Source organism: Phoca vitulina, unplaced genomic scaffold (assembly GCF_004348235.1).
Source record: "Phoca vitulina isolate PV1807 unplaced genomic scaffold, GSC_HSeal_1.0 scaffold12, whole genome shotgun sequence".
Lineage (NCBI taxonomy): Eukaryota > Metazoa > Chordata > Mammalia > Carnivora > Phocidae > Phoca > Phoca vitulina.
This window is the reverse complement of record NW_022589715.1, coordinates 13,550,824-13,616,291: the sequence shown is the minus strand read 5'-3', so window position 1 is coordinate 13,616,291 and position 65,468 is coordinate 13,550,824. Positions and strand designations below refer to the sequence as shown.

Sequence of the window (65,468 nt, the reverse complement as noted above, 5' to 3'; positions counted from 1 at the left end):
CCCCCCCCCCCCCCCCCCCCCCCCCCCGCCAGCAGGTCTCTAGCCTCCCCACCCGCGCCCTGTCCTCCCTCGCAGCTGTGAATGAGAACAGAGTGAGTCTTTTAGCAGGAGGCAGGGGCCTGAATGAATTGATCACAGCCTCCCAGCCAGCAGGGGAGGGGTTGTGAGCCTGGGCCTTTGCTTCTTAGAAACTCTTTGCACATCCGAAGCTCATATATTTCCATGTGCCTCAGAGCAAACGCCTCCCCACCTCACCCTCCTCCTTTCGAATTTTATTTTAATTCATTTTTGGTCCCATGTATTTTGTTTTCTGTTTTCTACAAGGGAGCCTGAATCAGGGCCTCAGAAAAACAAGACTGAGCTGCCAACTGGAAATGTTTGCTCTGGGGGCGAGTTCGGAGGCTGGCGTCAGGCGGGGCAAGATCCGTGCCAGTGGAATGTGATTTGGGGGGGAAGCTGCAGGTCACTCAATCGCTGGCAGCCCGCCCAGGAGCAACTGGATGCTTTCTGGGCTGTGTGTGTGTGTGTGTGTGTGTGTGTGTGTAGACTTTTTTCCCTCATGCAAACAGAGCCGTGGAGATGTGGAGACAGAAGCATTAGGAAGAAACTAGACAGGGGGTTGGAAAATCAGGGAACAGGGGAGATTAGGTGGGTGGGGGTGGGAGGCTGGTGCCAGGATCTGCACAGCTACTTTATCTAGCACCCACTGTGTTCCCGGCCTGGAGCTGGGGGCCCTCAGGAGCGAGGGGAGATACAGACCACCCCTGCTCCCAGTGACTCATAGGCTCCTTGGGGGGAAACAAGGCTCCCAGTTCAGAACACAGCCAGGCCAGTCTGGAAGTTCCCCAGAGCGGGCTGCATGATTGACTGAAGGTATTCAGGGAAGGCTTCCTGGAGGAGGTTTGGTAGGGTCCAAGCCCTGAAGCATGAAGTAGTGCTTTGAAAGGAAAGGAGAGGCGTTCACGATATTGTTCATGCCAAGCCCTTTACATTGACAATCCCCTTCAGTCCTCCCAGCAACCCTATGAGGGTCACTGATCTTTCCATCTGACTTTGCAAACAAGGAAACTGAGGCCCAGAATAATGAGGGAACTTTGCCAAGCTCCCAGCTCATAAGCTCAACTAACAGCTGTCCCACAGTAAAGTCTCACTTCTCCCCACCACACAGGGTCCTTTTCCATTTAGCCAAGTTCCCCAGGTAAGGGCCAATCTTTGTCTTTTTATTCTTTCTATCATCTATCTATCTATCTATCTATCTCTGGAAAGAAAACTGTTAAATTCAAAGTGGGGATCTAAGATGCCAAGGTAGATTTCCCAGAGGCAATGTGACAAGTCCTTGGAGATCAGAGAGGACCCTGCCTGGCTTCACCATTCCCAGGAGGTGGCAGCTGGGCCCCTTGGCAGTCCTGCCAGGTTCTGTCCCAAGCCAGGCCTTTCCTGCAGCCTGACTCACCTAACCGATGACCTTCGTCCCCTCCCACACTCCCCAGCATACTCCCTTCACATGCCAAGTTCTTTCCCACCCCAGGTGTTCACTCTGGGACTGCCCACTTTGGAGGTCCTCAGAAGCTGTGTATGCTACTCTGAGTGGTACATGAAACTCAGGTGAACCAGACAGAATGGATTTCTTCAGCGCAACCAGCATGACCCTAGAGAGTCAGGAGTCAGGAGACTAAGGGCTGCCATGACTTTCCAGAGATATCTAGCAAGTCCTTTCCCTGCTCAGGTCTCCGCTTTCTCAGTTCTATAGTGAGGAGTGGCCTGGATGGACTCTGAGCTGTCACACACTGAAGGAGAGAATCTAAGAATGCAGACTTGATATGCAGGTGTGGGATGGGAGGTGAGAGGAGCTTGTCTAAGGGGGCCAGCCCACCGCAGAGAGATTCTCTGGCAGAGGAAGCAGGGTCCAACACGGTCTCAGGAGTGAAGAAGGAAATAAGCCAGGCTCGGTAGGACAGAAGACAGAGTGAGGGAGGTGGAGTCATGCTCAGGATGGTTTGACCCAAGCTTGTCGGGTAGAGATCAGATGGACAGTAATCTATCTGATTAGGTTGACTCCAGTGGTCACTTGGGGACTTTATTGGCCTGAGGTCAAATAGTTGGTTAGTCTCCCCCACTGGTTCTTTTTACCTAACTGACCACTAGTATTAGTAAGCACTGGCTTGGGGTCACCTGGGCCTGCCAGATCACCTACGTTGGTTGAACTGACTCATCAATTCCACAAGACAACTGATTTTACCAATTGTTTCCAGGAAACAGGTAATTGACTGAATTTCACCAAACCCAATGATTGTTCTGGCTTTTCAGAGACAGTCTTTAGATCTTATGTCTTTGATCCTCAGCCACATTTAGGCTACCTGCTACTTAGCAACAACAGCCAGACCCCTGAGAAGGCTGGGGTGGGGGGGACTATGAACAATAAGCTTTGGGACTCAGTCTCTCCAACCATAAAATGGGAAGGTTGGACTAGATCAGGAGTGGCAAACACATGGCATGAATACTACCACTCTTCCTATTTCATCCACGGCAGACATTGCTAATCAATTACAGGACTCATTCCCATGGGACCCAGATGCAGCCTCAGACTCCTTTTCAACACAGGGCTTTGGGCAGCCCCTACCAATCAATCAGATTTGGCATGCATGATAAAAAGCATTTGTCCTCTGGGCACTAGATGATCTCCAAGCCTCCCTCCAGCTGTGCTGATCTAGGATTGCAACTGATTAGGTATCTGAGGGCTCAGCCTGGAGACCACCAGATCGACAGCTGTCCCTGGGGCTTCCCAGGTCTGTGGAGCTGCCCTTGAGCTGCGCCATGGCTGAGCTGGTGCCTTATTAATTTTCCTCACTGCTAATAAATGTGCATTGCGTCAGCTCCGCTCTGCCCCCTCATGTTCTCCGGCTGCCGCCAGCCATGGGGACTTTTTCAGAGAGCTGTAAAAATAGTTTTTTTTAAGGAGCTTGCACAGAAGCAGCCAAGCCTTTTTTGTTTCCTTTCTTTTCTGAGGGAATGGGGGAGATGGGTAGAGAATACTTCACAATGAAGGAATGTGCTCCTTGGGGAATTTAAAGTTGTTTTCCTTTTTTTTTTTAAAAAGGAGTTATCACACTCTGGTTTCACATCTATCCACAGAGCATGTCTGTGAGGATTGGTAACCGCTCCCAGGAGATCACTGGCTTAAGCCGGGTCTTGTTAGGCTGTTGACAACGTGGTGCTGATGAGCGGAGCCCTAATGAACTGCTTGCTTGCTCCCCGCCTGCCCCTGCCTGCTGACCCAGCTTCGGTGTTCCAGGGGGCTTGATGGCTCATGAGACAGCTTTTCTTGTCTGCAATGGAGGCTAGGCATGCAAGAGAACCCTCTTTCCAATGAGTGAATGTTTTCCATTTCCCCACTGGTGCTCTGGGTTTTGAAGAGGCTTATGTCCAATGCTAAGATGCTAGGGATGGGGAGTTCTCAGGAGTGGTGGGATCCCAGCTCCTTCTCACTCTTCCCATTTCATAGATAAAGAGACTGAAGCTTGCAGTGGGTAGGAAGGCAGGGGAGGCGGGAGCCAGAGGGGAGGGTACTGCGAGCGGAACCTGGGAAGAGGACGCATCTCTTGCCTCCCAGACCAGGAAGTCAAAGCTGCAGAACTCTGATGAGTCTAGCCCAGAGCTTCTTGAGCCTGAGAAATGTAGGCCGTTGTCTGAAAAGACAACACATTGTCACCGAGCCCTATGACACAATTGTACTCTTATGCTTTATGCTTTTAAATCCTTATATAATTATCAACCAAAACAAATCAATAAGTTCATAAACAAAACTACAAAGGTGGTAGAACATTAATGACATTAAGTTAGTACGACGGATAATGTTGTTTTGCTGAAACAGAACCCATAGAAGAGGAGCAGAGGAGAAGCAACAGAAGACTCTGGGCCTCTCCCATCAGAGGCCGTTAGGGTGACAGAATCTGAGGGACTGTATGAAGCCAGGCTGAGAGGGCGAGGCCAAATTAGATGCTGCTCAGAGGAAGCTGAGAGCCTGGATACGTAGTTCCTTCAGGGCAGCCCTCCCATCCTCTGGCTAACAGTGTTTCTTCCTTGGGCAGGTCTCCTTGAGGCTCAGATGATCCCCTGGCTTTTTAGCAAATTCTCTGAAGTCCAGGCGGTACCACGTGACCATCTCCTCTCTCCTCTGCCATCTTGCCCATCGATGAGAAGAACTCTTGCTGGGCTTTGCAAGGGAGTGGGTGCTGCTCCTTCCCGCTCCTATCTCCTTTGGGTGAGAACACAGACCATGAACATGATGCGTAAGTAGACCATATAGTGTGTTAGCAGCAGGAAAGGGCTGGTGGTTCGGTTGTAAAGGGGTGGTGAGGGGAGGCCTCAGCGACAAAATGACATGACAGCAAAGGCTTGGAGGAGGCGAGGGAGCAAGCCGTGGGTGTTTGTCAGGGAGGCGGTCTGCTGGGCCAAGTCTCACTGTTCTCCAGCGTGATTTAAATGTCCCTTCCTCCAGGTAGTCCCCCAGAGCTGTTCTGCCACCCTCAGAATGCCCACAGCTTTTCTTGCCGCATGGAGCACTTTGCACCGTGTCTTGCAGCTCTTGTCAGACTTGCGTTATCTTTCTCTGGGACCATGAGCCCCTTGAGGTTGGACATCCCACCTCCTCCCTCCAGAATGTCTGCCCCCCTGAGGGCAGGGGTGTTTGCTCTCTTCACTGCTTATCCCCAGCCTCAGCTGGTGGTCTACAAATGCATACTGATTTGTCAGAGGTGGACCAAGGAGGGGATGGGAATGGTCTGTCACTTGCACTTAAGCTCCTGATATGGACACTTCAACTCTTTGCCCCAGTCCCATCATGAGACCTGAATGGGCCCAAGATTTGTTAAATGAGTGGATGACTGTTGATTAAAAACCATTGTCCTCCACTCAGTTTATCAGTCCAGAGGCCAAAAGTCAGAGAAAAGAAACTGAATCTGACAGGACCACCAGTTTCCGGTGGTCAGAGCAAAGCATTCCTGTGACATGATCACCTCTGTCTCTGGATCCACTGGTTCTCCTGTCAAAGCAGCTGGTTGGGCAATAGTTGAGCAAGCCGACGTCCCAACTGTGCAGTGGGCCTTTGTTCATTCAGCAAGTACTTTCTGAGTGCCTACTGTGTACCAGGGATTGTTCCAGAGGCTGGGATACAGCCGTGGACAAGGCAGGCAACAATCCCTGCCTTCATGGTAAGTGCTTGAAAAACTAAAGCAGGGAAGAGGGAGAAAGGGGAGGGATACAAACTTTACATGGGTGCTCAGGGACATAGAAACACCGGAAGGGGTGAGGGAATGAGCCATGAGGATACCTGGGGGAAGAGCCTTGCAAAGGGAAGAGCCAGGGCAAAGATCGCTTGGATAGAGGAAGGTAGAGGGAAGATGGGAAAGTGAGTCCAAAAGAGCTTCCTGCCTGGATGTCTCATCCCTGTCCCCTGGATCAGTGTCCTGCTGATTAATGGTGGCAGTGTGGTCCCTGTGACTAGGAGCTAGGGAGGGACTTTGAGGCCATCAGGCTGACTGTATCCTACTTTCTGCTCACTCCCCTGGGTGGTCCTATCTAGGGCTGCTGTGAGGACGACTCTGGGTGCTCTAGTCATATGCACCCCATTTCCTTCTGCCAATCCAGTTTCCACTCTTCCTCCCTTTCTCGAGTGGCTGACAGACACACCCGCTTTGGAACAATGGGGACAGCCAGCAATGAGGACTCCAGATTCAGGAATATAGAATTTCATGTAGCAAGTGTCCAAGGTTCTATCCATCCAGCTAAGAAGATGTCCTACCAAACTGTCCCCCTGCCAAGCTGTCCTAACCTCACCCATGGGTGTTGCATGTGCACCAAGGAATTGCTGGCCAGGTTCCACTCAGCAATGCTGGGAGGGCACCGACGCATGGACGCCAAGATCGGAGATCCATATGCCGAGACCCTCGAATGTCCAGAAGTGGGGCCCTGCCATCTGATCCTGACCTGGAAGGAGCTGGAAGCACACTGGGCTGGTCCAAGGGAGGTCAGTGGCTTCAGCTGAGAGGTGGACAGCAACAAGCTCACCCAACCTGGCAGCACAGGCAGGGACAGCCAGGATGCCGAAGAGGCCAGCACCACCAGCTACTCAATCCCCCAGATGCTAGTCCCCGAGGTCTCAGGAGGCAGCAAAGCACAATGATTCAAAGCTTGGGATTTTTGGTCAGTTGCCCTGGGTTCAGAGCCCACTTCTGTTATTTCCTTTCTGTTGGTAAGTTTTTTCCTCCAGGAACAGTTTCCTTATCTGTAGAATGGGTTTACCTCCTTGGGTCATTATAAGGATTTAGAGAAACAGAGGCTATAATCAATCCCTGCATGGAAGTAATGATTGTTGCCTGGCTGCCTAAGCCCCCGAGCTCTTGCCTTCCTTTCCCTTTCTAGCTTCATTCTCGTTCCTTGGACCAGCCATCCAGGGGACGTGGACCCTCCCAAAGGCACCAGCGTGCCCGTGCAGGGTAACATCCAACAGTTGATTCAGTGGGGGATGTTTTTAATGTAGGGCATAGGTTTTCTTGGGGTGTCTGTGTTGTGCCATACCAAGCAGAAGGTGAGACCACCTTGAGCCTCAAAAGCCTTTTTATCCTGGCAACTCTATGAATTCACAAAATCCATAATACTGTCATCACAGGGCTACCACTGCCGGCTTCAAAGTGAGCAAGTTCCTCGTAGGGAGATGAGCGGTACAGGCAGCATCATACCACCAGGGGGCGCTGCCTGGCTGGTCTCACTCCTCTGTCTCTCTCTCTCTCTCTCTCTCCACCCCACCCCCCATTTCCCAAGGAGGCTGAGGGAAGGCAGAATCAGGAGCATTAACAGGGACCCTTCACATCACTTGGGCCCTTTACAGTTTGCCTCCTGTTCTTGTACATGCATTCCATCTTATAACTAAGGGGATAATGCCCAGATAATGAATTAAGTCTCAGAGAGGTGAAGGGGCTGCTCGAGGCCACACAGCTGGTAAGTGGCAAAGCAGAGATCCCTCCTAGGCTTGTATGATGCCAACCCCTGGGGCTCCAGCTTCTGACCAGGGGGGAGGCAGCATGGCGAGGGGGCAGGAGGGTGTCCTGGGAGACGGGAGCCAGCTCTGAGTCTTGCTCTACCCCCACCCAGCACAGCTGACCATTCCTATCCATTCCCCTCCCCTCTCCCCACATCGTGGGATTTCAGCGACCTTCTCTCGCTGAAGAAGGTGAGGGGCTCAGGCAGCACGAGTGGAGCCCTCGAAACTCAGGCAACATATGTGCTTTTCCTGGAGCGCAGCCTGGCCTCTTAAGGGATGATTTTCAGTCCTGCCAGAGACTTCCACACGAGCCACCCCAACTAGCCATGGATACCCTAGCCTGCAACTGTACCCCGAGTCTGGGGCAGATGCTGGGATGCAAGGAGCCAAGGCAGTGTGCTAACAGGGGATGCCTAAGGCCACCACGCACTCTACGTCATCACGATGCTCAATGCTGGACATGCAGCCTCATGTAATCCCCGGGCCGGCCTTAGGAGGCACAATATCATGATCTCCATTTTACAGGTGAGGACTCTGAGGCTCAGAGAGTACCTCTGCAGCTCTGGGGTGGGGGTGGGGAGCTGGCTTTCCTCGAATGTCTGCTGCTGACTGACTAGATGCACAAGGAGAGGGCAAGCGTGGATCTTGGCCTCTGCTTGAGTTCTGGAGAATGTAAAGGACACGAGAGCTGGCTGTCCTCCAGCAAAGGTCTCCAGAGCACCAATGCTTGGAGACAGGGAGGAAGGAGACTGTGGGCTTCCAGGAGCTCACAAACCTAGGGGGTCAGCCAGGTCCTCAGTGGAGGATAGATTGCAGCCAGACTTGTGAGCGAGCATGTGCAGAGGCCAGCAAGAGCGACAGGGGGCTCTGGTGGTCAGCCAAGGTTTACAGGAGGAGGGGAGACTGGAGCCAGTCATCAAAGGGTGAGGAAGAGCGTGCTCTGCAGAGCGGAGATGTGGGAGACCTGTGAGCAAAAGCTAAGGAGTTAGGGTCCTGTGGCTGGGTGGGGAGACAGCAGGTGAACAAGGGCTCCTCTCTGGGGCACACCCATGGTCTTATGAGAGAGAGAAGGTGCGGGAAGATGCTGGGTGTCCATGGAGGGCTGTGCCTCAGGGAGCCCATGCATTATGATGATTCCTCTTGGTGGGAAAAATGAGGTTTGGGATTTACTATAGTCAGAAAACTGCATGCCTCCATGAGTGTGAATGTGTACACAGCGTATCTTTGAAGCCCTATGTCAAAGTCGTTTTATATCTCTGATCTCTTTTTACTTTCCCAACTACCCTGAGAGGTTGGCTGGACAGAAATATCCTCAAGGACGGAGGAGAATACAGAACTCCAGTGGGATGAAATGTCTGGCCTGTGGTCATGGGGCTCGAAAGTTGAAAAGCCAAGGTCTATCCTGGGCTCCTGGCCCTAGCTCTATGCTCCTGCCCCAACTTCCGCCTGGACTGCCATCCTATCTCCCAGGACCCTGCGTGCCACAGGCCACCATGGCCCCTGCATCCTCTTGCATTTTCACAGGAGAACCCCCACCAGGTCTGGTGGGTCTGGGAGCAGGAGTGAAGGACTGAAACAGAAAGACAAGGACCCACTGGTTGCAGATGCCGGAGCCCAAGTCCAGGGTTGAGGGTCCATCTTCTTCTCCCAAACTGCTTAACGTGCCCGCCACCGCCTTTAGGAGGAACTGCTGCAGAGAAAGGACCGGGAGGGGTGAAGCCCTGTGCTGGTTCTCTGGGGCAGACTTGGGGAGTTGGGCCTCAGGTAGGGGCTCCCTAGTTTGACCTCTTCTTTCCAGAGTCTCCAGTGGGATGGCACTGAGGACCGAAGGTCGGGGGAGTGGTCTTCTGCGCCCTGCCAGTACCAGTGGGGACGTGCAAAGCTCTCCCTTAGTGCCAGGCCCTGCTCTGAGGGCTGGCACACATATTCTCAATCTCCACAGCCACCTCCAGAGGAAGGTTCCATTATTACCTCCCTTTTCACAGATGAGGAAAGGGAGGCACAGAGAGGTCCAGTGATTTGCTCAGGATCACTCAGTTTGTAAGTGGCAGAGCTGGGGTTGAACCCAGGACATCTGCCTCTAGGAGCTACTCTGCCCCTGTTATTAGTAACATTCATAAGCAAAGCCACCATTTGACCAGTACCTCCTGCGTGCCCGGGGCTTAGTTCCTTACAGCGAGCCTGGGACTTGGGCAGGACGCCCTGCACACTTCTCATCTCATAGATGAGTAAACCTAGGCTTGGCAGGCGGCCTGGGGTGAGGCACCTTCAGAATCTCACAGATGCCAGGTCTACCGAAATCGGACGTGTCCACTCTCCCCAGCCTCTGTGCCTCCCTGTGTGACAGTGGGAAAGCGCATTCCCTTTCAGAGCCTCAGTTTCCCTATAGCCTAGGCCTTCTACTCCTGGCCCCCCTGCTCCAGCAAGTGAGGGAGTGAGTGGGGTTGCCGTGCTGTGGGAGTGAGGGTCTGGGCAACTCAGGGCCTTTCCTTTCCCCCACCAGGCCCCCTCCCCTTCCCCCCTCGCAGAAGTCCAGAAGTCGCCGCTCCGTTTTTGTTTTTTGTTTGTTTGTTTGTTTTGTTTTGTTTTTTTCCTCGATTGGTGAGTTGGGACGGGGAGGTGCTGGGTGCAGAAGGTCGCTGCTGCGTCACTCAGAGGTCAGCGAGGCTGGCTAGAGAAGGCCCAGCTCCGATCTGGGGAAGGACCGAAGGGCCCAGAAGCCACGTGCTTGGGGCAGTTCTGCAGGGAGCGGACGGTCCTCGGGGGAAAAGAGAAGCACCCCGGACTTGAGGAGGGGGCGGGGAGGGAGAGCCAGAGGAGGCAGGTTCTGGACAGAAGGGGTGGGGGTGGGGGGAGGTAGAGAGGACGCGGACAAAGAAGGCGGCCGGCAGCCCAGCTGTTTTGAAAAATGCTTCCTGTTTCTTTAAAGGCGCTCGCGGCTCGGGCGGCCGGGGCTGGGGAGGCGGCGGCGGCGGCGGCGGGGGCTGCCTCCTCTCGGGGCGGCGGCGCTGACTGATCTCGCGAACTGGGCTTCTGTGTAAACTGAGGCTAAACAAACACAGATGGAGCGCAGCGGGCGTTCTCCAGAAATGCTGGCAAGGCGGCAGCGACTTCAGATGACACTCTGAGCGCTCCGGGAACGGACAGCCCGGCGGCTTCGCGGAGCCGGCGGCGCAGCTGCCCCGGGCGAGGGGGAGAAAGGGAGGGAGGAGGGCGGGCGCGAGAAGGGGGAGAGCCCGAGACTCCCAGGCGCTGAGCGCGGCGGCCGCCCGGGCAGAGCCGGCGCGCGGCGTGCAGAGCGAGCGCGGCGGGCGCGCGGCCCGGGCAGCCCCACGCCCCTGCCTCGCGCGCTGCCCGCGCCATGAAGCACATCCCGGTTCTCGAGGACGGGCCGTGGAAGACCGTGTGCGTGAAGGAGCTGAACGGCCTCAAGAAGCTCAAGAGGAAAGGCAAGGAGCCGGCGCGGCGCGCGAACGGCTATAAAACTTTCCGATTGGACTTGGAAGCGCCCGAGCACGGCGCCACCGCCACCAACGGGCTGCGCGACAGGACCCAGAGGCTGCAGCCGGTCGCGGCCCCGGTGCCAGCCCCGGTGGCGCCGGCTGTTCCCTCAGGTGGGGGCGCGGACCCGGCCGGGGAGCGCCGGGGCGCCCGGGCGCCGGAGGTCTCCGACGCGCGGAAACGCGGCTTCGCCCTGGGTGCAGTGGGGCCGGGACTCCCCACGCCGCCGCCACCGCCACCGCCACCGCCGCCACCGCCGCCTCCGGCGCCCCAGAGCCAAGTACCCGGGGGTTCCGAGGCGCAGCCGTTCCGGGAGCCCGGCCTCCGTCCCCGTATCTTGCTGTGCGCACCGCCTGCACGCCCCACGCCGTCGGCGCCCCCTGCGCCCCCGGAGTCTTCCGTGCGCCCCGCGCCCCCCGCGCGCCCCGGGGAAAGTTCTTACTCGTCAATTTCACACGTAATTTACAATAACCACCCGGATTCCTCCGCGTCGCCTAGGAAACGGCCGGGCGAAGCGACCACCGCTGCCTCGGAGATCAAAGCCCTGCAGCAGACCCGGAGGCTCCTAGCGAACGCCAGGGAGCGGACGCGGGTGCACACGATCAGTGCAGCCTTCGAGGCGCTCAGGAAGCAGGTACCGGCTCCCAGCCGCACACCCTCACTGCGCCCGGGGACGTTTGCTGGAGTGGGTGGGTGAGTGGCGGGGAGATTTTAGGGAGGATGAGGGTGTGTGTGAGGAGCGAGTTGTTCCCGCCCGGTCGGCCCCAGGGTCCAGACAGGTTTGAGCCCTCCTAGGGCAGTACCCTTTGCCACAGCGTTGATACGGATCTTAGCTTGCAAAGTGGGGGCAAAGGTTCGAGATCTCTGGCCCAGGCACGCCCTGCTTCTCCCCCCAGCCCCCGGGGCGACCCTTCTGCGCGTCTGACTTCAGCCCTCATAGTTCACTTTTATGGCAGCAAGTATTTGTCTTCCCGAGTCCCTTGGGCGCGGTGGGGAGTGGAGAGAGGGAATGTGGGAATCTGTCTCCAGCGAGGAAGCGGGGGCGGGGGGGGGACCCTTCCTCTTCAGGCATTTAGCGTGGTCTGGGTCTTGGGAGGCCTACGATGCTGCGGAGGGGTGGAACTGGTTTTGCCACCCCCTCTTCAGACCCTACCTCCTAGGAGGGATGCCTCTACACTCAGGCTGCTTCGGGGCCCTGCATCCAACCCCCTGGTATCCTTAAGGATCTGGGCTACAAGCCTGCGTCCCCTCCCCAAGGGCAGCTTCAGGAATTGGCTGGTGAGAGCCTTCTCAGGGGATACCCTCCGCTGCTGCGCTTCACCTCATGGTGAAGCAGGTAGGTCTACTGAGGGGACTGGTTAGTTGGGGGATCTGCAGAGCCTTGTTCTGGGGTGGGTCAGGGGCTTCTCAGTTTGGGGCTGGTGGGTGTTGCCTTCACCAGACAGCGTCCTCTAGGGGGATGGAGAAGAACATTTATCTGAGAATTACCGGTAATAGGGAGGGGCAGTTTTGCAATTACACTTTAAACAAGACTGGGACTGCCCTAGGGTTCTAGACTTCTGGTTTTCTTAGAGAGAAGGGAGATCTAAGAAGAAAGTAGTAAGTGCCCCCTGCCCGCACCCCCACAGGGAACGGGGAAGGATTAGGGGTGGATGTGACTGGTTTGGACAGTCAGGTTTTTGCTTACTGTACAGCTGACTTCCTGTGTGACTCCAGGAAAGTTACTCAACCTCTCTGGGCTTTAGCCAACAACAGAGTGTTTTAGAAAACATGATCTTCTTTTTGGATCCCACTCTGTTCTTCCTTCTGCGGGCGGGGTGGACAGGTGCATGTGTCCATCCATGGGAAGGGAATTGAGCTCCTGGGAGGAAAGAGGCTCTATGACTTGAGTCAAAGTGTCTTGCTTGGGTTTGGGTAAGATGCTTGGTCAGTGATGTGGCCAGCCACACCAGTTGGGACCCTGAGCAGTGGGCCCAGTGGAACATTCAGGCTTACCCTTGGGCAGCGGCTCTGTGTCTGAATGCCTACGGAGGGTGGCAACCCATAGAGCATCTTGCAACCTACCCCCAGGATAGAAGGATGACAGACTGGGCAGAAAGATGCCTGTCCACCTGCTTACCTTGCAACTAGGGAAACCTTGCAACTAGGGAAAGACTGGGGAGGCCACATGCCCAGGACATCACAGCTGGTGAGGAGCAGGGTAGGGCTGGCACCTAGGTCCTTTGACTACCAGTTCAGGGCCCCTTTTGTCCCTCTGATTGCCTCTTTCATTTCCGAGAAAGTATTCATGGTCTCTGTGTACTCAACTCAACTAAACGTCTCATTTACCCGGTGGCTTTTGCTTCCTTCAGTAATATTCCACCTTGCTTGATCTTAACATCCTGTCAGGTTGAATTACCCCATTTAATGGAATAGAAAACTGAGGCCTGGAGAAAGAAGGAAGGAGACTGGTCCAAGATCACCTAGTGGGTTAGGGAAGATGACAGCAGTTTCTGGAATGCCTGCCTGACCAAATGCTTCCCACAGTGCCATCTGTATCTGTCATGTTTATTAACGATCGGAAGCTGGTCTACCCATGACTGAGTCCAAGATGAGATTATTTAAATCCTGTTCTTTCACGTCCACGCTTTCTGTGGGGAAGTTCTACATAAGAAGGACAGATGCAGTGACATATATATGCCTATACACATGATCATTACACATGCCCAAGAGCACATACAAATACATGGTCACAGAGGTGCCTGCTCCTGTTTGTTTCCTCCCCGCTCAAACCACTCTGTCCCTTCCCCAGAAAGCTGCCAGGTCAGAGTGGGCATCTGCCTGCTGTTGGGAGGGAAGGAAATGTAGGTAGGGCACTTGTGATCTCAGAGCCAGGGGCTGAGGCCACACCCACAACAGCACCCATCCGATGGAGAAAATCCTCTGTCCCCCACACATAAGAGGTGCATGCGTGCACATGCATGCACACGTGCACTCTCACACACCCCAATCCAGACAGCCTGTAGCTCTGGATCTAGGCTCAAGTTTGACTGTTTGAAATGGGCCCTTGGCAAAGAAGGGAAAAGAAGGAGGATGGTTCTGCCTGAAATGAAGGCTTGGCCATCACAGCACCGAGATCAGTTCTGGGATTGTGGCTCTGGTCTGGGGTTTTGTTTCCCTGAGCAGCTAGCTTCCTGGTACAGTTAAAAGAGCACTGGGTGAGGAGTCCAGAGGCCAGGGTTTGAGTCGTGCCTCTGTTGCAAGCTTTCCGCGTAACCATGCAAATTCACTTTCCTTCTCTGGGCTTCAGTTGCTAAAGCTAGAAAATGGAGATAAGGCTTACCCCCCACATAGCTTCTTTGCAAAAAGCAAATGAAGAAAGGAATGGGGGCTGTAGGAGGAATGAACATTCCTTGAGCATTTATAGAGTCCTCAGTGCCAGGCAAGGCCTTGAGAGATGTGGAAATAAACATTCTGTAATCATTTTAATAACAATCATAGGAACTACCATTTATCAGAGGCTTGCTTTGTGGCAAGCACTGTGCTGGGCATGTTAGGTGTATTAGTTCATTTAATGAAATAGGTATAATTATTATCCTTCCCCCCCCCCACCGCCCCATTTCACAGATAAGTGAAGCTGAGGTTCAGAAAGCTTACCTAAGTCGGGCCGAGGTTGCGCACGTGGGGCCTCGTGGGTTTTGTAGCGCACGGCTCCTGGGCGTACCTCACTAGCTGTGGGGGTGCCGGGCCTCCTTGGCTTGGTGTAGTCACAGCCTGCAAAGCAGGTGCCACTGTCACTGTCGAGCCTGGATTCAAATAGGAGTCAGTGAGTCACTCCGATGCCCAGGCTTTTAAGAGCTCTTCTCTCAGCCTCTTGAATACCCCTGGCTGTCTGCCCTCAGCACCAGCCTCCTGAAGCCTTCTGTTTGGTCCAACCCACTCTGCTCTTAACCGGGAAGGGAGGAGGAGGGAGCTGTTTGGCCAAGGAAGTGCAGGTGGGGGAGAGGCCCTCTGGTCTGGTGAGGGGCTGGGGTGTGTGCGGGGCAGATGGTCAGGCCACACAGCACATGCCACCAGCCCAGCTGCGTACGGCCCTCCCGGCCGCCTCATGTGAAGGCCATGTGTGCACAGCTGGGCCTGGCCCATGTGCAGGGCTGCTCCAGGGCCAGGTGGGAGGGTGTCGAAAGGAAAGCCTGGCCTTGCTGGGTGTGGGTGGGGTGAGGGGAGAGGCCGGTGTTCTGGCCTTGGCCTCCTGGCAGCACCCTGGGACATCTGGTGTGTGCGCAGATTTCCTCTCTCCCCTCAAAATTTGAAGCCCCTCAGCCTTGACGGAGGAATGGCAGCCTTGCAGGGCAGAGGCCCGAGGTGGCACTGAGGAGCCCTCAGGGCCTGCTGAGCTGCCTCTGCAGGAAGAGGGTGCCAAGCAAATTGGGCCTGCGCCCCCTTCTCTGTTGCCCCAGAGTCTCCCAGGGGATCCTCACCGAGGGAACTCACGATGGACGGTGGGCGGGCACAGAGATGATGCCCCCAACCCTACCCTTCCCTCAGTCACAGACCCCATAGCATGCCAGGGGGCCATGACCCCACAGCAGCCAGGGCGCACCTCAGGGAATGGGGACAGGCCTGCCTCGGGGACTCCATCCACTCCTTACTGAGCCTCATTGCACTGGGGGAAGTGCCCTACCTGAGCCTGTTGTTGCGTGTCTCTATGGTCACCTTCCCAGGCCTGTCTGGCCCTGGGGCCACCGCTCGTAACTACTAAGACCCCGGTTCTCAGGGTCCAGCCTCAGGTTCTCTGGGCCGGAATCCCAGAGAAGGGATTTTAGAGAACCTATTTCGGTAGAACTTGACAAGGACCTTGAACAGCTCCGCACCAAGTGGCTTCACCCCAGGAAGCCAGCCCTCACTGACATGAGAGATTAGAGAAGAATTTCCAGTAGAATCAGGAGCTCAGCTGTGGGCCGTGAACACAGTGCTTTGGGAGCTCTGTGGGTCCAGGATCCCGACGGGCTTCCAGGAGGGCAGCCTGGGCAGGATCTAAAGTGGGGGACAGCTTTGAGCACTTTCCTGCATGTGCTGGTAGCTTCTTGGCGTTGTTTCTCTGTAGCGGCTTCCTGTATTTGCCTCCCGCCATCCCCTTCTCAGGTAGTGGGGACTCTGGTGATCATTTTGTTAGTAAGGAAGCTGAGATCCTTTAAGGTCATGGGACTGTCTAAGGTCACAGTGGACGGCCAAGAGTGGAGCCAGGAGAGAGTCTGGTTAGGGTGGGTGGGATGGAATGTTTGGGGGGCATATGGGATCTTGTCACAATCCCCAGACCTGGCCCTCTGAAGCTTAAAAATCCTTATGGGGTGAGCACAAGGCAGGTCCTTTTACTTTCCTAGAAGTTGGGCAATCTGTTAGGAATCGAAGGCAAGGGACCGTCCTGTCTCCTTTGCCCTGTGTCCTCTGACTAGGGGAGCAGAGCGCTGTTGAGGGGGTCCTCTGCAGGTGGTGGGGTGGCTGGTCATGCACAAAGGCTAAAGTCCCATGGGATGATCAGTCCAGACCTCTCCATCCCCAGCTCAGAAGGGTGGGCTGCCTATCCCCCGACCTTTGGTTGTAAAGGCTTATCCAAATCCACAAGCAGTTGCTTCCAGCTAGTTGGAAAGAGCCCAGCTAAGGCATCCAATGCTTCTCTGTAGAGTGGAAGAGATCATTTCTACCTCACTGGGCTGTTTAAAGATAAATACAGGCATTGTGTTAAAAATACCCTTAGTAGATCCCAATAAACAGCCGGGGGTGGCCTGGTCCCAACAATCACGTAGGGTACCCAGGTATTGTTGTTCTCACTCTCCAGATGAGGGAATCGAAGGCACCTCCCAAAGTCACTGGCAGGTGCCTGCAGTTCAGACCAGCTCTTTCCACCCTTCCTCCACTTCCCAGAACTAGGACCTGCTGCCAGACTCTTATTTTGTGAGGGCTAGGCCAGAACTGGGCTTCTGGGGCCACGGGGCTGCATCCTGGGGCATGGACACCAGGAGGATCTGGAATTAACCAGGTGAGCCCAGGAGCACCTCCCACCCAGGGGAGGGGAAGGAGAAGGAGTGAGCCGCCCAAAAGGTGCCCTTGGCGTCCTACATATGGCCACTTGTGCTGGGGGGAGCCTGGGGAGCTCAGTGGCCATGAACCTTCCTTGGGTACTCGACAGACAAGCTCCTGGCTTAGCTTCAGGTCTTAGCTGAGTGTCTACCTCTCTGTATCTTCATGTGCAGAATGGGATAAGAGTCTTTATTTTGGGGGAAGGTTTTAAATGGGACAGATTACCTGTGAATAGCTACCGTAATGTCAGATATACCACTCGGGCCCGATAGATGGTTTCCTTGTCAGATCTGGATTTGGATAGAAGCAATGGGACAGAGTGACAAAACTGGCCTGGAACCTGGACTGGAGCCCCTAGGTTGGCCTTGGCCTCATCTGTTATTCTGTAATCCTGCAATGACCCTGGATCCCCACACGCAGATCCTTCCCGAGATCCCTGGTCCCCACTGGCAGGAAAGCCCATCTGTTCAGGGGCCAAGGGCTCAATGAGCTGGGTGACTGCCCGCATGGCCCCTGGGTGAACACACCAGTAGGGACCTGTGTCACAGAGCTGCGCCCAGTGCCCAGGGGCCTCTGGCAGGTAGGCACTCCCTCCTGGGAGCAGAGAAGGCAGAGGTGCTGGGCTGGCTCTTGAGACACCCCCCTCCCCTATGCCAGGACTCCCGGGAACCTTTCTGTCCCACAGACCTTGTTTATTTGTTCAGGCTGATAAGCAGGATTCTCTGGACTCTGGTCGGGAACAGGCAAAGTGCATTGTTCTGCTGGCTTTTCTTGGATGGGTTTGGAGCCACAGCGAGGACTGGGGGGTGGGAGTTGGGGGGGTACTGCACAGGAGTCTGCATTCTCTCTGTCACCAACCTGCCCCTCCTTTGGTTTCCTAGTCTGGTGAGGGTCAACTCCTTGGCTGCTGGAAGATTTTAAAAGGGGACAGCAAACCTTGCCTCTGGTGTGGGTGCCATTTCAGGACCCCCACTGGTGGGGGGGGCGTGATGAACAGGCATCGTGTCCTGGCTCCAGGGCACGTGTCCTGCGTCTAACCTGCTCTGGAGCCCCTCTTTGGAGACATTCTGCAGCCCCAATCGTAAGGACTCGCTGACTTGTATCAGGCCTTACTGTATGCAGTGTGCCTATCGCTGCGGTGAGGGCAGTCGTGTTAGCAAATGAAGAGGAAGCCAGCCCTTGGAAAGGTGAGGTCCGTCGCCCCGGGGTCTGCTAGCCTGGGAGAGCTATAGAGCAGGAGGTGAGCCCAGATGGCTAAAAGGTATGTGTGCTTAAGCTCTACACTGAAGAGCTAAATCTTCATCCTCCGAGAGAAGAAAGGGTTTTGAACACATTTCTAAACATTCTGGAGCCCCCTGGTGAACATGGAGGTAGATCATTCATTTATTCATTCATTCTCTCATTGAACAAACCCTTTGGAGGGCCTATTAGGTGCAAGACCTGTGCTAGGCCCTGCAGACGTGAGCCTCCCCCCATCAGCTCACAGGGAGACTGGCCATTAAATGAGTCACAATAATCAGGAGTTAAGGACAGTTGGGGGGCTATTAGAGCACTGTTAAGGGCAGGTGTCCACTCCAGCACTCCTCCCCTTGTCCCCTGGTTTAGGGTTGGGAGGGGAAGGTCAGAGAGAGCTCCTGGACAAAGTGAGAACAAAGTGGATGATGCATTTAGGGCCCCATCTGAGGTGACTGTCTTATTCATGCTTTCTCAGTTTCTGCACCAGTGACAGGTCGGGCCGGGCAGTTCCATGCGGTGGGGGCCTTAGAGGACCCTGTGCATTGCAGGATGTTTAGCAGCGTCCCTGGCCTCTATCCAGCAGGGGCCAGTACCATCCTCCCTCCCCTGCTCCCCAATACTGACAGTTAAGAATGTCTGCAGATATTGCCAACAGTCCCCCGAGGGACAGAATCATCTGCAGTTGAGAACCATTGGCCCAAAACAGGGCCTGGTATATGGGGGATACTCACCAAATACTTGTTGAGTGGACCTGCTGGGGCGACCCACTCTGCAGGATGGGGTTAATGGGTACCAGAGTCGGTGGTAGGGGTGGATGCTGGGTCTAGATCTGGAATGCCAGAGAGAGGAGAAGGAAACTGGAGCCCTGGGGGCTGGGTGAGCGGTACATCAGAGGAGTGGTATAGACTGTGTCGGTTTGCCCCCATCAGATGGACGTTGTGGGGTCATTTCCACATCTCAGCTCAGAGCTCAGCTGTCGTCTTCATTGTTTTTTGCTCGCATGCACGGTACAAACATTGGCGGACAGTGTTCGAAAGTTGGACGCTCTGTCTCTTCACCCCGTACAAACCCCTGTGCAATTAGTGAGCGTCTGCTTGGCGATGAGTCACTGACAAGCATGTCAAGTCTGGTTGGGACTGTAAATATTTATGATGCACCTGTTGCATGCCCAGCAGCACCGCAGGTCCAGAGGGCATAAGGAAAAAGAGAAAAGAAAAAGGAAGCCCTCCCAGCTAAGCACTGGCACGTTCCTTCTTGTATGTTCCCAGAGTCCTGGGTACCTGACTCTTTTATGACATCTCTCTTGAGTGTGAGTTCTCTGAAGTCAGGAATCAAGTTTTTATTTGTAGTTGGACCCCTGCGTGTCCAGCAAAACAAGGGTTGCTGAATGAGTGAGTGAATGGAGTATCAGAGCTGAAAAATCTGAGACTCCTTCTTAGGGAGGGTGGGGGACAGAGCTCTGTCATGGTGGGAACTCACATGCTTCATTCCTTTTGCCTTGTGGGCGTGAGCTGAGCCTCAGTTTCTTCCCCTACACAGTGGGAACGTGGATGTCTCCCGGAGTTTGTGAGTGGACGAGTTGAGATGCGTGCGGGAAAACAGTGGGTGCTTTGAACAGAAAATAGAATACTGGTCAAGGGATTCGACAGGCCACCTCTGCTCCCCGGCGGTCCCCTCTCGGGCAGCAGGACATCATTGTGAGTGGCCCCGTTTGCCTGGCCAGGGTGCCCTGCTGGGCTGTGCTCAGTGCAGAGCCCCCGGCAGCCCCTCCTGATGCCTTCTCAACCCCCAGGTGCCGTGTTACTCCTACGGGCAGAAGCTGTCCAAACTGGCCATCCTGAGGATCGCCTGTAACTACATCCTGTCCCTGGCGCGGCTGGCTGATCTCGACTACAGTGCCGACCACAGCAACCTCAGCTTCTCCGAGTGCGTGCAGCGCTGCACCCGGACCCTGCAGGCTGAGGGACGCGCCAAGAAGCGCAAGGTACGTGCCAGCCACGCAGGCAGCAGTCTCCGGAGGGGGTCGGGAGAGGTGGGAACGGAAGTCGGGGCATCCCACTCTCCCCCAGGCTTCTGAAGGGGCCAGCAAGATGAGCCTCCTAGAGGTTTGCTGGGAGTCGCTCCCTGGGATCATGGGGGTGACCCTATTCCTGGTCCTGGGGCTGGCGGGTACCTTGCACAGGCACCCTCGGCCTGGGTTTGCTCCCTTCATGTGGGAGATGGTGTATCTGAGGCTCTGTCTGGTTTTTTGTGCTCTGGCGCTGATGTGCCCAGGTGGCCCCTGATAGATGTTGTATCAGAAGGAACCAGAACGAGATCCTCTGAGCAGGGTCACAGACCAGGAGAGCCCTTCGGCATGTTTGGGAGTATGGCTTGGCCTGTGCATTACCTGAGGCCGTGCATTAAGGCGAGTGATGTTTGTCATTCGTTCATTCATTCTGGAGAGATTTGTTGATTGCCAACCATGTACCATGCATATTGGGCAGGGATATAAAGGTGACAAACGTGGTCCCAGTCCCCATGAAGCTCCCAGGCTGGCCAGAGTGGCCCTTCTGCCAGTGGATTTGGGTGGTACCGTATGGCAAGGTGGCCTCGGAAGTCTGTGCTAAGGGCAGCAGAAGGCCCGGCAGAGGAAGGACAGCTTACCTGTCCTGCCCAAGGGAGTTTGAGAGGGCATCTTGGTCTGGTCCCTCGATCTGGGACCGGAAGGACAACCAGGAGGTCACCAGGAAGATGAAGCAGGGCACAGCATCCGAACCAGCCCGTAGCAAGCTTGATGGGTTTGGAGAAACATGTGCAGGGGGAAGCGTGGTGAGCACAGCTATGGTCCCCGAATGGCCTGTGCCCCCAGCCGTCCCACTTGGGGGTCAGTGCCAGGCAGTACTGAGCAAGGCTTATGGCAGCCCCCTGGATCTCTGTTCCTATGAGGGGAAGAGTCATAGAAGGCAGGACCCAGCCTGTGTCCATGAGGTGGGTGGAGCTGGGAGAGACGCCTGGCCCCCTGGGCATCCAGGGATAGAGAGGGTCGGAGAGCCAGGTGACTGGCATCCTCCATTCTTCCTGGCCTGCCTCTCCCTCTCATCCCTGACATTCCTCCCCCCAGCCCCCCTCCCCCTCCAGCAGGCTCCTCTCTGGGTCCTCCATGTTTCCCAGAGGCCTCTGGGCCCTGAGCCAGGGAGGCCCCCCATGGACTCTCCTGCCTCCGCCGGGGAGGGCCCCGCACGTCCTCCCCACCAGCCAGCCACGGCCGCTGCCACGGTAATTGGACGTTGCATTCCTGGGAGTGATTTAACGTGGACCAATTAGATGAAATCCTCGTCAAGCGGGTGAGAGAGGAAGCGCCACTGGCTACTGGCAGGGCGGCTTTCCTCTGGAAAGTGACACGGGTACATTAAGGGCTGATTGATGGCTCCATGCAGGGCTCTGTGACAAAGGAGGTTTATAAACTCTGGGTGAACTTCCCGTGGCATTTGGGCGGCCCGGAGGTGTGGATGGGCAGGGTGGGCAGGCGCCGTTTGCTCCCAATCCACCCCTCAGCCCCTCACCTCCCCCCGCACATCCCCCCTCATGTGCCGAGACAGGAGCACTGACCCTTCCCTTCCCTGTTCCTTGATTGGGGCAGATAGAGTCCTGGGCTGGGGAGGACGGAAGGGGAGTGGGGTGAAGAAGATGCCCAGCAGAGATGAGCTTTTGGCTCCGCCTGAAATCCTTTCAGGTCTAAGACACCTTAGAGACCATCTGGTCCAACTCCCCATTGCCCCGATTGGGAGACTGAGGTGGCAGATTGTGGTTCGGGGCATCCAAGTCCCTCCTCACCACCTACCAGCTGTGTCATCTTGGACCCATTTCTCCACCTCTTCGAGCCTTGGTTCTGTCGCTGATAAGTGGGCATGGTGGGAACGTCATCAGTGATTTCTCAGGCCCTTTCCAGCCTCCGTGCCCAAGTGGCGGTCTTGCCTTTCCTCGGAAGAGCAGGGGGTATCCTGTGTCCCCTCCTGCTGGGTGGCTGTCCCAGGGGCTGTGCCTGCAGTCAGCACTGCCAGGAGGACGTAGATGGACAGGGTCCTGGAGGTGCCGGGACATACGATGACTTGTCCAGTCCCAGTGTTCTGCCCTGGCAGGCTGGGGGTTCACGGGGCCACCCTGTTTCTGTGGCTTATGCTTTCCTGCATGTCTGTCACCGTGCAGGTTGGTGAGTCCTGAGGTGTCCTCAGGGAGGGCCCAGTGACCTGCCCAGTGGCCCTGAGTGGCTGGGGCAGGCCACCATTCTGTTAACCGGAACCAGGGGGGCTGGTGTCCCTGGAGATTCACTTGATGATTCATTCATTCAATGTTTATTGAGCATGTGCAGTGAGCTCTGCACTGGGGCTTGACCCTCCATAGTCCCTGTAGACAGAGTGGATGGATTGAGGGCTCAGATTGAGCCCCTGTCCCCCCCTCCCCTGTGGCCACTGAGGGTTTGGGGATGGGAGTGAGCCAGGCTTACATCCTAAGGAGAGAGAGGGAAAGCAAAGAAGGGAAGAAACTAGAGAACGCATGCCAGTGTAAGTGAGTGGCTCAAAGGAAGTCCTCTGTAAATGGCAGCTGTGACGGGGGTGACCCTCACCAGTGTGACTGATGATCTCACAGTGCATGTGTCCCCAAGAGGCCGGGTGACCCTTTCTCAGGACACCTCTGTGAGAGACTGTGCGCAGCGTCCTCTGAGATCCCTTGTAGTTCTAACGAGTTGCCTTGACGGCCCCCCCAGACCTGTGTTAAGAATGGGATTTAAAGTGAATCCAGCCCCCCCACCTCCTGCCAGGCCTCAGGTGCCCCCTTTTGCCCATCTCAGCCCTTCCCTGCCAGGGCCAGAGACCTGCATCCCTTGACCCATGGGTCCTCTGTCTCTGGGCCTCACAGGACACAACTTCGAGGGTTCAGAGCCTCGTTTGGAAGCCAGGGTCATGCAGAGAGGCCTGTGTCGGAGGCCGGAGGCCGCCCAGCCCGGGGATGGGGGCGGGGGCGGGGGTGGGGGGGGTTGTCATGGAGGAGGGGTAGATGGGCCCTAGAGAGCTCAGTTCTGACTCTGTCTGTAGTTGGAGATAGCGCACGCTAAGCACCTGGCTCTGGGCCATGTTTCTGCAGCTCCTGTTTTTAAAGCAGCAACTCCTGGGAGCTTCGGAGGAGGAGGAGGAGAAAGAGGAAGAACAGCAGGACTGGTTCACACCTGGGCTGGGGCGGGGGTGGGGTGGGGGTGGGGGCTAACCAGACCTGCAGAATAAGAAAGGACCGATTTCCCACAATCCAGGGTGCCCCTTTCCAGCGACTTTAACCTCTGGAGTAATAATCAGAGTAAACTAACGGCTACAAACATTGACAGCGTAATTTTAACCCTGGTGCTAAATGGCCAGCAAGTCTGTTCCCTCGGGGTTGCTTGCAGGCCATTTGGGGATGGGGAGAGAAAAAATGTCATGATGCACTGAGTTCAGGGCTATTCCGGAAGCGTGGGCAGTGATTAGGGGATTAGGGCCCCCTGGGGCTGTGCCAGCTGGGGGGAGGCTGGGGGGAGGCTGGCTCTGCAAGGCTGGGAGGTTGCTCCTTACCCTATGGGTGCTCTGTCCCGGAGGAAGCGCTGAGGCTGGTGTAGCTCCGTCAGACTTACGTCTTCCCTCTTTTCCTGCTGCTTTCTAGACAGGGGAGGCTCTTCCTGGTGATGGCAGGTCCCATCTCATGTGCGGACTTCCGTAGCTCTGGTGTTGGGGACAAGCTGAGGTGTACATTGGTTGTGGGTTGGGGGTCACTGGGAGCCAAGGATGTTTCGAGGGGCCCCTTACTGTCTGAGCGGCTGAGCCCAGGCCTTGGACAGGACCTGGTGGCTCCTGCTGTGTATGTGGACCGTGCCCAAGCCCCAGAGCTCGTGAGGCAGAGTCTCAAGAGCTCCTGCTCTGGCTGGATCCAGCCGCCTGTATGCAGGGTCTCCTGTGTCCCCAGAGTGTCTGTCCACCGAGGGGCACTGCCCTGGCTCTGTCCCTACCTGCATGTACATAGTCACCCCCACTGGGGCCTCCGGGTCTACTTCTGTAAGGTAAGTTGTCACCAGAAGTGATTTCTAAGGCGTTTTGGGGCCGGGCTTTCTGAGTTGAGGTCCCTCAGCCCCTTTTTCTGTCTGAATGACTAAACGCCTCACTCTTACTTTTTCTCAGCCCCTTTTTCTGTCTGAATGACTAAACGCCTCACTCTTACTTTCCCTGTGCCCTGCGTGGGCATTTCACACAGATCTAAAAGTTGCTCCCAGAGACTGCTGGGCCCCCCGTGCAGTGTGTCCCAAGAACACTGATAATACCTGAGGTTCTCAGAGCCTGGATTACATGCCGGGCCTAGTGCTTAGGGCTTGTGATGGGTCGCCTCGTGACTCTTCCCGCCAACCCTGCGAGGTGGGTACCAGTGCTGTCTCATTGCCCAGATAACAAAGCTGAGGTTCGGAGGCCTGAGGAACTTGACCAAGCTCCCTTAGCCAGTAAGAGAGGTGTGCGGTGGCCCCTGCCCTTCCCTGTCCTGCCTCCCACATGGAAGTGGGTGTGCGAGAGGAGCTTCTTTTTCCGTATCCTCCCGGCCAAGTTACTGAGTTAAATACCATTTGCCTTCAAAGCCCATAGAGTCCATCTATGCTGGGAAGAAAAGGGGGGGTGGGTGGGAAACCACCATCAAATTCCCTTCTAGTCATAAAAATGGATGCAATGTATTTTTTCTGGCATTCCAATTACATAGACGTTTGTCGCCAACTGTTTGGTCTAACACAGAGTGTTCTCTCAGCTGCCGTTTCTCCTCTCATGTTTGACATCATTAGTCCACAGGTCTGGCAGGCACTGGGCTGGAGGGATCACTGGCTGGGGAGCCTCACAGGTGAGCTGGGAGCCAGCTTCCCCCGGAAGGCAGAACTCGGCCCTCTGATGTTCCCCGGGTGGTCCTGGGGGGTTGGGTAGAGGCGAGGTCCTGCTTTCCTCTCTCCTCTCACACTCTCTCCACCCCCCTCCTGTGCCCTTCTCCAAATTGCGCCCCTCCTGACATGCACTCACAGACCCCTCCCTTCTCCCCAACATGGAGCTTTGGGCATAGCAAGAAAGAACCAACCACTCATGATCAGAGAGCCACAGGGACATGGGAAGAGCCCTCTGATGCTCTAACTGATCACCCTTGGGGATGCAGAGACCCTTCAGAGAACCCTTTCCCCCCGGAGCACCTCTTTGAGCCAGGGTGCTCCTCTGGAAATCCCTGCAGAGGCTCAGTGACCCTTGGTTCAGAATGCTGGAGAAAGGGTGTCTGTGTAGGTGGGAGTTAAGTTGAACCCTACCGTTCTTTTCAGTTCTCTGTGGTGCTGGCATTTAACTTTAAGGCATATGAAAGCATAACAAGGAGACCCTCAGCAAGACTGTGAAGTAGGAGAGCTTTGGGGCCGGAGACCTGGGTTTGAGTCCTGACACTGGCACTTTCTAGCTGTGTGACCTTGGGCATGTCACTTAACCTCTCTGATTCCCACCCCCCATCCTCTCATCTGTAAAGTGAGAACCACATGCCTTCCTTGCCACCTTGCTGGAAGGATTAAACAGGGTCCCATTTGAGAAAAGGCCGGCACATTCTCAGTGAGTGCCAGAGAGGAAATGTCAGGAATTTACAGCAGTGAGATAACAACTTCCTGTGGAACCCCACAAAGTACTATCTCAGGAAGGGGCAGTGCCTGGGGTGGATGAATGACTGATCAGCCAAAAGGCAGATAAGGATGAATAGCTCTGAATGGGGGACCCGTCCCTCACTAGCACTTCAACCAAAGCCCTGGTCCTGTACCCGTAAGGGGAGGTGAGCGTGCAGCCAACCCAGAAATTCCTGGGCTTTTGAAGTTCATGGATTCATACCACAAAACATGCCTCATGTTCGGTTGTGCAGTCATAAGGCTAATAAACTGTCGCCAACAGCCTTGTGGACCATGTGCTAAGTGTCCATGGTCTCCCCGACACCTCACATACATTATCTGTACCTCATATTACACTAACCCTGCAAGTGAGGACCACTTCCCCCGTTGCACAGAGGGGAAACTGAGGCAGGGGGTGTGTGGCTAACAAGTGGTGGAGTCGGTTCGAGCCTGTGTCTCTTTGGTTCCAAACCCCATGCTCTTCAACTCTGGAGGCCTGCCGGGCCCTCAAGCTCGCCTGCTGCCCCACGGGGTGGCCCTCACCCGGAGGCCCCCCGGCAAATAGGCAGATAGCTGGGTGCTGCGCCTCGCCCGGAGCTCTTACGTAAGCAGCCGGGCTGCAGCACGCGGAGGCTCCATTCAGCTGCAGGGAGCCAATAGCCCGCCGGGGGCGGCCCTGGGGGTGGCGCCGGCTGGGGTGGGCCGGGGGTGTCGTCAGCCCCCAGCACCCCCAGCGCTGCCCCGCCGGCCAGGCCTGACACCGGGTTACGTCGCCTGGCGGCCTCTGGCTGCAGCTGGGAGCACGCCTGGTTCCCATTCGGGCCGCTGTGGTTTTGATTAGCTGTTCTGCGGGGCGGGCCTGGTGGCGAGTCCATGGGAGCTCCGCGGGAACAGAGGGCCCCCCGCCCGGCCGCCGCGGCCCCCCCTCCTGGCAGCCCCAGACTCCAGATGTTCCGAGCGCTCGCTGGGAAGGCCTGCTGGCGCCACGGAGGGCAGAGGGCAGGGAAAGCACGCGAGCTGGAAGCCCAAGCACTCAGTCACCGCAGGCCCTGGCAGCCCGCCCAGCCCGCTGCTGGCACATTCCCCAGCTCTCCCCTGGCCATCTGTTCCCAAAAAACCCTTTCAGAGCCTCATCATCACTCAGGATACAACAGCGCGAGCAGCTGGTTTGGAGGCAGAAGGGAAAACCGTGCAAAAGGTCCTTTGTGAGAGAGGAAACTCACTTATGAATAACAGGGCTGGACGCCGTAAAAGTTGGCGGCTGGGATCCTTGTTTCTCAGGCGCCGCTGTTTTCTCTGGACTTTTTATCTCCGGTTTTTATTTTGTTTCCCCTCGTTTTCTTTTTATGTTGCTTCTTCCTCCTCTTACACCACTTATGACTTTTCTTCCTCCTCTAAGGTGCCCGAAGACCACCTAATTAGTTCTCCTGGACGCTGCCAGACCCTCTTCCTTCTCGAAACAGTTGAAATTGGGGATCATTGGAAGGGACTGTTTTCATAAAACCTGGGCTGGAGGGGACAGACGGGAAGGAAGGGGCCTGGGAGGGACACTGTGGGCAGGGCCCAGCCGTCAGTGTTCGGGTCTCGGACAAGAGGCAGAGAGACGCCAGAGATAATGTGGAGCACCCCCCCCCCCATCGGCTCCTCAGAGCAACACAGAGGTGCTTGGGGAACACAGTGGCGTTAATAAACACCCTCGTGCTCGGGCCCCTCGGCTGATTGCACTATGACATGAAGCTTTTTTAAGAACTGGCTGTCTCTGCCAGGAGCTTCTGGGAGATGTCTGCCTGGAATCTGGGCACCTCCTGGGAGCAGTCACCGGGTGGCCTGTTGGGAGCCCACGGGGTGCTGGGGCAGGGCTGGCAGCTGGTACACCAGCATCGGGGAGGAAGGGAGATAGCAAGGCATGGCCCGCCTTCCTCACACCCCCTGGAGCCCGGATGTGGAGCTAAGAGTCAGGCAGGGGGCTGCCAGGTGGAGGTGGGGAAAGGGATGCCTCCCAAGTGTTAGAGGCTGGTGATTTCATGGAGGGGGGCATGTCAAGGCCAGGGGACTGGGGGTCTCCACTTTCCTTTCTCAATTCCCCGCACCCCTTTTCCACTGCCCCCCCACCCCCATCCCAACAGACCCAGAAGCTCTGGAGCCCCTCACCACAGCAGTGGGGAAAGCCTGACATCCCGCGTAGGGGGGTGCGGGGCTGGCTTCTTCCAAGCCAAGGACTCTGGGCATTGGAGGGCGTCTGTGTGTCTCATCTACCTTGTACCCAGGCCCCTGCACTTCATTCCTTTGCCCTCCTTTCCTCTCTCCTTCCCTCCCCATTTTAGTTGGAAAGAGGCAGCTCCGGAAAGGCCAAATATTTATGTTTATTGCAATTCAGGGCCATTAATCTCACCATCTGAAGGGCTCCGAGCGGGCTGAGATCTACCCTCCCTGCTTGGTCTCAGTGGGCAGGTGTCTGGGTCTGGACTCTGAAGCTCACCTCCGCTCTGCCCTGGGGCTGTGTGACTGGGTGGCCTTGCTCAAGTGTCCTATCTGGAAGATGCCCAGCCTGCCTCCCGGACCTGCTCAGGGGTGGATGCACAAAGTATGTGAAATTGTCTTGTCAACTCTCTCCTCCCTCCCATGTCTTCTGCCTGAGAAATTGGTCTTCGTACAGCCAAAGGTGAGGAGAGCCTGGGCAAGGAGGAGGGACCACTGGCCTCAGGCCCCTGGTTGTAACATGGAGCCAGCCCAGTGACCAGAAATTGCTTTCCAGCCCTGAGGCTTTCAGAGGACAAGGCAGGCAGAGGGAGGACAGGCCTGCCCACCGCCCAGCCCTGAGTCCCTGTACCCAGCACAGCAGGAGGCCTGGATCAGTGCCAGCAGGCCTCGGTTCCTCGCCTGCCCTTGAGCCCCTTATCCCCTTTCCACCGCCCCTAGCAGACCAGAAAGCTGGTTCTAGGGGAAAATATCAATCCCTACCTTCCTTGAGCTCCTAGTAAAAATATTTCTGGAGGGAGAAGTAGGGAGCCATTCCTTCCTTCAAGACCCTCCTGCTCTCCACCCAGAATTCACAGCCCGCTGGGACCTGGCCCAGCTGCCCAGCCGCTCCAACTCAGTCGGTCCCCACCTGAGCTCCTCCTAGCAGCTCTGCCACAAGCCGGGTCTGACTGCCTCAATCCCCCTGCTCAGGACCCTCAGGGGCTCCCCCCAGGCCAAGAGTAGAGGCCACACCCCTCCCCCAAGTGACCTGGCTCTAGCTGGTCACTCCCCGTGTCCCAATTTACACTCTAGCAACAAGGAACTCCTCGCCCAAAGGGGCTATTTTTGGTCTCTGTGCTCATGTTGTCCCTTCTGCCTGGAATGCCCTTCTCCACTGTCTGTCTGGCTAACTCCTGCTCATTCTAGAAGGCTCAGTTCCTGCTGGAAGCCCTCCCTGACCCCTACCCAGCCTCCTCTTCAGGGCCTCACAGCATGGCCACTCTGCAGCCTTTACCACAGGGGTGTGTATAGTCTACTTCAGGAACGTGTCCTGTGATACACTGTGAAGTAGTGATATAAGATGGTCTATTGTGTGATCTACTGGAGCTCGTGTTATGTCATTACATTATATTTTTAGCTGGTACATTACATGACATATTACATAATATTGTAACCCTTGTGCTACATTACGTCATACAGTGTTTGTGTAGTGCGCTTCTCTAGCCAGACTGGGTGGCCTTTCACTTTTGTGTCCCAGCTTCTGGCACATAGTAGGCCCCCAAATAATGATGCAGCGTTCCTTCAACTAAAATCCACATAGCGGGCGGGGGCTGAATCTTCCTATGCTGAAGGCAGAGACTCGAGGGAAGGATAAACTAGGGGCTTCAGGACACAACCAGAGAAATGCCCGTGTGTTCCCTCAGGCCCCTGTTTGGGGATCTTATGTCCTTATTCCCTTGAATCAGTGAGGAAATCTTTGCAATGCAGATCACAGAACCCCCTCAAGCTGCAACTTAAACTAAATAGGGGCTCCCGTTTCTCAGGAAAGCTGAAGGGAGGCGGCTGCTTCCTGGGCTCCAAGGCTTCTTTTGGTCTTTGCCTCATGGCTGCATAGTGGCTGCCACAGCACCGAGCACTTCATCCTCATGCTCCATCCAAAGGCAGGACAGGAACTTTGCTGGAAAGAGCATTTCCCCTCATCAGTTCAGTCGCCCTGCCCAGACATCCCCTACCTGCCCTGGAAGAAGGGGTGCCCCCCCCAACCGTAACTGAGAAAGGCACCAGGATCTCTCAGCTGGGAGTGCAGCAGGCTTAAATAGCCACGTGGCTCCTCCCTGGAGGATTGACCCTATTTTGTGACAGGGTGGTTTTCTTCTCAGTGGACCTAACCAGGGTCACCACCTTAACCACACACATTTCACCATGGCTCCACAAAGTCAGAGCCAGTAGCTCCATTTTCAGCAGCCAGCACTGAGGTTAAAAGAACCTGGGGAGGGGGGCACCTGGGTGGCTCAGTCGTTAAGCGTCTGCCTTCAGCTCAGGTCATGATCCTAGGGTCCTGGGATCGAGCCCCACATCGGGCTCCCCGGTCCGTGGGAAGCCTGCTTCTCCCTCTCCCACTCTCCCTGCTTGTGTTCCCTCTCTTGCTATGTCTCTCTCTTAAAAAAATCCTTAAAAAAAATAAAAATAAAAAAAAATAAAAGAACCTGGGGGGCCAGGCCAGGCCACTAGTGTGACCTTGTACCTCTCTGCACTATGTCTTAGAGTTTGCAGAGCCCTCTCGTGCCCCTTATTCACTTGCCTCCTACAGCAGCCGCCCAGGATGCACATTTCTAACCATGGCAACTAGATGGGGAGGCTGGGACCCAGAGGTGAAGTCACCCAGCTCAGACAGCTGGGCAGGCCAGGCGGGGTGAGGCAAGCTCCTCAGCCCCAGACACAAGTGCTTCTGAATCTAGACCATCTCTGTCCTCTGCTGCCCCCAGGGTGGGAATGTGAACTGCAGAAGGTGTCTGGCAGTGCAAGACCCCGGGGGCCGGGACAAGTGGGTCTGAGTGTCAGCCCCGCCACCCCTCTGCCCCCAGTGACTTAGAGAAGGGATACCAGACTGGGCTGCCCACCTAGGACTTGATTCCATTGCCAGGCAGAGGACACCCTGTCTGTCCCTCTGCTGTCGTGTGTGTGTGTGTGTGTGTGTGTGTGTGTGTGTACGCACAGGTGTCCTGGTGAGTCTAGGCACCATCTGTCAGGGTCGTGTGGGTTGAGTTCCTGTCCAGGGGGGTAGAAGGTGTGACTGAGAACCACCCACCCACTGCACGACCCTGCCGCTCTCCTGCCCCCGCATCCCCACCACCACACACACAGCATGTGCCTGGGCAGCCAGTGTGGTTTTTTGCCAGGTTGACCTGCTTCGGCCCACCCACCCCCTCGGCATAGACACACAGCGATTCTTACTTGTTCGGTCTCTTTAGTTACATAAGCAGAAAAAGATGAAGAAAGCATGAGGACCCTGCACATTTATTTAAGAATAAATACTTTAGAGTGTTTACTATGTACCAGGCATTGTTCTGGGTGCCAGTCACTTCAGAGAACAAAACAAACAAAGGCCCCACCCCTTGGAGTGCAGAGCTCGGGGACACAAAGGCCATGCATAAAAGCTCATGCAAGAGCCCCAGGGGGGCCTTCTCCAGAGCCCACTACCCTTAATCTCTGCCCAATTCTTACAAGCTTCACTCCCTGGTGTCTCCAACCAGAGCAGCTGAACAGAAATAACCCACTGAAGTGGGAGGTCAGCTCCTGGAGCAGGTGCAGGGACAGCACCCGGAGTCACAGCTGGTGCCCTGATGGGGTGGGAAGAAACAGAAAAGCAAAAAGAGCAATGCCAGACACTCCGGAGGGCCAAGAAGCTCGTGCCATGTAGTGTCGTGGGGGAGGGGGCCCCAGAAGCCTCAAGGACCTGTGGAGTCTCCTGTGGCCTGATGTTTCTGGGCTTGACCTTGGGTTGTCAAGAGGAAGCTAAAGTACATCCAGTAACGTCTGACTGAGAATGCAGGGAAGTGCATCAGTTATCGGGAAGGGACCTGTCCAAGCTGTTTGGCACAGAAAACACGAGGCTTCCTTTCTCTGGGGAAATCTGCTCCCGGGGAAGGGCTGGTTCTAGGATGTCAGCGCGGGGAGGGCAGGGCTCCTTGTCTCTGGCTCATTGCAGGATCCCCAGTGCTTCCAAGGGAGCGGGCATGGTGTAAACACGCAGTAGATAGTTGCTGAATGAACGGAGGGGCGGAGGGCTTTCCAGTTGCGGTCCACAGCGTCTAACAGGCAACTCCTCTGTGCCCAGTACAGACCGGGACCCTGGCAGGCTGAGGTGCAGACGCAGTCCTGCCTCGGGGAGCTAATGGGGCAAATGGCAGGGAGCCACACACACACACACACACACACACACACACACGTGCGCTCTGACACGGGGCTGCCCAATGCCCAGTGCTTTGCATTGCCACCGTTGTGCTCCTGAATCCTCCCTACAACATTGTGCAGTAGATCACGGTTATTACCATTTTATAGGTGAAGAAACGGAGGCACAGAGAGGTGAAGTAACTTGCTCAAAGTCACACAGCTGGTAGAATGGGGAAGTCAGGATTCAAACAGAGGCCGTGTGATGTGCTCCTACGGCAGGGCTTATTGTCTGTGAGTAGGTGTGTGTGTGCCCGTGCATGTGGGTAAACTACTCGGTTCTCTTCCAGTCTTGGCCTTTCCCTGGTGCAGCTGGAAGCTACTTTTGGGTCGTCGCTGATGGACAGGCAGGGTGGCAGTGGGTAAGGAGCCCTGATCAGAGATATCCCACCCTGGCCTGGATCCCACGGTGCCTCCAGAATCTAGCTGTGAGGGGCCTAGGGAAAGTGAGAAGGAGCAGGGGAGGTGTTTTTCTCACCTTAAAACTGCATTTGCACAGTTTTTATGGAAGTCACTTGATTTTGGGGGGCTGTCCGGGGACCTCATGACCACCTATTATTTCCCCCACTGGTCCTGAAATAGCCACAGCTAGGCTCCTTCCTGGGGGTCTCCTGGAGACACCCTGCGGTCTTTGCAGAGGCTCGCTGGCCAGCACCGGGCAAGAATTGGCTTGTCTGCTTGGTGTGCCATCACCCCAGCTGTCAGTTGCCGTGAGGACTGGGGAGGGAGGCACCGAAGATGCAGAGGAGTGGTGGGGAGCGATCCCCAGGTGGGGAAGAAGCAGGCCTGACAGGGATCTGTCGACACGATGGTTAGGTGTGAGTGTATGTGTGTAGTGTGTGTGGGAGTGAGGGGTGAGAGTCATGGGTGAGGGCCGACCGGGGAGCTGCCAGGGAGCAGGGCCGTCCTCATCTGGCTGGGCCACCTGTCTGCCCAGCTGTCCACTCCCCTCCTGTCTGAGTGCCTCCTCTGGTTGTGGGGGCAAGGTCATGGGCTCCTTGGGCTCCTGGGGTCTGGAAGAGCAGTGGGTAGCCAAGTGGAATTGGCTGGACAACATCGCAGAATGGGAAGCAGATGGGAAGCTGCAGCAGCTGGGCCTCAGACCCTCCCTCGGGCCAGCTCGACCCTCACAGTGCCCTGTGCTCTGGGGGGGGTGGGGGCCAAGAAAGACAGGCTGACGGACGGGAGAGATAAACAAAGGAGAGGCCAAGAGAGAGTTGGCACAGAGACACACAGGCCAAGCATGGAGAGAGAACCTGAGAGACTGGCAGCCAGAGAGAGTGGCCTGTAGCCCAAGAAGGCGTCAGCATGGTGGGGGCTGTGGGTCTCCCTGGCCGTCCCTTGCAGGCTCAGTGAGCTCCTTATGGGCTCTGGCCCTGGCTCTGGGAGTGCCAGGGCTCCCAGTGCCAGCCACCTTTCCCTTAGGCTCAAAGGACAAAGACTGAGATTTTCTTAGAACCCAGGAAGGTGGCGGCTGGGTGGATGGCTTGGGGACTTGCCAGACCCGCTTGCCGGTGAAGAAGCTGCTCTCCAGAGGTCAAGGGGTCTGCCTTGCTGTCCTGCATCCTGGCAGGGTGACCTAGGGAAGCCAGGAAACTGTGCCAGCCTCCATTTCCTCATCTGCAAAATGGGAGCAGCGATGGCCACTTCCCCAGGAGTGTGTAAGACAGCACACGCAAAGGAGTAGAGCATGGCGCCCGGCACGAGGCCACCCTCAGTAAATAAATAGTAGCCCTAAGCACTGATTCACTCACTTCTGTCCTTAGGCCTAGGAGGATAGGGGTGCCGAGGACGACAATGCCTCTTCCTTCCTTCAGGAGTTCACGGTGGAGGTGCTTGGGGTGAGTGAGGGGATGGTGGCCATCATACCACCAGTAATTCGTGGCACGGAGGGATGTAGGGGTCCATATATGGTGCCTCGGGAGCGCAGAGGAGAAGCACATTTTTCCCAGCCTGCAGTGGAGGTGGGGGCAGGCGGGTTAAGAGACTGGACTCCAGTTAGCTCTGATTATCCCGGACTGGGGAGACAGCAGGGACCCGGCCACAAAACCCCGCCCTCTTGGAGGTTACGGTCCAGCCGGTAAAGCTTTAGGACAGTGTGGGGTATGTGGACAGCGCCCTCTCAGTGCTCGCCCGGCCCACCGGGGACCCGGCTCCACCTCTCGCAGCTTAGCACAGGAGGGGGCCCCAGGGCTACCTGCTCCCAGCCTCAACACTGTCTGATGCGGTGGATCTTTCTTATGTCATGGACTGACTCAGGTTGGAACGGATCCACTGGGCTCGGGAAACAAGGGGCTTAGACTGCCGGACCCACTCATGCTCCCGGCCTGGGGGGCTGGGGCCCGCTGGGTAGGGGAGCCTCTTAGCAGCGTGGACAGCTGTCTGCACACTGTAACCTGGAGCCCCTGGCAAGCTCGGCCGCTCCTTGAGGAGCCAACCCAACAGCGACCGGGCAGGTCGACGGTGCGGACCAGCCGCAGTGGTTTGCGGCCTCACCCCGGAGTCACGGTATCGGCTGCCCCAGGCCGGGACTCTGACCCCGTGCCTGTCACAGGGCTGGCACCCAGTAGGGACTCAGTACGTCTTTGTTAAGTAAATGAATTCTCCCGATTCATGGTCCCCAGGAGGCTTCTCCCGGCTCACCAGGGGCTCTGGCCCCAACTCTGCAACTCTTAGATGGCTGGGACCTCAGAGGGCCCTCCCAGCCCGGACACAGTGGGATCCTTGATTCACACCATGTCCCCACCCTCGGAACATAGCAGTCAACTCCAACTGCTCATAAATTTCCTGCCTGTCACCCCTGGCGCCCAGGCCAGGCGAGGTGGGAGGCGCTGGGGGTGGGCTGGTCCATACCTGCTTCCAGTTCCCTGGGAAGTTGGGAGGCCAGAAGCCCGGGCCTGTGCTTGTGCCCAGAATAATCTCAGCAGCGCCTGGCCCACGGAGAAGATGGGAAAACACATGCGCCAAAGGCAAAGGCGTCCGGGGGGTGGGGGGGCTTAGGGCACAAGCACCAGCTTACGGTGCAGTTGGCACGACCCAGTTCCACTTTCTTAAAATTCTATGTCCGTGTCAAGGATATGTAAATAATAAACATTTTCTAAAAATAAGTAAATAAATAAATAACCCAAACAAACCAACAAAATATACTCCATAGGTGTATCTAAGCCTGAGAAAAGTAAAGGAACGATAGTCACCCCACGTTCCCAGTGGGGAGATTGAGGTGACTGAAATTTTTCCCTTCTGTTCACTCTTCTGTACTTTGTACACTTTCTGTAATTAACATGCACTACCTACGTAATTTTTTTAAAACTTAACTGCTTGACTGAGATGACGTCAGTTCACCCACTGGAAGTGTACAGCTGAGTGGTTTCTCGTATTTTCGCAGCTATGTGCAACCATCACCACGGTGCATTTTAGGACTTTCTTCTCAGGCGAGAAAGACACCCCGTATGCTTTAGCTCTCCCTTCCTACCCCACAGTCCTCCCTGCCCCCTGCCCCCAGGGAGCCGCTAGTCTGTGGGTTGTGCCCCTCTGGACACTTCATGTGAATGGAATCCTAGAACATGTGGCCTTTTGTGACTGGCTTCTTTCACTTAGCACACTGCTTTTGGGGTCCATCGTGTTCTAGCATGTATTAGTACCTCCGTCCTTGTTCTGGCCGAATAATATTCCATTGTATGGATACACCATACTTTGGTTATCCAGTCATGAGGTGATGGACATGCCTTATGTAATTTTAGAAATTGTGTCTATTTTTTTAAAAATCCATCAAAAACAAATTGGTCAATATGACAGTTGGTTCAATGTGACTATTTCTGATTACTTGAGACTTTTCAGACTGTGATGCCATTTTTATATTTTCGGACACCCGTTCGTCAAAGGGAGGACCCAGCTTTTTGCAGGGACGTGAGCCAGCACCTTCCTGTGCCTGCACGGTGTGCCAGGCCCTGCCAGGGCCATGGCTCCTTTGTCTCAATGACTCTTGGCAACTGGCCTGGAAGGCAGGTACTATTACTGTGTCCTCTTTAAAGATGGGGAAATTGAGGCATGGAGAGATGAGCCCGCCTGTCCAGGGCCCTGTGGCCTGCTGACTTTGGGGCCACAGTGGACCTCACAGTTCTGCATTTGCAACCAAGCACAAAGGCCCTTCCCAGCCCACATGTTGGTGCACTGAGAAGTGAAAGATAAAATAATACCTAATAGTGTGGGTCTGGAAAATACATCTCCCACGTCGTCCCTGCTTGTCTTTTTTTTTTTTTTTTTTTTAAGATTTTATTTATTTATTTGACAGAGAGAGAGAGAGGGAGCACAAGCAGGGGGAGCGGCAGGCAGAGGGAGAGGGAGAAGCAGACTCCCCGCCGAGCAGGGAGCCCGATGTGGGACTAGATCCCAGGACCCTGGGATCATGACCTGAGCTGAAGGCAGACACTTAACGACTGAGCCACCCAGGTGCCCTCCCTGCTTGTCTTTCATAGTTTTGTTTTAAAATAACATTTGAAATCTGACTTCTTTTTAGGAGAAACAAACAAACAAACTGTCAGGATTTCCATTCCATTGGATCTTTTTCTGCATCTGGAAGAATATATCCAAATTGCTAAAATAGAAAAAAAAGGATAATTCGAAAATAGTGAAAAATGGTTAAGTAGGTAGAGTGGACTGAAAATGAATATGAAAATCATAAACTGAAAATGAGTTTAAAAGGTAAAACACCTGAGATGGCAGATAGAGTCATTTTTTCAAATGCCCCTAAAGTGGTAAAATTGCGCTGTAGTACACAGAAGTGATCGAGAGAGGAAGCCAGTCCTCGTAAAGCCAGAGAAAAACTTGGTAAGCAGAGGAGGTATAATTAGAAATAAAAAAAACGGGACGTGAACAAAAGTGAAAAAGGTGCAGCACTGTTCCAGGTTTCATAATAATTACCCAAAGTTTCCCTGAAGTGTAGGCATATTTACAAAAATGCTAAGTTACATTTGAAACGGGAAACATATTCCGTGGTATATAAAAGCTATAGTAAATAAAATGCCTGTGACTGGAAATATTTATTCACTTGTTCAACTAATATTTATCGAGGCGCTCCTATGCATCCGGATGGTTCTAGGCTCCGGGGCTTCATCAGCAAACAAAACAGACCGTGTCCCTGTCCTCGTGGAGCTGATGTTCTGGCCACAAATGAATGGACAGATCAAAAGATGATTTCTAAATGTGATAAACTCAACCACTTTGCCACACTGACCAAATCCCCTCCATCGAACTCAACACGTCAGAACCACGGAAAGGGACCTGGGAGGCCATCTTGTCTAGTCACGTTCAAAGTTTATTTTCATGGCAGACTCTGTTTAAAGGGTATCTTCTATGGTAAGGGGCTGGGACTTAGGGGGCTCTTTAGAGCAGTGAGCCAAGAGCCTTTCCCAGCTGCACCCAGAGCCTTGGCCCACAGAGGAAAGACCACCCACAAAAGGTCAGGGCTGGATGGGAGTCGAGAGACCCTTCTCACATGCTTCTCACATGCGGTGACACAGGATGTTGCCCCCAGCTCCATGCGAAGGGGTCTGTGGTATGGTTGTCACAGTGGGGAGTATTTGCCAGCCATTTCCTCTGTATTTGTAATTACCTGCCTGTAATTAATACACACACACACACACACACACACACACACACACCCTGCCCCTTCTGAAGGGGCATCCGTGGGTTTGTCTCCTATACCCCAAGCATAGCTGGTCTCTGGAAGAAATCTGACTGAGGCTGGACCAACCTGCTGCCCCCACTGGGCATTTGGGTTCGGATGCTGAGGCAGAAAAGAAGCAGATACTTGAAGTCCAGGGAAGGGCCACAGATTGCCTCAAGGTGCAGTTGTGATCACAGAATCAAATGAATTCAGCAGATAGTGGGTAAATAAAGCCAGACAAATTTCTTTACTGCAGGACTTTTTAGAGCCTTTAATATGCTTTAATATATGTAGTGACTTTCCAAGATGGGGCCAAGGTCTGTGGTGTTTCCCAGACTTATGGGCTGTACCTCACCTGTCTAGTATTCTACAGCAGACCCTTTGGGGAGAGTGCATGTCCATGTATATGTACTTACACATGCTGTATAAGTGAAGGAATTAAAGCACAGAGAGGGAGGGTAAGTTCCCCAAGGTCACAAAGCAGGTTAATCTCAGAGGAGGTCCTGGCACCTAAGACCACCTAGTATTCTTCCCCCCATGCCCCATTTGACATAAGACTTCTTTGGTTGGTTGGTGCATGTGCTGGGATTCCTGCATGGAGGTGGGCGGTGGGAGCCCAGGTCCGCGTAGACACCAGGGAAAGGGTGGGATGGAGCACGGGATGGGGCACTGAAGGTCAGGCTTTGGGGAGAGGAACCGGCTCCATTGCTCTTGGTTGCTCTTGGGTGGTAGTCATGGCTTCCGCAGGGTCCGAGAGCCAATAGAGGGCTTGGGACAGGCGCCTTGACGGAGTGGCCAGTAGGACAGCTCGGGCCGCCGGCCGAGCCAGCTTCCTGCGCCTTCCCCCAGACCGCAGGTGGGCGGACAGAGAGGGCCCGCCCAGGCAGCCAGCGCCCGGCTGACGCGGGCTGTAAATCACCCCTGGACCACAGGCCCTGTGCCCTCCCCATGGGTTTCCTTCCCGCCTCTTAATCCTCCTCCTCAGACTCGGTCCCAGGAAGCAGATTCCTGCCGGGGCCAGCCCCGCACCGCACGGCGGGCTCAGGGGAGGTGAGCCTGGACGCGGCGCATCAGGATGCTCCCTCCTCCCGCGTTCCTTCCTCCCTCCTCAGCCTCCGTTAGCTGGGCGAACCCCCCTCCTCCTCGGACCCCCACCTCCAGCCCTGCCGCCGGCCAAGCCCAGCGCCCCAGGCCTGCGAGGCTCCCCGGGGCCTGCGGTTGGCAGGCCCTCCAGAACCGTGGTTTGGCGGCGGCCCGGCTCCCCAAGGCTGCAGTTGAGCCGGAGCGGCTCCTCTGTGGTAGAATAAACACTGTCAATCCGGATTCAGATCCGCTGTGGCCAGCTTCCCGCGCCTCCTCCAAACGGGGGCGATAGCTCACCTCTGAGATGGGGGATGCGAGCAAGCCCCCTGGAGTGGCAGAGGTGCCCCGCAGAGGTTTTGCTTCAGAAACATGCAACTTAGCTGTTTGTTCGGGGTGGTCGCAGGAATCACAGAGAAGCGGTACCTGGAGCTGCTTCAGTAGGAGTGGGCTGCACCAGGTTAAGGCACTGCCATTACTCTGGCCTGTTCTGGGAGGACGTGTCCTCGCAGACCCTCCCCGACAGCCCCTAAAGTCCCAGCAGCCCCTGTGACCCTGCCCCATCTCCTGCCCCTTCCTGGTAGCAAGTCACACCCTGTGGTCACTGTTCTCAGGAGCAACTGCAAGGCCAGCTGCCAGAGCGAAGGTTCCAGAGGTCAGCACGGTGAGGCCCTTAGAGATGGTCTAACCTCTGTGGTTTCCAAACCGTGCTCCTTAGCACCCTGGGTGCCCAGAGATGTCCCAAGCCTCACATTGGAGGGAATGCACCCTGCGACCCCCTTGCCCTGTGTCCCCCCACCCTGCTGCTCCAAATACACCAGACCATGTTTCTCTGTTTTCTGTGTAGGGCTGCCCAGGTCAGACTTCATTTCTACTGCTTAAAAGAAAGTTTGACAATTATTGACCTGGTCCAGCTGTGTCATTTTATAGATGAGAACGCCGAGGCCCAGAGAAGTCAAGTGACTTGTCTCAGGGACCCCCAGGTGGTGGGTAGATGGGCAGCACCTCGAGTTGGCCCCGTGACTCCAGGTATAGTGCTATTGTCTGAACAGGAGGGAAAAGGAGCTGCGGATGGCCATTCCCATGGGGTGTGACCCGGAGGATGGTGTGATCAGCACTAGGTATCCCTGAGCTCCCTCTAGCCCCTGCAGCCCTGCCCATTTCCCCAAACCGGCAAAATCAGCAATGGCTCTCAAATGCAGAGTGCGGAGTCAGGGGACAGGGTGGGCTCTGGGGGCAGCTGGTCCTGGGTTCAGATGCTGGCGCCGTCACTTACTGAGCCCATCAAGATGCAGTTCCCTGCCTGGGCCACACCGGTCCCTCCTGGGACAGCAGCAAGGAGTAAACGAGAGGAAGTGCTGAGGGTGCCAGCACATGGGACCAGTTGGCCTTTAGGATACGGGAGTCGGGAGAGTAGGGTTTCTTCTGACCGTTGGTTGTTTCTTTCAGGAGTGACTGGCCCCAGTCTAGGCCAAGGATGCTGCTGTGGGCCCTCTTTCTGGTCAAGCCCAAGGAGAAGGTGAGCTCTCCAAATCCAGCCTTGTCTTCTTCTCCAAGATGCCGCCAGATGCTCAGACCACTGCCTGTCAGGGTGCAGGGGCACATCTGCCTCCCTCTCACCCTCCTGTCCCCCCTCAGCCACTCCGGTGACTCCGCACTTTGCCCTCTGCCTGGTGGGGAGGGGAGAGCAAAGCCTCCCCCTTGCCCAGGGCTGCAGAAATTCATTGCCAAAGATTCCACAGAGACACTGAACAAATTGTGGTGATAACAGCCCACAGTGAGAAGCCACACCATTGCTCTATGACTTTGGCTCCTCCCATTGCCAAAGCCATCCCAAGCCAAAGACGAGTCAGCAATCCCACTGGAAACTCATGGAAGGGATGGACATTTGGTGACCATGGAAGTGCTCGACCCTCTGACCTGGAACTCTCTTTCTACATTGGGCCCTGAGCTGGCTGGGTACAAGATAAACTTTCTGGGGGTGGCGAGAGAGGGCTGGGGGTGCTTGTATGGAGTGGGATATGAGATCCTGGCCCTCTTCTTGCCCTCCCACTGGCTGCCCAGGCCTCTGACCCTGATTCTCAGTGTTCCTTGGGTCCAGGCTCCTTGGGCTCTGAGCATCAAGGCAAGGGAGGAAGGGGGAGGAAAGAAGCAATATTGACCATGCTGTACCCCAGCCCAGGGACTTGCCCCACCAGGGTCACCTAAAGGGTCTTTGCCCCAGCCAGCCCAGCCAGCCACTCCTTGCCTGTGGCCCACCCTCCTGGCTGGGAAAACAAGATGGTTCCCTGCATGACGGCCAGTAGTCTGTTCCCAGTTATGCAGAGGGGCAGAGGGGAGGAAGGGACCAGGGGAACGGGTAAGTTGGGGAAGGTGCGGGCGGGGGGGCATGTTCAAAGCCAAGGCCTGTTCCTTCCTTGTGCTCAAAAGGCCAAAGCTGTTCACACCTGTGCTCAACCATGTGCTTCAAATTGAAGTAAAAGCCCCAACATGTAAAGAAAACACTTGCTCGTGTTGAATGGACTCTGTGGGTAACCAGGACTTTGGCTGGTCAGTTGAGGGCCAGTTGTGCGGGAGGGGAGAGGCTGGTCTCGGCCTAGAGGTCGAGAACCCTTCAGGAAGTGGGCAGCGTGTGAGTGTGTGCATCTGTGTGTGTCAGGGGGTAGGGGGCCCTCACCATGACCTCAGCCTGGACTAGTGACCGGGAGGCCTGGTCAGAAACGTGAGGAGCTCTTTCCACTTCAGACCTCACTCACTTCATCCAGCCCAGGGATGCCCTCTCTTGTCTGCTCCTCAGGCTCCTGGGCTGGGGCTGGAGGGTCTGCAGCCCCAGCGGGCAGACAGGAGCCTCCTCCCCTTGCACTAATGTTTCCCAGGCACAGCCCTTTGCCCAGGACCAGGTTGTTGGGCGGGCCTGGATCTGGGACAGAAGCAGGGGATCTGGATGGCTCAGAGCACTCCTCAGAGCAAAGGTGCCCTGGAAGCCAGCCAGACAGAGTGGGCTTGGGATGGGGGCAACAAGGGGACGCTTAAGAAAGGTTGGTCACCTGGGGGCGCATGGGTGGTTCAGTTGGTGAAACAGCCGGCTCTTGATTTCTGCTCAGGTCATGACCTCAGGACCCTGGAATTGAGCCCCGAGTTGGGCTCCGTGCTCAGCAGGGAGTCTGCTTGAGGATTCTCTCTCTCTCTCTCTCCCCCCCGCCCTTCCCACTGCTCGCACACACTCTCTCTCTCTTTAAATAAATCTAAAAAGAATAGAAAGGTTGGTCACCTAGGACTCCAGGCACGGGTCACAACCCCACTCACTTGTCTCTCTGAATTTCTGAGTAATACCTGTGGCACTTCCTAGGGAAACAGGAAATGTGGACCAATGATCATCAGACTTATTGACATAAGAGGACCCTTTCTGTTATTAAAAGGTGGGGAGGTACCCCCATCGTGCTGCCAGGGGACCAGACCTATGGCCTTCCCACTCAGAAACAACGCATGGCCTCCACTCCCCACCCCTCTCTTGTTCCTGGCCTTCATTACGTACTTCCCTTTCAGTCTGAAGCATCTGTGGATCATCAGCTGCATATCAGACATCAAGCTAGTTGTTGGCAGTAGAGAGATGGATCTCACACAGCACCTGTCTTCACAGAGGTCATGGTTCTGTACAGACAAGCAAATAATTATGATGCAGTCAGATGTCTAAGATGTTGTTGGGAACTTCAGGAAAGAAAAAAACTAATTCTCCCTAGGCAGGTGTCAGGAAGAGCTTTCCTCCAAAGGGGCCATGGGAGTTGGGTCTTGAAGGATGAATAGAAGTTTTCTGTGCAGAGGAATGAGAGAAGGGCTTTCTATGCATAGGAATACTTAGCCCTGGCAGGACATTGGAATCACCTAAGGAGATGACTAAATATTGATATGAAGTATTTATGCCAAAGTCCCATCTCCAAAAATTCTGATGTATTGGTCTGGAGTGTTCCCTGGACATTGGGATTTTTAAAAACTCCCTAAGTGATTCCAATGTGCCAGCAAGGCTATGAGCTACTGGTTTAAGTGGTCAGCTCTCGGACATAAAAGCAGTTTAGAATCACTGATACGGGATGCAGACTGGGCCAAAGATGCGGCTGGATGGATGTGTGTGTGTTTACGGCTTTGTGTGCACATGCCCACACACGTATGCAGAGGAATGATCAAAAGTCTATGCTTTTCTTTCTTTTTCCAGCTTCCCCACCAGCACGGCAATTTGTGTTTTTGCACGCACACACACAAACACATTCCTTCTCGTGTACACATGCACACCCATAGACGCACTTGCACGTATTCCCAGGGAAGGGAAATCGGTTTGAGATAGATTCAGATTTCCTCGACTGTCTTTTAGACGGTTTTACAGAAGCAACCATTCAAGAAGACCCTGGCCCAAATAAAAATTATGAAGAGCCACCCTCTTCACGTCCCAGTCCAGCGGAGGGTTTTGGTCACGGAGCCCTGCAGGCTTGTGTGTGGCACCCCCTCCTGGGTCCCGCGGCCCCACGTGCCCGGGGTGGCTCATCAGTCACCAGCCGCAGAGGGACCCAGGGCACGTGCGTGAGTGTGCACACACACGTCTGCGCGTGTACCTCTGTGTGCGTGCCCGGTTCGTGCAGCCCGCGTGCTCCCTGCTCTCCGCAGGACAAAAACTCCAGAGCACGGCTCCAGGACTCGGAGCTTGCAGCTCCACAAGGCTCTTCAAAAATTCGGGGCACGGAGGCTGCACTGCTTCCTGGTTCCGGCCTCGGACCATCCCAGAAGAGAGGCTGAAGTTCTGGGGAGGGTGGTCCACAAGCCCCTGGGCCCCCTCTGGGCTCACAGCTTGGCCAGGGCCCCAGGTGGGCTCCGTACTCCCTTGGGGCCCTGTGGCCCGCCACTCCGGCCTGAGACCTCCTCCTCCCCTCCCTCCACCACCCCAAGTCCTCCAAGGCCCTGGGCTGTCCTTTCCCCTTTACCCCACCCTCGCCCCTCTCCCCTTCCTCACCAGCCAGTGAGGAGGAGGGGCAGGACCCAGGGCTGGGGAACTGGGTGACTGTGTGTGGGGACTGAGACAGGAGCTGGAGGAACAGAGGCCCTTTGTGCCCACGGTCCGGGGCGGTGATGTGGGCGCCGCTCGTTAGGCGGAGGCCAGCGCTGTGCTGTGGTCAGCCATGGGAGGCCAGCTGGGGGTCTGGGCACGGCACTTGCCTCCCTCTTGCCATGCTGTTTTCTGAGTGACAAAGTCCTCGCCAGTGGCCCAGTGACAGAACAAGACTTGGACATCTCTAAGTGTTTCCTCGAAGGGGATTTGTACTGCCATTTTCACTCTGACCTCTTGCTGTCGCCCCTCCTGCTCAGCTGTGGTCTGTCTCCAGGCTCCAGGGCGACAGGGAGGCATGGAGGGGGCCCTCCCTGGGGGGCACGGGGGGAAGGGCAGCTGGCTTCATCCTCCGCTCCCACCCCCATCTTGGTTCTCGCCTTGGCACCGGTCTCCCCTCTGAGACCCCGGGCCCCAGACAAGCTCTGTCTGCCTTCCTGAAGCCAGGCACCTGCAAGGAACTTGGATTTACCCACAACGACCTGGTTTTACAGCTATTTGGGCACATGTCTAACCTCCAGATGGTGCTATGAATTCCTAGAGGGCAAAGATTGGGTCTAATTCATTTCCAAATCCTCGAAAAGGCCTTGCAAAATGTATATATTGGTTTCTCTGTTAAATGAATAAAAAGTGGAAAATATGGTGATTCACGCATTTCTTTTCCTCCTTCCACAAATAACTACCAAGCAGCTAATTTGTTCAAGACCCTGAGAGATTGGGACACAGGCCTTTTCCAAAACCTTTAAGAGGCTCCGAGGGAGAAGGTCTAGAGCAGAGTGGAGCCTGGGCTTGGGGCTGTTTGCTCTTTCTGCAGCTGAGGGACCTGAGTGCCCGCAGAGGACCGCCTCGGAGCGCAGGGGCCCGGCACGGAGCCGGTGGACAGCTCTTGACCGGGTGTGGATGAATGAATGACCGCTGCCACACCCCGCGCCACCCGCACGGCAGACATCACCCGTCAGTGTGGCTCTTCTTCTCCCGGGCCAGAGCTCCTGACAACGCTCCGGGCAGTCACTATTAATCAGGTGAAGAGATGCGCCCCCTTTGCCCTCCTGGAGCGAGTTTCAGTGGGAACCCCCTCAGGCCAGCCTCCAGGGGCACCACAAGGAATGTTCGGAGGCTAGATTCGGAGACCGGCTTCCTTATTGCTCACAGGGCTCTGTGGCACCCCCTGGCCGGCCTCTCTGTCCCTGATCTGTTCCCGCTGACCCTTCCTCTGCTGTGGCCCATAGAGGTCTCTTTCTGAAGTCCCTCCCCTGGGCCCACCGCGGCCAGGTCGAAGTCCAGGCTCCTTAGCTGCCCATCTGACCTGTCAGGAATGGTCCCTCCTCTCCTCCAGCGTCTCCAATGCCTCCCCAGTCTCTATGACCCCAGCTTGGCGTCCCGGGGAGCAGGCTGAATCAGAGGTTCCTTTTCTCTGGCTGCCCAGGAAACAACATTCTTTCTGAACCCTAGTGTTTGCTGCAGTGGAAACAGTTCCTTTTCGATCTAAGTTTCCTCTGCTTCAGATCCACCCAGGCCCCCCTGGTACCTCCCAGAACACAAGTTCTCTCAGTCCCAGAACGTGGGCAGCCAGAGAGACCCTGCCCTACCCAACAGCAGTGGCCTAGGTGCTTGTCCACCCATCCTAAGAGCTCCTTTCTCCTGCTCAGATATAAATAAAAACATCTCCACCCCCACTCCGCATTCACAGGAGACCAGCATCACTCTGAATCTCCCAAGATTCTCGGGGGGAGGGTTGTAGCCCCATGGTTATGTCGGCTTTGATCTCTTGGGTCCACTGAATTCATAATCTCTCTCCCAATTGCCTCCTATGGCTGATCCCTTCTCTCTAACCTGCTTCAGCTCAAGAAAACAGATACTTTCCTCGATTTCCCCCAAACATCATTCACATAAGACAGTTGTATGTAGAGGAATTATTTTTCTCTTTCTTAGTGATTTTTTTAAAAAATGTTCACACTCACAAAACAAAACAAGACCTTGCTTTTTTCTTCCCAACTTATTTAGCTGATTTCATGTATTTTTGACAGGTTCATCATGTTTCCGGCAGTTATAAATATTTTCCCCTCTGGCTTCAGTCCCTGACACTACATTTCTGGGCCGTGACTCACCCTAAGTTGTCCCACAGCTGGGGCTTGAATCCGGCCTTTTTTCTTCAAACTAATATCCCCCTAACCAACCCCAGGTCCCCAAAAAACCCAGGCCAGAAAACATGAGACTATAAAATATGGTATCTAATGGAAAGGTCATGAGCAAACAGGGCAGCTGACTGGGGCTCTCACCCACCCCTCAGCTGAGCAGGTATCCGAGGTCTTGCTTCCAGGAGGAGAGATGCACGCCCTGGAGCAGCCACATTTCTCCCTTCAGGCTTTCCTGTAACCGAGACATGTCCAAAGACAGCTGATTGACAACACCATCAGGAGCAGGGGATAGGACAAAGCCTGCCCCCTCCCCCAAGAGGCAGACAGAGCCCTGAACTTAGCCTTGTGCCAAGCCCACACCCCAAACCACCTTCAAAACCATCTGGCCCACAGACAACATGCATTCATCCTCTGGGGTTTCATTTCCAGCTCCACACCAGAAGTTTCTAGAGAATTTCCTTCTTGCACACACATACATGCATGCAACACACACTTGTTTTTTTTTTTTTCTTAAATAAAGAACTCAAAATGCTTCCAAGTCCCAAGAAAGAAATCTCCATTTTTGGAGAAGAAAATAAAACAAAAAGGCAAGTTTTTTTGGTACACTTGGGGTAGCTATGTTGACCTTAGTTTTCTAAATAAAAATCCAGGTTTGACAAAGCTTTTGGTGCCTCTTCCAGGTGTGAGAGGCAGCCTCAGAAGCCAGATTTATTATTTGGGGAACAACTCTATGATGAATAGGACTGGGCCTTCTAAGAACAAAGGGTTCAATGATCTTCTCCATTGGGGGCCCCTTCATAAGGGTTCCGAAAAGTCCTGCAGTAGGAAAACATTTAACTCTGAAAACTGAGTGCTTCTCCAACTTATTTTGGCACTTATTCTTTAAAAAAATTTTTTTTTACTGTTGCAAAATATATGTAACATAATATTTGTCACTTTGACCCTTTCTTTAAGTTCACAATTCAGTGGCATTAAATAAATATACGCACAATGTTGTATTAACATCACCACTATCTATATCCCAAACTTTGTCGTCATCTCCCCCCTAGCCCCGATAGGCTCTAGTCTACTTTCTGTCTCTATGAATGTGCCTATTCTAGGTACCTCATGTAAGTGAAATATACAGTATTTGTCCTTCCCTATTGGGCTTATTTCACTAAGCATACTGTTTTCTTTTCTTTTCTTTTTTTTTTAAAGATTTTATTTATTTATTTGACAGAGAGAGACACACAGAGAGAGGGAACACAAGCAGGGGGAGTGGGAGAGGGAGAAGCAGGCTTCCCGAGGAGCAGGGAGCCTGATGCGGGGCTCGATCCCAGGACCCTGGGACCATGACCTGAGCCGAAGGCAGACGCTTAACGACTGAGCCACCCAGGCGCCCAGCATACTGTTTTCAAGATCTGCATCCGTGTTGCAGCATGTATCAGAATTTTATTCCCTTTTATGGCCAAATGATATCCTATTGTTTGTAGATACTACATTTTGTTTATTCATTCTTCTATTGATGGAGCGCACTTAATCTTTATTTCATACCCTTGTCTCTCATGGGACACTAAGGGGGTTCCCTGGAACACACTTTGGAGACTGCTGGTATATGGAGCCACTAGAATGTTTGGATTTGGGGTGGGCCAGGACTTTCTTACCCACATGGTTGCCCCAGCACTGCCAGAGGGGCTCTGGTCCGCTCAGTCTCCAAACTCAAGGCAGAGCTGAAGCCCCGAGGGGCGAAGCTGTCTGGAAAGTACCTTGGAGGGGTGGTCAGTGGTTAGCGCTTGGGGAAATGAGGGAGAGCCTTGCTCTCCAGCCCTACAAAGGACACATGGCCCTGCTATGCTGTGGGGACCCACTGGGATGACTGACAGCTCGGTGTTGGTGACATCTGTCAGGGCTGCCTTCCCTGGCTTTGATGATAGGCCTGGACAGGAGCCAAGCTTGAGGGGAGCAGTTGCCTGAGAGGCCCCGGCCCCCTCTTGGCAGCCTCACAGGTGCGCCCTGTCCTGTTCCTTCAGGAGCTGGACGGACTGTTCTGAACCACGGCCCCTCCCGACCCCTCCCTGTCAGCACTTTCCACAGAGACCTCTCTCCAGCCGCAGACATGCTGGGCTCACTCTCCCTTTCAGAGGGTCTTCGAGGCAGCTCTCTCCTCCCCTGGGAACGGGAGCGGGTCTGGGAAAGGCAAGTGAGGCAGCACTCAGAGTTGAGCCCGCAGGGAGAACGTGGGCCCCTCCAGGAACCAGAGGCCTGGAGTCCAGCTTAGCCTGAGCTCTGACTCCATGAGTCCCCTCTCTTGAGTACAAGCAGCTGGTGGCTCTGTGGCCTCCAAGGTCCCTCACAGCGCTGCCCGACCAGGGTCCCAAACTGAATGGGTTCTGCCTGCCTGCTGGAGGTCACGGCTCAGATGACAACACCCCACACCGCGAGGAGCTGGGAGTCCTGCCTTGGTCTTGCTAGAACAGCTGTATTTCTCCTCCTGAGAGATGATCTTTTAAACCAGAGAATTATTTGAAGGAGCAAAGCCCTTCCAGAGCTGTGAAACAGAACAAAAAAGCAACAGCATCTTTAGAGAAAATTACAAGTAAATGAGCTTTCATCCTTCTAATCTGGGTACTCACCTCCCCAGCCCCACCCCCCCAACTGAAGGCCCTTCACCCTTGGTCCAAACTCCACATGGCTTGGGCCTGCCAGGACACCTCTTTTCCCCTCACGACACTGGTGCTTTTCTCTCCCTCTATCTTCCTGGCTCGGTGGTGGGCTCCGGGAGGCAGGGAGCGGGTCCGGCTGTCTTCCCGGGGCAGGACAGCCCTCAGGACCTGAGGCCTTGACAGAAAGCACGGCTGCTCTGGGATGGGAGGGCTCTTTGGGGTTCTTTGCCCTGGTGAGGGGGGCTGCAGGGGGAGCCCAGAGGGTCCTGCGCATCCCACTCCAGCCTGCAGGCTGTCCCGCAGAGCCCCGCAGAGATTCAGGTGAGGGAGGAAAGCAGCAAGGAAGATGAGTGTTCTCGGTGTGCAATGAATAAGAAGCGCCAGCCACAGGGAGCACGCAGTGAGGGGAACTGGTGCCCAAAGCCGCTCAGAGGATTGGCGCGAACTTGCTTCAGCCACAGGACGAGCGAGGGGTGTGTGTTCGTCCTCACCAGGGCCTGTGTGCACCTGCCTCCCAGGCCCTGAGCCCACCTTGGGACCTGCGTTCTCACAGAGCTCCGTCTCCCTCTCCCACCTGGGCCAGTCTGTTCTCAGAATGCCTTCTCCCCTGCTCACAGAGCCCAGCCCTGCCAGGGGAGGCCTCCCTCTCTCGGTTCTTCCCTGTCCTCTGTGGGAGCCCACTGTGCCTCTCCTGGGTGCTGTTTGCCCCTCCCCAGCCTGGTTTCCTCTAGGTATGGGGTTGGGGGGCAGCTTCAACTCCATGAGTCGCCTCTCTTGAGTACAAGTAGCCAGCGGCTCTGTGGTGTCCAAGGTCCCTTGTGTCCCCACCCCAGGCACCTCCTGGCATGCAGGTCATCACGGGTACCAGGGGCCCTGACACTGGCGCTCAGCCCTGCCGCTCACTCCTGTGTGGCCCAGGGCACATCACTCCTCTCTGAGCCTCAGTTTTCATCCACAAAATATGTGGTTGGAGGACATGATGACTAAAGCTGCTTCCAGCTACATAATTCTATCGCCCTAGAAGATATCAGCCAACATCAGGCTGAGGTAAAAATCTACTTAAATTAAAAAAAAAAAAAATCTACTTAAGTTCTATTCTAAATTCACCGTTTTAAGCGTGCCTGCCCCACCAGGCATCACCCACTATAGGAAGAAAGAGGCATTTCATTCCACCTACTTTTCTCACTCAGGACTGGCCTTGGCTGGCCTGTCCTCTCCCCTGGCCCTCTGGGCCCCTCCCAGGGCTGCGGCCTTCCTCTGGCCCGGTCCTCAGTCCTCAGTCAGGGCTCATTTCCTCCCCTGGGCCTGAGAACTTTCCCAAGGAGCCAGCGCCTGTCCCTGCTGCCTGGACACTTCCCCAGAGGCAGGGCGTGGATCAGCGTGGCAGGCACCGGCCTGTTCTAGATGAGACTTCATTCACACAGAGATCTGCTTTCTTCCGGCCCTGGGTCAGAGGCACCTCGTCAGGCGCTCCGGGACACAGCGGTGTGGTCCATTGTTGTCTGGAGAAGCCCAGCTGCCTCCAAGGCCTGCACCACCTGCCCCAGTTACCAACCTGAGCTCACGGCCCACTCCTCTCCTCTCTGTAGTTCTTTGATAAACCAGCCCAGCCTGCCTCCGGGCCTTTGCACCAGCTGTTCCCCCACCCTGGAATGCTCTACTCCAGAATATCCGCATGACTTGTATGCTCACCTTCTTCAGTTCTTTGATCAGATGCCACCCACTCAGTGAAGCCTTCCCCGATTACTCTATTTCAAACTGCAGCCCACCCACACTGCACTGCCCCTGGCATTCTCGGTCTTCTCCCCTGTTTTATTTTTCTCCCCAGTACTCTTCCCTGACTGACGTGCTATGTCTTATAAATGTATCTGTTTGCTTGTTGATTTTTTTCCTCCCTCTGAAAAGTCAACTCCATGGGATCAGGGATTTTTGTTTGTTTTATTCAATGTATCCCTAGCGTCTAGAACAGTGCCTGGCACATAGTAGTAGAACAACAAATATTTGTTCAAAAAATGACTTGGGAGCGTTAGCAGATGTCCTTGCACATATATCTTCATGGTCTGGGCTTTTTACTTCTGCAGAGTAAATCCGGGGAGTGAGGTTGTTATGTCAAATGCACAGAGTGTGGAGTACTTTTAATTGTAATAAACAACTTTAGATTATTTTCCCAAGGGGTTGTAGCAAGTCATGCCCATTTCCCTGCCTGTGCTGGATGTCGTATGACACTTGAATTCTTGCCAACGTGCTAGGGAGGGGGAAGGCATCTCATTGTTTTAATTTTCATTTTCCTGACTAATTAGAGAAGGCTGTGTTTCTTATTTATTGACTACTTGAATTTTTCTTATTTCTGTTGTCTTGTTCATAACCTTTACTCATTTTTTGGTGTTGCTTGGGGGGAGTGGGGGAAAGGTTTACCTTTTCTAATGAGTTTTTAGAGAGAATCTTCATTTCTTAAAAAAAAAAAATCCCAGATAATTCTGACACTTACAAAGGTTCTAGGGCTATTGCCCTAGAGCGAGTATCCTCCTGGTTTGCCACAGGGGTCCCCTGGGGGTTTTAGAATTAAAGATGTTTTTTTTTCTTGTTTGGTCTCCATATTTTCTGCAATGTACTGTTGTTATTTCAAAAAAGACTAAAAACAATCATAGGAAAGTCCTTGTGCTGTCATGCCAAGTAGAAAAAGTATTTACAATTAGGATGTACTTTTTCTTTTAAGATTTTATTTATTTGACAGAGAGAGAGAGAGCCCGTGCACACAAGCAAAGGGAGTGGCAGAGGGAGAGGGAGAAGCAGGTTCTCTGCTGAGCGGGGACCCCAACAAGGAGCTCAATCCCAGGACCCTGGGATCATGACCTGAGCCGAAGGCAGACACTTAACCGACTGAGCCACCCAGGCGCCCCTATACACATTTTTAAAAAGATTTTATTTATTTATGAGAAAGAGAGTGTGAGCAGGGGGAGGGGCAGAGGGAGAGGGAAAGCAGGCTACCGGCTCAGCAGAGAGCCTGACACAGGGCTCGATCCCAGGAACCTGGGATCACCACCTGAGCCAAAGGCAGACCCTTAACCAACTGAGCCACCCAGGCAGCCCTAAGATAAAAAGGCTCTCTCTATGTAGAAACTCTAGCAGTGAATCAGCCCAAATGAAAAGGAGGGAGGATTATGGGTAATTTTTCCCTACGACGGGAGGCAGCAGAGTGAGGCAGGGAAGAGGTGATGGTGAATCCTTAGTGGAGAAGGATAAGCTGTTGGAATGATGGCACTCAGCCCACAACACTCTCTGCTGTGCCTTGGCAGACATCACTAATCAATCACTTAAGTTGTTTCACTGAGGTCCAGATTCAGTCTTAGAATCTTTCTCAACCTGGTAGGCCAGGAGCTACCGGCCCCAGATCAGAGTTGGCTGGCAAGATTTAACCCATTCATCCATTCTTGCCCAGGCAGGAGGCCCTGCAGTCAGCACCAGCCCCACAGAGGCCTCTCATGCTCACTAGTTGGCTGCTTCTGCCCAGAAGGGGCCCCTAGGGCTTTTCAATCTGCACTGGCTCCCATCACTGGTACCTAGCATTGTTTTCTGGAATCCTTTTTCCTCTGGACCCTGGGACTTGTTGGAACTGGGAACACTGTCCTCAGCCTGGATGCTAGGACTTCATCCAGACCCTGGCACATCCCCTCGGGTACCACACCTTGGTTGCTCCCATGATTGGCCTGACTCTCCGGCCTCTGATGTCTGTTCTCATGATTCCTGGCCTGCCCCCGACTCTACCCATGGTCTCCGCTGTGATTTCATGCCCTGTGTCCACTGACACATCCTGACTATCTAACCAGGCTCTTAACCCTGCCAGCCTCTCCTTCCTGCTCTGCACTTGACTTGCCTCGGAGCTGACAGATTCACCAAGACTCACTGTGGGATGCCCAAATTCCTCACTGACCCTCCTCCTCTAGACCAGGTAGGTTGATTAGAAAGGATTGGAGGAAATATTTTTTACAGCTTTTTCTGTTTGGGGAAAAACACTAAATGATATAGAAACACTACATAAAAATGTGTGAAAAAAGTTGGCAGTAATTTAACCACCTGGAGATAAGCATGGCTATTGAGCAGGCAAACACCTTTCCCAGGCACCTCTCCGCTTCCACACCCGCTGAGATATGTGTATATAAATCGTCTTAAATGGGATCATGCTATTATTCAACCTGTGTTTTTCACTCATCCATATGTCATGAACATCATAAAGGATGCCATTGATGAAAAACATGTTTTCCCTCTCCTAGAATGTAAATTATATTCTACCGGGTTCTTTTTTTCACCTGGCACATCTGCATTTTTGCTTCTTTTGAGGCAGGAAATTAATTTATGTCCCTTTTCTCTCCGAGAGTAATAGACCCCCACTTTCTAGCTGGGGGTACAGCCAGATCTACAGTAAAGACAGTACATCTTTATACAGTCTACCCCCCGACTGTGTGTGGTCATGTGACTGAGTTCCAGCCAATGGGGTACGAGCAGACGTATACCTACAACTTCCCAGATGCGTCCCGTGGTGGTTTTATATATGTCCACAAATTCTTCCATGAAGGTGAAGCCCAATTCCCCTCTCCTTAAGTGTATGCTGTACTTTGTGACTTGCTGCGAATGAACAGCATGTGGCAGAAGTCATTGTGTGTGACCTGCAAGATTAGGACAGAAGAGGCAGTTGGCTTCCTCCTTGCTCTGTCTTGTAATAACCACCCTGGGGAGGCCAACTGCCAGGTCAGGAGGACAATCAAGAAGCCCTGTGGAGAGGCCCATGTGGCGAGGACCTGAGGCTTCCTGCCGACAGCCACATGGGTGAGCCTTTTTGGAAACACATCCTGAAGCTTCAGTCTAGCCCTCAGATGACGGCTGTCCTGGTTGATATCTTGACGGCAGTCTCTGAATTTCTGACTCATGGAAACTGAGATGATAAAAAATGTTTATTGTTTTAAGCAACTAAGTTTTGGGAGAATTTGTTATGCAGCAGTAAGCTCCCAGTATATACCCTTAAGAGGACGGGCAGGTCCTCCCTTCCTCTTTACCCTCTCTCTGGATAGAAGGTGGATGTGTGGAGTGCCATCCTGGATCTTGCAAATGAGAGCAACATGCTGGGGATGGAGGAGCAACAACATGGATGGGGTCTGGGCCCTTGATGTTTCGAAGAGCAGAGTCAGCATAACAACTCACTTGTCTATCTGAGAGGGAAATCAATAGCTGTAGTAATACAGCTAGAGCTTCCCAGTGTTGGGCCTCCTGGTGTGTGTAAATGAGCTCCAGGTGTGTGAAGCTACTGACGCCTCCATCCCTGGGCCAGTGGCCTCTGCACACAAGCAACCATGTTCTTTTACACCACTGAGCTATATAATTGTTATCATTTTCTCTGTGTGCCATAATGGAAATAAAATTTGGGAAGCTTTGGATCTCTGTGACAACAGCCAAATTTTATCCTAACAAAGACACTCTGCAAAGTGAGATGTCACTCAGTATGTTTAACATGCATTCTCCGTAATAAGGCCCCATGGGTAGTCATGCCCTGAAGTGTTCCGTCACACCTTGGAAGGTGAGGCTGGTGGGTGTTGCAGGTGGTCAGGCTTTTCCCGGGTCCAAGGGGCCCACCGCATGGGCGGTTGCTCACCCTGTTTGGGCAGAGGGCCAACTCTGCAAACAACAGGAACGACCTGTCTTTGCCAGCCTCAGAGAATCACTTTCCGGCTGGCTTTGATTCTGGCTCTCTTCCTCCTGACCGCATCTGTTCCCCAAGATCCCTTTTCTTCTTGGGCTCTGCCCACCTCAGGAACAGAGGTGGCGGCAGATCTGAGGTGGACCTACTCCTTCTCATATACTATTTCATGTCATTTCTCCCTGATGATGGTCATGGGTCACACATCCGGACAGAATCAGCCTCATTTGGACAGATCCTTTTTTTTTTTAAGATTTTATTTTTTTTAGAGAGAGATAGAGAGTGCAAGGCGGGGGGGGGAGGGGGGGCAGAAGGAAAAGGGGAGAGAGAATCCCAAGCAGACTCTGCGCTAAGTGTGGAGCCTGACATGGGGCTCATCCCAGGACCCTGAGATCATGACCTGAGCCAAAATCAAGAGTCGGACACAACCTCCTGAGCCACCCAGGTGCCCCAGTTCAGACAGAATTCTGTTAAGAGGGAGGGGACTGGGGCTTTCCTGATATCACCTACTCGGAACAGCAGAATCTCATTTTTAGTAGCTAGGTAAGGTTCACCTGCCCCAGGTAACCAGCCAAAGGGTCTTCCCCTGTGTTTAAACTAAGGACTATAGGAAGTCAACAAAAGGATTTGTTTTAGGATGAATGACCTCATGTTGTGACGTGAAAACCATATACATGTTATGGTATTGCTTATGCAAACATAAACTCAAATCTACATGACTATATGGCATTCTGGGGTCACTGCCCAGCAGGTCCTCATTCATGACTGATGGGAACTCCGAGCAGTGTGACCAGGAAAGGGTGCTGGTTTGGCCCTGGTGAGCTCCTCTCCGGCCAAGCCCTGCTGCTCCCTTAGGCCATTTCCACCTTCTCTCTCTATTGCTGCTCTTGGGACTGGGTCTTTTCTTGTTTCAGGGCCCTTATTTTCCAATTAGTTTCAGGACCCGCCAAGGAAATTGCATACAATTGGCTTCGGGCCATAAAGGTTTGTTTTTTTCCCCTTCTTTTTTGGGAGATTTTTTTAATTGTTATTGTGGTAAAATACACATCACATAAAAATTTACCATGTCGATCATTTTTTTAAAAAGATTTTTATTTATTTGAGAGAGAGAGAGAGAGATAGAGAGTAAGAGAAGAGCACAAGCAAGGGAGAGGGAGAAGCAGCCTTTACGCAGACCAGGGAGCCCGATGCAGGGCTCGATCCCAGGACCCCGGGATCATGACCTGAGTCGAAGGCAGATGCTTAAACCCAGGCGCCCCTATGTCAATCATTTTTAATTGTACAATTCAGGGGTATTAAGTACCCTCACAGTGTTGTATAGCCATCACCAATCTCCATCTCCAGAACTTTTTTATCACTTCAAATTGAAACTCTGAACCCATTCAACACTAACTCCCCATTTCCCCTTCCCCCAGCCCCTGGTAACTCTATTCTACTTTCTGCCTCTATGAATTGCTTATTCTAGGTACCTCAGATAAGTGGAATCATACCAAATTTGTCCTTTGGTGTCTGGCTGATGTCACTCAGCATAATGATTTCTATGTTGTAGCGTGTGTTCAAGTTCCATTCCTGCTTATGGCTGAGGATTAAGTTTTTAATCAACACCAAGGTTTGATGTCTCCAATACATTCTGCAAAATTCCCGCAGACATTTATTAAAGCTGGAATTGGCTTCTCTCTTTCCAGCATCTTTGTTCTCTTTATTCTCTACATGGCGTCTGACATCTGGTAGTGTCTGGGCAAGGTGTTTCATTCGGTTCTCTTGGATGAGAAGAGGTGTTCCTAGGTTGGAAGTCTATGCTGGGAACAGATGTCCTGTGGCGTGGCACCAACAGAACACACGAGAAGCCTCTCTCTTGGGTGACAGCTCAGGAACACTCGCCATCACATACCACACCCATGTTCTGTAAGCCTGGGTAGCATCATGCTTTGGTGTGTTCAATGTGGCTTCATGTTTCTTATTTGATTTAATCCAAACCCCATGATGTAGGCTGGGTGTCAGCAACCCCTTTTTACTCCGAGGAGACTAAGGCCCAGGGAGGTGATGGTTCTTGCCTCCCCAGGAGGTCAGTGGCTTCCTTGAGACTGGACAAAGGCACTCAGGTCCAGGAATTCTATTACCTCACGGGGCATCTCGAAGGCAGCAAAAGCTTCAGCCTCCCTTTCTTTTGCATAGTCCTTCCTCCTCCTGCCTTGCGGGGTTTGGATGGAGTGACAGGGTTAGGAAAGCATGGAGAAAGAAGGAAGAAGAAACACTGGCCCTTCCCTTTCAATCCTCAGCTTGTAGCAAACCCAGCTTTTTTTTACGCTCCTGTTAGGGCTGAGTCTGGCGCCCTCAAGAGGCAAGGGCGGGAAGGTGGCAAACGGGGCTGTGTCACCTCCTGGGGACTCAGGGCTGAAACCATGGGGCTGGGAGCCTTCTCCTTACTTGTGTGGGCTTCCTACAGAAAATGCCAGTAACTGCAGCCGATGTGAGGATAAATGATTCATGCAGTGGTTCAAATATGACGAGAAGCAAAGGGAATGCTGTGAAAAATCTCTCCTGTCACCAACACCCACTTCCTTCCTTAGGGGCATCAGTGTTTTCTACTTTTCTATGTCTTTCCTGAAGGATGTTATATATACATGCGAGAACATATATACATGTATACACACATATCGATGTCTGCATGGATGGTGGGCATGTATACATATTCTTGCTTGCTTCCTTTTTTCCCCCACAAATAGTAGCAAATCGGACATGCTGCTCTGTGCCTTCCCCCCCATTTAATATATAATAGTAACAGCAATAAGCATATATTAAGTGCTTACCAAGCACTGAGGACTGTTCTAAGAACTTGATATGTATTAATTGTCTTAAATCATTTAATCCTCACCGCAACCCCATGATGTAACATTATTTTTTCAACACTGCTCATAATAAAAACCATGCAAATTAAAACAACACTGAGATACTGCTTTTAATCCATCGTGCTGTTAAAGATCAAAAAGCTTGCTAACACACCATGTGGGGAAGGGTGTGGGAAAACTGACAGTCCATAGATTGTTGGCAAGTAATTTAGCAATATCTATCAAAATTATAAGGGTACATAACTTTGAGCTGGCAATTCCACTTCTAGAAATTTTCCCTGCAGATATACTTCACAAGACACTGAATAACTTGGGCACAAATTACTCATGCAACATTGTTTATGATAGCAAAAGTTTGGGGACAAAATGCACATTGGTTGAGATTGGCTAAATAATTATGGTATATTGACATCCATTCGGTGGAATATTAGGCAGTTATTTTTAAAACAAGCCAACTTTTTATGCACAGAAGTGGGATACTCTCCAAGATGGAGAGTGTCTTAGTCCATTTGGGTTGCTATAACAAGATATCATAAGCTGGGTAGTTTATAAATATACAACAGAGATCTATTTCTCACTGTTCTAGAGGCTGGGAAGTGCAAGAGCAAGATGCTGGCAGATTAGCCCTCTGGTGCGAGACTGCTTACCTGTTCATAGATGGCACTCTTTTCCCTGTGTTCTCACATAGCATAAGGGGTGCGAGATCTGTCTGGATTCTCTTTCAGAAGGTCAGTGATTCTATTCATGAGGATTCCACCCTCATGATTGAATCACCTCACAAAGGCCCCACCTGTGAATACCATCACGTTGGCAATTAGGTTTCAAAATATTAAGTTTGAGGGGACAAAAACATGCAGCCTAGAGAAGAGAGGTAGTGCAAGATAATGGTTAAGAATCCAGACTGAAGCCAGGCCCCCTTGCTTTCTATCCTGGCTCTGCTCCTTGTCAACTGTGCAAACTTGGACTATTACTTAACTTCTTTATACTTCTGGTTTCCCCATCTGAAAAATGGGGCTTGTAATAACACCTTGTAATACTCCCCACCAACCCAAGGACAGGCGAGAAATAAAGGCCCATGAGTATATGCCACTGGGATTTTTGTAGATATTTGTTACACAGCACATAGCTAACTGATACAAGCACATAGTAGGTACTCAATAAATATCACTTAAAAGGAAACTGAGTAAGACCTTTCCTTATAATGAGGAACTTCACAAGTTACCTGATGGCTCCAAATAGAGCCCAAAGAGGAAACTCAAGGTTACTATCCAAAGTATAACCAAAGCACTGGGGTTTTACCTATTGAACAGGCTGTTTTTGGAGTCCTAGCTATGCTAGAAGCTGGCCCTTGTCCTCAGAGCTCACGATCTTGGGAAGGAAAGATTTGTAAACAAGTAATTACAAGGCAAAGTGCCACTTGCTGTAACGAAGGTGTGTAGAGAGCGCAGGGGAGCGAGCAGGCCTATCAGCCCATGGCGGACGGTGAGCGTGGTGTGACAGAGCTGGGCTAGAAGATGAGGATGGTGCCTAGTGAGAAGGATGGGGATTTAAAGCTACAAAGGTAAGCTGAACCCAAGGTGGGAAGGGCCTTGAGGGCTTGGGAAAGGATCTGAATGCCATTCTTAAGGTCTGAGGGAAACGAATAGGTTTTGGGGCAGCAGAGTGCCATGTTCAGGTTTGGGTTTTGGGGAGATAACTCTGGAGTTGATGTGGAAGATGCCGAAGGCTCCTGCTGCAGAGCTCAGGATGTGGGGCTGCTTGAATCATCCCTCCTGCTGCAGGTCACAATTGATCTAGCGACAGCTTCTGGGGACAGGATTGATCTGGGGGCCATACAACCCCAGACGAGGAAAGAGGAGAAGTACAGGATAATCAGGAAAAGTCATTTCCTCCAACTCCCCTGCTAGAAATTGTACCAGTTAGGAAGGCATTGGGCCACGAGTAGCTGGAAGCCTGGTTACAGAGGTTTAAGTGCACAGGGGAGTCTTTCTCTCCTCACAAGGAATCGGGAGGTGGTGGTTGTACATTGCTGTCTTAACTCAACAGCTCTGAGATTCTTTTGGCCTCTTCCTCGTGGTTGGTACAACTCTAGATATCATGCCCACATTCAAGAGAAAATAGACACAGAGAGATGGACAGAGAGGGGACACGCCAGCTGAATCTGTCTCTTTATCAGGAAAGCAGAAGCTTTACTTGACTTGATGTACACACACGCATGCATGCGTGCATACTGCCCCCTACATCTTCTGGTCCAATCCTGGTTGCAAGGGGACTGGGAAGAGAGGAACAAGATTGTCATGCCTGCTTTAGAGCAGCCACGGATTCTGTGCTTGGGGCTAGGTGCATTTTTTTTCCCTTTTTCTTTTTTTTAAGATTTTATTTATTTATTTCAGAGACACAGAGAGTGAAAAAGCAAGCAGGGAGAGGGGCGGAGAGAGAGGGAGAAGCAGACTCCCCACCGAGCAGGGAGCCCTATATGGGGTTCGATCCCAGGACCCTGGGATCATGACCTGAGCTGAAGGCAGATGCTTAACCATCTGAGCCACCCAGGTGCCCCTAGGTGTGTTTCTATCTCCAACAAATTGAGTTTAGCAAGGAAGAAGGAAAAGTGGGTGTTGGTAAACAAAGGCAGAGTCTGCTACAGGGACTCAGGCACGTCCTCAAGACATAGCCTAAAATGATACGTTTTCTTTTGTTCTTTTTTTCTTTTTCCCTGAAATGGAACCTCTGGCAGGTGACAGGGCAAGGGTTCAGAACCCCTGCCTTCCGGACTGGGCACTGTCAAGTCCTCTTTGTCCCCCGCTCCCATTCCAGGCCCTCACCTCAGTGGGGCCCAGTTTGTCCTCATCGCCCTTTGAAGCAGATCCTGTCCCTGTGTTGGGGGGAGTGACCAGTGTTGCGCAGAACGGGGATGGCTCCATGGGTCGCTGGGAGCACCACTGCTGAATTTCCTGAGGGCCTTTCCCGAGCCAAGCTGAAGCAGGTGCTGGAGTCTGATGTTTTAGTAGCAGAGAGGGCTCCTAGAGAGCCATAAACTCTCTTGCTGGTTTCCCCTCATAACAAGCACATAGTGTACTTACCCTGGGTGAGAGCACATGGATTCTGAAGTCCAATTTGGTGGTTGTATCGGTCAGGAGGGGCCGAGTCGTGCTGTGGTAACCAACAGGCTTAAAGTGTAATGGCTTAAACACATAGTTTATTTCTTGTTCATTCTAAATATCCACATGAATCCACTGGGGCCTCCATTCCATTTCTCCCCACTCTGGGACACAGGCTGATGGAGTGGCCGCCATTTTGAACTTAGTGGTTGCTGGGACAGAGAGAAAGAAAAGATCTGGAAGGTCTCACAGCAACATTTAAATGCTCCAGTTTGGGAGAGACTCCTATAATTTCTACTCACAGCTCCCTGGTGAGGACCAATCACCTGACCCCACCTAACCACAGAGGGGCCCAAAGGTGTGATGCTGCCATGTGCCTGGAAGAGAGATAGCAGGAAATGTTTAGTGAGCAGCATTCATGATGACTACAGTAATTTTGGGAAAGTTGCCTAATTTCTCCAGGTCTCCTTTATTTCATCTAAAAGTAGTGTTTCTAAGGCAAAAACTGGGTATGGTCAAAGTAGCTATTATAATCCCTTTAGCCACTGGATATCCATAGGCAAAAAAAAAAAAAAAAAAGAACCTCAACTTAACCCCACACCTTATACAGAAATTAACTCAAAAATGGATCATAGTCTTAACTGGGCTTGAACACAAACTATAAAACTTGAAAAACATAAGATCTAGGCCTATGCATGATCCACAAAAGGAAACATTGATAAACTGGACCTCATTAAAATGAAAAACTTTTGCTCTGCAGAAGATCCCATTGGGAGTGTCGAACACAATTTACACAGAGCTCCACGTGATAAAATTGCAAAGAGCCATGCACACAAATAAATACATGTATACCTGGTGAAAATCCGAGGACATTCTAAAGATTGTACCACTGTAGGTTTCCTGGGCTTGATATCCTACTATGGTAATGCATGACCTTCACCCTGGGGGAGGCTGGGTGAAGGGTGCATGGCGCCTCCCCACACATTTCTTTGCACCTTCCTGAGAATCTATAATAATTTCAAAATAAGACTTAAAAAATATCTCTTCAGCCACCCATAAAGAAATGTGCTTTAGGAGCCAAATTATCCATAACATCTATGTATTTAAAAGCCACTCGTTCATCTACAAGGTGCTCCCAATATGGTGGCTTCCAGGACGGAGGTGTCATTGTTGGAAACGCACGACAGAGCCACCTGAATCGTTCCTGCTACCATTCCTTTCTCCCCGTCTCTTTGTTTTACAGCGTTCACTGGTCTACAGCTTTTTATGGGAAACCCTTGGGGCCGGGAAGTTTTTAAGGTTCTTTTCGAGGGGGTTAGATAAGTAATATAGTGCTGTGACATTTCTCATGTAACTCTCTCCCCACCCACGGGGTGGGGGGGTGGCCTCCCTTAACCAAGCACACTTACGTCAATATTCATGAATGCATTGTATGAACATTCCCAGAAAATGGGATCCACACACACTAAAATTGTCAAGTGTCAGTTCAACTCACCAGAGGAGCCTGTTCAGGTCCAATTTAGCCCCAGACATGACATACCCTGAGAGGGCACACACGTTTGGCCAGAACTTTGGGCCTTGGGACCCACAGAGCAGCAACGGTGGCTGCCGTGACTTCTCCACGTGTGGAGCCCTCTGTGACCTGCACTGTGTCCGCAGAGGCCGCTGCGCTCAGGGTGAGTGTGACCCCGCCCCCGAAGGTCCGTGGCCAGCGCCCGAGTGTGCGGGCCCTCCCGTGCCTCTGCGTGGCCCTGAGACGCACGTCTGTCCTTACAGACCGGCCACGCAGGTCCCAGCCGCTGGAGGAGAGGCCCCCTTGCCTGCTGCCCGGGCGGCTCACCAGCTCCTCAGCCGGCTGGAGCTGGAGCCGGGGCTGGCGGGGGTCTGCAAGCGAGCCCGCCGGTGCCTTCTTACAGACGGAGTGGACGCCCAGAGAGGGTGAGGGACGGGTGCAGACTCACACAGCTAGCCAGGGAGCCGAGACGGGGGGAATTCAGACAGGGCAGAGGTGCTGGGGCATGTTTAAAAGCTGGGACTAGACAAGCCTCCCACCCCGGCTACAGGCCTCAGAACAGCCCGCTAGCAAGGGCAGCACCCCCGCCCCAACGACGTTTGAGAGGTTCCCCCCCCACCGCACACTTCCAGGCTTGGGGGGAGTGTGGAGGGGGGGAGAAAGGGTCACTCAGTCACGCCTGGGGTCCCCCGTTAGTGCACCCCATCCCCAGGGGTGCTGGTGGGCGCTGCCGGCCCCGGGCGGGGTGGCCTGGCCGTGGGTGTGGGCGCTCCCTGCCCCCCCAGGCGCCCCTCTCCCCCCCGCGGACGCCCCGTCCCTGTGTGGGCTGCTTTGACTCCGTGCCCGAGCTGAGCTTAGGCAAACCACGCCGCACTGGACGCCATTCAAGCTTTTACAGGCCCTCAAATTGGGGCTGGAGCCGGAGAGGAAATACTAAAATCCTGTGTGCACAACTTCTGTCTGTGCGTGCGTGGCTCCAGGAGCATCGGGCGCGCTGGGGACACATTCGGACTGTTTAAGGGCCCCGCTCCTTTCGCCGCTCTGTTTTTAACGGGATCACGGATGTGTCGCCCAAACCCAGGGCTCCGGGGCGTGGGCCCGGGGAGGGGGCTGCAGGGCCGCGAGCTGCCGAAGGACGGACCGTCGGGTGCGGGACTACGTCTGTCTCCCACCCCCAGGCGCCAGCACACAGAGCTGGGCGCGGAATCCCCGTGATCCTTAAGCCACACATGCTCATGGCCCGGGCCCCTGGCCCCTCGGGCCCAGCAGAGAGGTGCTGCTTAGAGGGCCTTCGGAATCAGGCAGGCCTGGTGGGGGAAGGCGGCTCAGCACTTTGCAGCTCCTGGACGATTGGCCAGGGCCTCCCTTTCTGCATCTGTAGGATGGGCGCAGTAGTGGTAAGCTTCCTCAGGTTTCCTGTGAAGACTCAAGAGAGGACGGTGATAGGGAAACAGCCGAGTCTGGCACATCATAGGTGCTCACTAAATGGTAGCCCTTGTTATTATTTGTGTGAAGTAATAGTAACAGCACCATTAAGATCCAGGCAAACGCTAAATGCTACGTACAGTTTACATTTTGTGGGGGAGAGACTAGAACCTCAAGAAAATGAATGACCTACCTAAGGTCACACAGCCAGCGATTGGCGGGGTCAGGATTTGAACCCAGGCAGTCTGTTTCAGAGTCTTAGGTGCTTGGCTGTCCCTCTGTGCCTATGGTGTCCTCTGCCTGGCACGAAGCTCCCCACACTTGGGCCCCAGCCCACCCGCCCAGTGTAACCCCTGCCGAGGGCTCTCAAGCACCTCTCCTGCCACTGCCCAGCCATCCCCCGGGGTTCTGAACCAGGGCTCCCCCTCCCAGCTCTCAGCCCAGGCTCAGCTCTTCCTAGTGCAAAGCTCTGTCTGCTGCCTGGCCCTCGGTCCTCCCTGGCCTCCCCCTCCAGAGAAATCCACTCCCTCTCTGAGCTGCCCCAACACTACCCCCACCCCTAACACGCGCACCTTCATGTCTCCCATCCCCTTGACCTTGGGCCACTTTGGTATGTGGATATGTTTGTACTCCTTGTTTTCGTCCCTCATTAAGATCCCTGCAGGTCTGGCCCAGTCTCTTGGGCAAAGCAGGGTCTCCCATTTGGGGAAATTGAATTTTTACTGATGGCAACTCTGAGCTGATGGGTGACATCACACTGGTGTCCTATGTGAGGGAAGCAGAAGAAGGGCCCAAGCCCACTTGCTTTGGGGAAGTGAGGGACAAGGTGGGCATCAGCCCCATCTTTCTGCATCTGCTACCAGACCAAGAAACAACCAGGACAGTGAGAGCATCGTCTGGCTCCCCTGTCCACAGGGGTTTGTGGGGTCCTGCCCACCCCTGCCTCTACCTCCCCCTTAATTGTCCTGTCATCGGGGCCTCTCAGGAGCCCTGCTCAGCCTCAGGTAAGGACAGATGCCTCAGGGGTCCGAGCTCCTTCTGGCTGGGCTCCCCCAAACAAGCAGCCCGCAAAGGGCATCTGTTCTCCAGCCTGTCCCCAGCTTGAGCCGAGCTGGCCTGCACCTGCCTGGTGGGTCTTCCAGTCTTCTGCGAGTGCTCCCGCCCTGCTTCCCCCAAAACAGCCCGAACCCCCAGTGCCCACACTCAAGAGGCTCCACAGTGTTGTGGACATCGCATGGCTTTGGCATCTGGAGGCTGGGTTTCAGTCCCAGCATGGTGGTTCCATGAAGTCTTGGGCACGCCCTTTAATCCCTCCTGAGCCCCAGTTTCCCCATGGGAGCGATAGCGTCTGTCTCGTTTCCTTGGTATTAGGTGGCATGAGAGGTATGAGAGGACCTGGCACACGGCGGGAGCTGAAGTGTTGGTTGTTTGAGTAGGAGTCACACCACTGGGGTGACCTGGACCCTCCAGGTGGTCTGGGAGCCCAGCTGGAGGGGATGACCCGGTGAGCCGGCCCCCCCATAAGAAGGCAGGGGTTGGTCCTGGGGAGACCCGTGGCCCCTGCGGGACTCACAGCTGAGTGCTCCCTCCTCCCACAGAGAGTGGAGGGGCTGGTTTTTGCCCTGAGTACCTCTCAGCTTTGACCCTTAGGGGTGGTGTCCATGTATGGGTGCTGCTGCAAGTCTGGGGGAACCCCCCCAGAGGCCTGGCAGAGCTGCAGTGGTGCCCTGTGGGTGCGGACTGGCTTGTGACCACACACGAGCCACCCCAAGGGCTTCCAAACAGGGCACAGTGCTGAGGGGCCGAGGATCTGCCGGTGGGAGAACCGAGGTGCCTGTCACCTTCTGCCTACAGGCTGGTGAGACCCGAGGGTCCGGGCGTCTGCACCGCTCCCCTGAGAGGGGCATGGATGCTGGACGCGGCATCCTGCTCATACAGCCCTGAGAGCAGGCGGCCTCCTTGAGCGGCCCGTTCCGCCGGCGGAGCACGGTCTGCGCGGCGCGACAGTGCCCTCTGCTGGCCATGCGGGGCTGCCACCGGCGACTCGGGGCCAGCGCCAGGGGGACCTAATGCCCAGGTGGGCGGCGCCTCCGCAGCCCCGCAGGTGGGAGGCCTGGGAGAAAGCCTGGTAGGTGGGACGCTCCTTCCCATTCCACAAATGGGGAAACTGAGGGCTGGAGAAGTGGAGTAGTGGAGCTCCGGAGTCCACAGCCATTGAATGGCCGAGCCAGACCCATCCGTCTGCGCTCTTTCTCCTACTCCTGCGAGACTCGTCTTGTGTGAATGTAACAGAACTTGGGCATGCTAGAAAGACCACTCTTTATTCATAATTATTTCATTAAAATAAAATTATTTATTATTTGT

General features: G+C 54.0%; 1 protein-coding gene across 3 annotated transcripts; it reads left to right on the top strand.

Moving 5' to 3' along the window:
* Window positions 1-10,351: 10,351 nt before the first annotated feature.
* ATOH8 (atonal bHLH transcription factor 8) lies at window positions 10,352-41,736 on the top strand. 3 transcript variants are annotated; one of them, XM_032410537.1, is made up of 3 exons: window positions 10,352-11,174; window positions 19,629-19,820; window positions 40,108-41,736. In XM_032410537.1, exons 1-3 carry the CDS (start codon window positions 10,401-10,403, stop codon window positions 40,111-40,113), a joined length of 972 nt encoding a protein of 323 aa, XP_032266428.1. In that variant the 5' UTR covers window positions 10,352-10,400; the 3' UTR covers window positions 40,114-41,736. The 3 variants fall into 3 exon arrangements, with proteins under 3 accessions (XP_032266428.1, XP_032266427.1, XP_032266426.1); XM_032410536.1 differs by lacking the exon at window positions 40,108-41,736 and adding an exon at window positions 24,663-25,971; XM_032410535.1 differs by lacking the exon at window positions 40,108-41,736 and having other exon boundaries at window positions 19,629-20,073.
* The last annotated feature ends 23,732 nt before the right edge of the window (window positions 41,737-65,468 follow it).

Bases quoted from the DNA above. Each gene is read 5' to 3' on its own strand.
- ATOH8 (XM_032410535.1), top strand. From the start codon at position 10,401: ATGAAGCACATCCCGGTTCTCGAGGACGGGCCGTGGAAGACCGTGTGC. The intron at 11,175-19,628 runs GTACCGGCTCCC...CTCAACCCCCAG, and splicing joins TCGAGGCGCTCAGGAAGCAG to GTGCCGTGTTACTCCTACGG.